This window comes from Mizuhopecten yessoensis, unplaced genomic scaffold, assembly GCF_002113885.1.
Source record: "Mizuhopecten yessoensis strain PY_sf001 unplaced genomic scaffold, ASM211388v2 scaffold11007, whole genome shotgun sequence".
Taxonomy (NCBI): domain Eukaryota; kingdom Metazoa; phylum Mollusca; class Bivalvia; order Pectinida; family Pectinidae; genus Mizuhopecten; species Mizuhopecten yessoensis.
The window spans coordinates 260,315-312,843 of NW_018408832.1; the positions used below are offsets into that span (position 1 = coordinate 260,315).

Here is a 52,529-nt window from a genome sequence, read left to right on the forward strand (position 1 = left end):
TCAACAATTCTAGGCAAGAATTTAGTGAAATAAAAGTTCTTTAGTCTTGCAATAGATCTTTTACAGAAATCAGGATCATATGTCACATTTACAGTTACATAATCTGAAGTTGACCACACAATAAATTTACAAAGTTTCAATCCAGTTACATACATTGTTAACTGTACTTGGAGGTAATAGCCCCTGGGTCCATTTGGTTTTAACACATACATATCGGCTTCTTTAACAATATCATACTTTCCAGAAGTTAACAAAGTGTCTAAAGACATATCTTTAAGAAATGGACATTTGATTTCCAACAAGTGGTCACAAGGAGTTTGGATAATTCCATCGGGCGATACACTGAGCCATGGTTCACTTTGGGATATAACTGTTCCTACATCTGATATGATGTCCCCATCATTCCTCAGCTGCTGTTTAGCTTTAACCTCTCCGTCCTGTCCGTGCCTAGTGTAAATATTGCCTCTAAAGGTAGGATAAACATGTTCTCTTATGAAACTGTCTGGATTTGTTGTTTCCCGAATTGGTACCTTATGTGATGAACTGCCAGTAATTCTCAGTTTTCTGCTATCATGCCACAGCTCGGATTGGGATTGAGAAACAGTGTTGTGTGTCACAGATGATATCTGATGAGGTGTGAGCTTCACATATTTGTTGTAAAACTGTGCACACTTTTCACAGGATAAATCAACATCATGGTCAGAATGGAGAAGTGAAGCACATATTGAAGTATTGGTGATGTCAGCACTTGCAGATTTGTTGATAAGTGAATCCTTGATGTAAAATAAAGGCATTAATGTTGAACTATCAATAAACTTTTGAAACTCTGAATGACTTGAGAAGGTTTGAAAAGAAGAAGGAGTATAGTTTAATTCCTGGTCGATGTCATCTTCGTCCGTCTTATTGCGTTTTGGTTTGGAGAAATCCATGTCTGCAACAGGACCTGGCTCAATGTTCTTTGTCGTTCCTTTATTCCACTTAGCCTGAACATCTGTGCAACTCTTACCAGTAAGTCCTGTTTTGACAGCATATTCCACTTTCCACAACAACGCACCTACATGACTACAAGTCTTACTTACACCTGCCATACACGAACAGCCCCCTGTGTTGATTGTACCGTTACTGTCGCAAACAATCCACGGATGGTGGTACTCATTGTTCATTCTCTGTGATGGTCGTACATTACATTTCATAACAATGCCGTCAACAGTAACATGGTGTAAAATCTTATCAACAGCACCACTCTTAAAGTAGTTGAAACTGTCCATAGACTTGAAATTCCTCATCTCTTCTCCGTCACATGATCGACTCAAAACTAAATAGTTGTAAATATCGCCATACTCGATCTCTGGCCACTCGCGCATGTCATCGATCCACTCGTTTGATTTAACATCCTTTGATGTGATGGATTTTGCAACAGCCTCTATCATTGAATTTATCATTATCAACTTTACGCATGTGATTATAAATTCAGTGAAGTTCCAGTGAATTTTACAGAAATATCAATGCTACCTTGTTTTGCTTTTCGAATTGCCCGCCTTTATGAGTATGATCACTTCTGTAATGGCGGCACGATGTTAGCGGCACCTAGCGAGTATAATAATTACTACGGGCGACGACTGAAAAAAGTCGTGTATATGTCACTTGTGTGAAAACCATGGTTACCACATCAAAAATTACGAGAAAATGCCAAAAATCACAATTTTTGACCCAAAATTTGACCGCCACAACTAGTTTTTTTGTTCCTAAGTTCTGTCTAAAATCAAAGATCACATACTTGGTTACAGAATTATCCGTGTTCCAGCATAGGTCGTTCCGGTGGTATTTTAGCAATTTTGCCTCATGTGCTGTGTTCACAATTTTACTTCCTGAAAAGCTAGTTTTTCATGTATAGACACTGTTTCGGAAAATGGCCAAAATTTTATTCTCTAACCAAATACATTTAGTTTTGTTTTTAGAAATGTGAAGCCAACATAGTCCAATTCATCATGCTTATACCAATTTTAGTACAGTTTTATTTTCATTTATTTTTTACATGTCATAATACAGGGGTTAGCCATTTAACAAAAATATCACCCATGGCCACAACCCTCTACTGTATACTGCTACCGTAGCGTCAACATTTTATTATGAATATGACAGAGTCAACAGGGTTAGTGAAAACGAATCATTCATCCCTTTGAGGTGAGATGGGGAATCTCAACTCTCGATGAAAGATTCTTAAGTTGCCAAGCGCTCGGCGAGCCTCGTTTATGGCAACTTAAGAATCTTCCATATTGAGTCGAGATTTTCTGTCTTTCACCCAGGGGAGTAAGAGATTATATTATTCTCCTACCATGGACATTCGTATCCACACTTTTTCCCAATGTGAGATATCCTTGTCTCACCATAGGATTGAGAGGGTATTCCTCATTTATAACAATTGTATGACGTCACGTCAACCATGCATTATGTATAAGATAGAGTAAACAGGGTAAGACAAAAAGAATCCTTCACCTCTTTTGTGTGAGAATGTGAATCTCAAACCTCAGGAAAAGATTCTTAAGTTGCCAAACACTTGGAGCAATCCTCGCATTTAGCAAGTTAGGAAACCTTATCTCACCCTCAAGGAGGAGAAAGATTATATTCATCTAAACCCGAAGGGAGAGATTCTTAAGTTTAAAACATGAGGCTTACCCCTTGGGTTGAGATTCCCAGTCTTACCTACGAATCTTCCCACGAGAGTTTAGATTCCCCGATTCACTTCAATGGGATGAATGATTCTTTTTCTCTTACCCTGTTCATCCTGTCATATTCATAATGCAGTGTGAAGTTACTGACTCAATGCATTGTTGGTGCGACGTTAATGCATTGTTTCAGTGAATTGTCATACAATTGTCTTTACTGGGGAATCCCTTCGTCACAAACCTAGGATAAAACAAACGAGTTCTCACTAGAAGGAAATGTATTAATACACCTGTCTATGGTAAGAGGAAGATATGTCTTACATCTAACGACCCGTTTTTACACTGGACAGTTCAGTCATATAATCACAGGGTTAAGAGAATAATGTAGACTTGGTAACATTTACTGTAGCAAATAACAATAAGCATGCATTAAATGTACATGTAAGTATAAGAGAGATATGTAATTATAATTTTATAATTCAGTAATTTGAAAATTCCAACTAAAACTAAATACCAATGATGTCATAAACAAACTTACTAAACACTTGAACGTCACATAACTCCACCACAGCGTCTTCTGGTGAGTAATGTGATGGGGAATTAACAAGTGACGACGAGCGGTTGTTGTACACAATGACGTACCGCCCAGTTACAGAACACTGACGAGACTGACGATACGATGGAAGACCATCAGGTGTCGTCGTGTCGTCATGGTAACATAGATGTGAACCATTAGGGGGCCCTTTATATGGTTGACGAACTGGACTACTCAAAGACACGTACAGATAATATCCACTGACTATGAACTTGTCTAAAAAAGATGAAATCAAATTGGTTTTCAAGAAGAAATTAAAAAGTATAATTGCTGCTTTGAATCACAAACTCTGTATTACCAGAAAAGATAATGAACATTTGTTAAACCGATTTTGCTCGGTTTGAATGAAATACAAGTGAATAAATTATATGTTGTGGCGTGAAGATGTAAAATTATAACAAAATGAAGTGTTATAGCCACCTTTCCTCTATTGCTGTACAAATATATATCACAGGCCAACACTCCTTTCCCCCTTTTTTTTAACTGAATAATTCAAATTACATAACATAATGTAAATGACGGTATTTAAATATAACGGCCATCAACTTGATCACTTATGCGTAGTATTCCGATGTACTTGACACCATAGCAAAACGCAGTATGTTAAGACTGCAGTTGGTTTAATAAATAACACGTCATGTTGTTACAAAGAATCAAAGTTGAACGTCAATCGCCAACATGTTGTATGATCCAAGTAGCAGAATTGATGTTCTATCCTTACTTATATATAAGATAGCATATGTACTTTCCAAATTGCCTTCGAATCGAGTTAGCCACATCGTGTATTTCAAATTAAAATAATAACCTTCAACCGATACAGTTCTATATTGTTAACAACATCACATTTTCCGATGGTTAATTCCATTGCATCCATATTTCTTATATTGTAATAGGTGTTTTATAGCTACGTATAAGCAAATGCATTGAAATTGGAGACATGTATGCTTTGTGTTATTATCATTTAATTTATAACCCCGAAGCTGTAACCAGCCAACAGATCATTGGTCTATGAAACGATTTTTGATACTTACGTTGATGCTTGAAGACTATATTTATGGTGTTAATCCTGTGTGCCTGTCCCAGATCAACCATCCACCATGCTTCCCTCCATGCGTTGGGATATGTATGGGAATAGCTGTCCTGCCCAGGATAACCGTTTACCGCTTCGTTAGCGTCCCACTGATGATTACTGTTTACAGAACTTTGGTTGACTGCTCGATGATAAGCCAAGTCGCCTGGTTTTGTTAATAATGAATAAATCTAAATTTTAAAATGCCAACTGTTCCTATTTTGATATTGAAAAGGTAATATAAGGTTGTAACATATACACATATCGAAAAAACAGATGTGTTGAAATTGTCTTAACGGATTATCAATGAAACATGTCTTACATGGGGAAATGTACAAAATAGGTTAACGGTTGAAATACAATTAAACCTATTTGTCAAGGCATGTGTATGTTGGGTGTGATTTTGTAAAACACACCATCGAATTTGTAGATTTCAGTTAACTTGTCAACAAAGCAGCAAAAATCAATTTTTGAACAAATATTCTGATTATTAAAAATACAATTCGTTATATACAATGTTAATATCTTCCGTTCCGGTGTATGCACCAAATATACACATAATATGTCTGTTATTTCCCATTCACAATACGATTTGTTTTCTTTTGGCAATATTAAAAGTGAACAAGATGATTTAACATGTTATTTTTTACCTACTAACGTCAATAGGTCTGTTTGCTACAGTTTTTTGAAAAGATTACTCAACGTAATTATCACGTTTGCTGCTACATATTGTATTTGGAGGAAATACTACCACACAAAACTGATATCAGTTGTGTATGCACGTAAATACCTAATTGTATATGTCTAGTACAGTCGCTTCATTTGCATCTCGAACTGAAAATCTACGGGTTTTAATGAAGTGAATAGAAAATACCCTTCTCAATGGTCGATACTTTCCGTGATGTCATCACCTGTGACGATACAATATTTCGTATATCTTCACTGCATTTCCCACGTGTGAAAATGTATATAACTATATGTATAATACTTCGACTGTACATATAGAATAAAAAATATATAAGTTCAATTAAAAAAACATCCAATATGGAGGAAAAGACAGTTTCATCTGATTACTTACCTTGTGTATTTAACCGATTGAATGCTATTGTTAACCTCAGTCAAGCCTTTGTTTCCTTTAAACATATTGAACGATATTTTTTGGATTTTCTCACATTCAAAGTTACAACCATAAATAGCCGTCACAACTAATACTTTAATAAGCTGTCTTACTTGATGCTACATAACAGCATGGTCCTTTCCAGCCAGTCTGACACCCCGCCACGTCACACTGGCCCGTGTCGGGGTCACAACCCCTGTTCGCACAATGACAGGTGAAGCCGCAATCGTCTCCAAATCGACCGACAGAACATCCTAATTAGAATAAGAACACAACCTTAATCTATCTGTTTAAACAATGTATGCGTTCAACTCATCATTTGCTGGCTTGTTTAACACGATGAAAGTATGGAACTACATATGGTAAAGCATAAAGACCGGATACCCTGCATCATTGACAGAATAACAAACTATGACGTCTCTATTGCATATGTAGTATTGGTGCATTTTCACATCATTGATTTTGATGTGAAGTGTTTTGCTAACAGCATTTACCCTCCTGAATCACAGATAATGTTACTGATGAGGAATGCAGCCTGATATGAAACTGATTGGAATGGAAGCTGGTGTGTTTGTTACTGCTGAAACGTGAAAGCTAGTTCATTTTACTGAGTGAAAGGCATTGTGTTTTACTGATGAAGAGTGGTAGATTGCATATTTTACCGATAGGGAGTAAAAGGTGGTTTGTTACTGATGAGAAATTGAAATTAGTTTTTTTTACTGATGGGGAGTAAAAGGCGAACTATTACTGATGAAGAGTGGAAGATCGAATGTAACTGATGAGTAGTGCACGGATGTATTACTGATGAAGAGAGGAAGATAGCATGGTATGTTATAAATGAGTAGTAAAAGACGGTATATAACTGATGACAGGTGGGGTATGGAATGTTACTGATGATGAGTCGAAGATAGTTTGTGTTACTAATGAGGAGTGAAAGATTGCATGTTTTACTGATGGGGAATAAAAGGCGGTGTGTTACTGATGAGAAGTGGGGAAATGGTACGTTACTTATAAGGTGTGAAAGGTGGTATCTTACTGATGAGGAGTGGAAGGTGGTTTGTTACTGATGAGGAGTGGAAGGTGGTATCTTACTTATGAGGAGTGGAAGGCGGTATGTTACTGGTGAGGAGTGAAAGGCGGTAAGTTATAGATGAGTAGTGAAAGGCGGTAAGTTACTGATGAGGAGTGGAAGGTGGTTTGTTACTGGTGAGGAGTGAAAGGCGGTAAGTTACTGATGAGGAAGGGAAGGCGGTATGTTACTGATGAAGGGTTGTTACCTATGATGAGTGGAAGGTGGTATCTTACTGATGAAGAGTGGAAGGTGGTATCTTACTGGTGAAACGTGGAAGGCGGTAAGTTATAAATTAGTAGTGAAAGGCGGTAAGTTATTGATGAGGAAGGTAAGGCGGTATGTTACTGATGCGGAAAGGAAGGTGGTATGTTACTGATAAGAAGTGGAAGATGGTATGTTACTGATGAGGAGTTGAAGACAGGTCATTATACTTATGAGGAGTGGCAGGCGGTATGATACTGATAAGGAGTGGGAGGCAATATTCACTGATGAGGAGTAAAAGGCGGTATGTTACTGATGGGGAGTAAAAGGCGGTATGTTACTGATGGGGAGTGGAAGGCGGTATGTTTCTGATGGGGAGTGGAAGGCGGTATGTCACTTTTAGTATTGGAAGATGGAACATTGAAGGGCGGTATGTAACTGATGGGGATTGGAAGATGGTATGTTGCTGATGTGGAGTAAAAGGCGGTATGTTACTGATAAGGAATGCAACGCAGTATCTGACTGATACGGAGTGGAAAGCAGTTTGTTACTGATGAGAATTAAAAGGCAGTATGTTACTTATGAGGAGTAAAAAAAGTGGTATGTTACATGTGATACTGATGAGGAATGGAATGTGGTATGTTACTTATGAGAAGTGGAAGGCGGTAAGTTACTGATGAAGAGTAAAAGGGCGGCATGTTACTGATGTAGGATAGAACAGGGTACATTACTTATAAGGAGTAGGCGATCGTATGTTACTTATGAGGAGTGGAAGGCGGTATGCTATTAATGAGTAGAAGAAGACGGTAAGTTACTGATGGGGAGTGGAAAGCTGTATGTTACTTATTTAGGGTGGAACACGGTTTGTTACTGATGAGTAGTGGAAGGCGGTATGTTACTGATGAGGAAGGGAAGGAAGTATGTTACTGATGAGGAAGGAAAGGCGGTATGTAACTAATGAAGAGTGGAAGGCGGTTAGTTACTGACGAGGAAGGGAAGGCGGTAATTTACTGACGAGGAAAAGAAGGCGGTATGTTACTGATTGGGAGTGGAAGGTTGTATGTTACTGATGAGTATTGGAGTGCGGTATGTTACTAATGAGGAGTGGAAGGCGGTATGTAACTAATGAAGAGTGGAAGGCTGTATGTTACTGATGAGTACTTGAGTGCGGTATGATACTAATGAGGAGTGGAAGGCGGTAAGTTACTGATGAAGAATTGAAATGGGTATGTAACTGATGAGGAGTTGAAGATTGGGTATCATTAATGAGGGTTGGACGATAGTTCATTTTACTGACGAGGAGTAGCAGGCGGTATGTTTCTGATAAGGAGTGGGACGCGGTATTCACTGACGAAGAGTAAAAGGCGGTATGTTATTGATGAGGAGTGGAAGGCGGTATGTTACTGGTGAGGAGCGAAAGGCGGTATGTTACTGGTGAGGAGGGGAAGGCGGTTGTTACTGGTGAGGAGTGGAAGGCGGTTGTTACTGGTGGGGAGTGGAAGGCGGGATGTTACTGGGGAGGAGGGGAAGGCGGTATGTTACTGGTGAGTAGTGGAAGGCTGTATGTTACTGGTGAGTAGTGGAATGGGGTATGTTACTGGGGAGGAGTGGAAGGCGGTATGTTATTGATGAGGAGGGGAAGGCGGTATGTTACTGGGGAGTAGTGGAAGGCGGTATGTTACTGGAGAGGAGTGGAAGGCGGTATGTTATTGATGAGGACTGGAAGGCGGTATGTTATTGATGAGGAGTGGAAGGCGGGATGTTACTGGGGAGGAGGGGAAGGCGGTATGTTACTGGTGAGAAGGGAAAGGCGGTATGTTATTGATGAGGAGGGGAAGGCGGTATGTTACTGGGGAGGAGTGAAAGGCGGTAAGTTACTGATGAGGCGTGGAAGGGGGTTTGTTACTGGTGAGGAGTGAAAGGCGATATGTTACTGGTGAGGAGTGGAATGCGGTATGTTACTGGAGAGGAGTGGAAGGCGGTATGTTATTGATGAGGACTTGAAGGCGGTATGTTATTGATGAGGACTTGAAGGCGGTATGTTATTGATGAGGACTTGAAGGCGGTATGTTATTGATGAGGAGGGGAAGGCGGTATGTTACTGGTGAGTAGTGGAAGGCGGTATGTTACTGGTGAGAAGTGGAAGGCGATATGTTACTGGTGAGGAGTGGAAGGCGGTATGTTACTGGTGAGGAGTGGAAGGCGGTATGTTACTGGTGAGGAGTGGAAGGCGGTATGTTACTGGTGAGGAGTGGAAGGCGGTATGTTATTGATGAGGACTGGAAGGCGGTATGTTATTGATGAGGACTGGAAGGCGGTAAGTTACTGGCGAGAAAGGGAAGGTGGTATGTTACCGATGGGGAGTGGACGCTTGTATGTTACTGATGAGTAGTGCGGTATGTTACTGATAAAGAGTGGAAGGCGGAATGTTACTGGTGAGGAGTGGAAGGCGGTATCTTACTGGTGAGGAGTGGAAGGCGGTATGTTACTGGTGAGTAGTGGAAGGTGGTATGTTACTGGTGAGGAGTGAAAGGCGGTATGTTATTGATGAGGACTGGAAGGCGGTATTTTATTGATGAGGACTGGAAGGCGGTAAGTTACTGACGAGAAAGGGAAGGGGGTATGTTACCGATGGGGAGTGGACGGTTGTATGTTACTGATGAGTAGTGCGGTATGTTACTGATAAAGAGTGGAAGGCGGTTTGTTACTGATGAGGAGTGGAAGGCGGTATGTTACTGGTGAGGAGTGAAAGGCGGTGTGTTACTGGTGAGGAGTGGAAGGCGGTATGTTACTGATGAGGAGTGGAAGGCGGTATGTTAATGGTGAGGAGTGAAAGGCGGTATGTTACTGGTGAGGAGGGGAAGGCGGGATGTTACTGGTGAGGAGTGGAAGGCGGTATGTTACTGATGAGGAGTGGAAGGCGGTATGTTACTGATGAGTAGTGGAAGGCGGTATGGTACTGATGAGGACTGGAAGGCGGTATGTTACTGGTGAGGAGGGGAAGGCGGGATGTTACTGGTGAGGAGTGGAAGGCGGTATGTTACTGGTGAGGAGTGGAAGGCGGTATGTTACTGATGAGTAGTGGAAGGCGGTATGTTACTGATGAGGACTGGAAGGCGGTATGTTACTGGTGAGGAGTGGAAGGCGGTATGTTACTGATGAGTAGTGGAAGGCGGTATGTTACTGATGAGGACTGGAAGGCGGTATGTTACTGGTGAGGAGTGGAAGGCGGTATGTTATTGAAGAGGACTGGAAGGCGGTATGTTATTGATGAGGACTGGAAGGCGGTAAGTTACTGACGAGAAAGGGAAGGTGGTATGTTACCGATGGGGAGTGGACGGTTGTATGTTACTGATGAGTAGTGCGGTATGTTACTGATAAAGAGTGGAAGGCGGAATGTTACTGATAAGGAGTGGAAGGCGGTAAGATACTGATGAGGAAGGTAAGGCAGTATGTTACTGATTAGGAGTGGACCGCGGTTTTCACTGAAAAGGAGTAAAAGGCGGTACGTTACTGATAAGGAGTGGAAGGCGGTATGTTACTTATGAGATGAAGGCGGTATGCTACTGATGCGGAAGGAAAGGCAGTTTGTTAATAATTAGGAATGGAGTAAAAGGCGGTATGTGAGTGATGAGGAGTGAAAGGTGGTATGTTACTTATTAAGAGCGGAAGGTTGTATGTTACTGATGAGGAGTGGAAGAAGGTATGGTACTGATGAGGAGTGGAAATGACATGCATAAAGAATTGGGAGTAGAAGGCGCTATGTTTTCCTGATGAGGAGCGGAAGATGGTACATTTTACTGATTATAATTTGAAGATGGTAGGGTTTTACTGATGAGAAGTGGAAGATAGTACATTTTGATTTGGACCAGTTACAGAATTATCTAGTGATGGGGAGTAGAAGGCAGTATTTTTAACTTAAGAGGAGTTGAAGGCGGTATGTTACTGATCAGGAGTGGAAGACGGTATGTTACTGATGAGGATTGGTAGGCTGTATGTTAATGACAAGGTGGTGGAGGCGGTATGCTACTGATGGGGAGTGGAAGTGGGTATTTTACTGATGAGGATTGGAATGCAGTATCCTACTAATGGGAGGTATAAATTGGTATTTTACTGATGGAAAATGTAAATTTGTATTTGACTGATGAAAAGTGTTAATTGGTATGCGACTGATGGGAAATATAAATTGGTATTTTACTGATGGGAAGTTGAATCTGGTATGTTATTGATGGGAAGTTAAATCTTGTATGTTACTGATGGGAGGTGTAAGTTGGTACATTAATGATAAGGTGTGGAATCTTGTAAGTTACGAGTAAAAGTGGAAGCTGGTATGTTTCCGATTGGGAATAGATGCTGTGTCGTTGCCTATTAGGAGTGGAAACTGTTGAGAAGGGCAAACTATTGTGAAATACGTGGTTTTTTTTTGCCAGTATGTTTTATCGTGGAAAGATATTAATGTTCCAAGTTTCCATAATTGCATACGTACTTACTTGAAGAGTAAACATGGAAAGGTCCAAAACAGAACAGGATGAGAGCTGTTAAAAGTCCACACATTTGTTATTTGACGAATTCCATCATGCTCCTCTAGCTACCTGAGTGCTATTTTACCCCGGAAACACCGTACCACCTTTTCACACGGAAGTTCTATTACTCGCTGTGCATGTCACTGATAACGTCCATAGAAACAATGTTTTTATAGTATACCCGCTATCGTGTGTTTTAGGGATCAACAAGCCCGCTATTGTATGTAAGTCATTTGTTTATTACATTCAGAGTTTGTCTGAATGATCTTGAGGTGTCAGGAACGTTGTAGATAACAAGCTCAAACTTACATGTAATAACACCAAATGTAACGAATATATATGTAATACAACGTTTATTTCATATGACCGATCACATGGTCCCCGTCTTTTCTATTTAAATGTTATTTCTTTTACAATAGTTATGAAACAAGTTTATCTACTTATAATTATCATTTTTGTTTGGTCCGGATGGAAGCTTAAGATGTCATAAAGTGGAAGGAAACCGGAACACCCGAGAAAATTCACCTTATCGAGGAAATGACTTTTACCAGTTCACGTCTGAGTGAGGACTCGAACACCGGCCGTGTTAGTGAACGGTGAGTGCACTAATCACTGCGTCCACCAGACTTCCTGGTTTTATTATCATATATTGTCCAAAAATTTTATCGGCATATCATATTTCAAATGTGGTTTCGTGTGGCCACAACCATCTTGATTTTAAGCCGGTAGGCATTGCCTGTTACATCAAAGGATACAAAGGGGGTAGTGAGCGGCCGAGAGTTACGTTACCTAGTCTTTGGTTGTGTCGTTTTGTGTTTATAAACTAAATCATTTGTACATTTATATGAACTTCAGATTGTGTGTCATCACAACGTTATTTCCAGGTAACGTGTAACAGTCTATTTGGTTATAAAAGATATACATGCAGACATGTTATAGTGTCGGTGAACTACTTTATGAAGGAATGAATTTTAACGCATTTTCACAGGTTAAACTGAATTGACTATTAAGTAATAAAGGTCACATTCAATGTTTAATCGAGCTCTTTTAATAAGACTTAACATGGGGTTCAGGCTGACCATACTAACCTTTTCTCATTTACCGTATTTTCTTTATCAAATCATAATGAATTTACTCATGTTTTAGAAATATTATAAAATGTTTAATATCGCAATATTCTCTCAATAATGCAATATGCTGCATTAAAAATGCTTGCAATACCCATCCATAGTACTTACATCCAACGTCGTCCTGTGTGACAGTCAGTTTCTGTACACATCAGTGGTCTCTCTTGTTACCGGTTTCTGCTCAATTATTAACGTAAATGTCCATTTTATAGTCCGAAATGTGTACCTGAAGTACATGATTTTTTTAACTGTCATTGCTTTGGAAATGACGTGTCCTGTTAATGTTGTGTTTAACTGGCCTCTCAACGTCCTATCAAAAATGTTATTGTCAAGCATTGCAAAAAAAGTGGATTATCTCCCCTTTGCCGCTCTCTTACAGTTACACAACTGTTTGTTAGTGCTCGCAAACATGAATTCATTTTAAAGCTCATTTTATTACTAAACTAAGCAAATTTTCCTCTCCGTGAAAGCTTTAGAAATTGCATTATCAGCTGTTTTGCCTCCACCGCTGGAATGTATAGCAATGATATCAGGATTAAGTACTCAATCCATACCACAGGTTAGCAAATCCGATAAATAATCTTCTATTTTTTTTTTAATAAAATAATACCAAAAAAAATTCCTGCAATTTTCAGATACTGCCTCATTGAAGAAAAATTATTATAATGGATACCAATTGCCGTCAGTGTTATGATAAATGATCCTGTAAGTAAAACAAATGAAACCCACAATGAAAAACTTTTAGATAAATAATTTATTACGAAAATTATGATGAATTTTACAATATTTCGGGGTCAAATCTCACACTATTGGGAGATTTTCACGTTTACTTAACAGAAATATCACATAATACATTTAAAGTGTAAGCGAAAAAATTAAATATGGGTATTAGAAAACTACCATATTTTATTACAATATGTTCTGTAAATAATTAACATCAATATGGCATATACTATTCGGTCCATATCACCGATAGATATATGATAATCATAGATATTAAATCAATTTGGTCCCTAATTTGATATAAAACAAAATACAACACAATAAAAGTACAATAATTTACACTAAAGTGTCTATCACAAACTGCCCTGACTAATACATATCAAAATAAAAGGCCCGTCATTGCTCAACAATAGAATACCGTACAACCGCTCCCAATTGACTTTAACACTTCCCAAATAAGGCTTTTTCACTCGGTAATCTGAGAAAAATATTAAAATTAATTTTATATAAATGTTGATATTTGTTTTAAATTTTGAAGTGATATTAGGGGGGAAATGTATCACCATTTAATTAGATGAGGTTGTCGACAAGGAATCGTAATTGCACCTTTTATTTTTATTCTCTGTGGTAACAGTTTGGTAATATAACTTAAAAACTATAGAAACAATAGGAAGTAAATATCGATGGTTCCAAACGCTCATTTAAAAAAAAACATTCAAATCTTAACAAAATCAGAAGTGAAGTCAAATATGTTGAGAAAACACATGTTGTATGAATAGACAACAAATAGTACAGTGATGAAATACTTCTACCAAAGTTTAACCTAAAGTGGGGGTAGTCAATTAACGCTCTGATGAATCGAGTTTCACCTATACCTTAGCAAAAGGTCAGGGCTTAAACACGACAAAAACTTATATTACACGCCAAGCTCTTATTAATGCTTGGAGCAGAAGAATTAGAAGAATAAGCATGCTAAAATACTTATGATATCTCAACTACATCTCTGTTTCATATAATTACCAAATCCTAACGGCAATTGTATTTTAATAACAAAATACATTAATTATTTTCTATAGAATAATACCAATGAAATAAAGAGATATGTTGTCATCAAACGTATATGTAAAGGGTGCTTAAAATGATAAATACAACACATGTATAGGATTTATAATTCAACAGGTAAATGTGTTCCAATACCAGAACACTGATTTAAACAAAAACTACTTAGCAAACAGTGGAAATCAGTAGTTGCAGATACCTATAAATAACTAAGATTTTAATTAAGATTTGTCTAGATGGGTGTGCTCAATAAATGGTACAAATTCAGAGGGGAAAGGAAAATCAACAGAGAAAGGGTGTTTCCATCCAAAATACACACCTATATGACATAACAAAGGTATACTAATTGAAGGTAAAAGTTCAGTAGCAGAACTGAGCCCGTATTCATGAACCTGTTCTCATGCTGCTCAAACATGGATTCTGTCCTCGGTGCTTAACGTCTCTCCTTTCATTTCCAAATTATTGACAAAATGTGTTTGATAGTAATTTATCTCAGGAAATAGAATATGGGCTTGAGCACAGAATCAGAGTTTGAGCATGAGAATGGTTTTGTGAATACGAGCCCTGGTATCATAACGGGATATTACCGTTTTATCAATTAGTATAGGAGTTCGACCTGATTTTACAGCTATAATGAATTTGTGGAAAGTTAAAGAAAAATACACAATATATCATAATATGTTACTCTCTATCTTATCTAATTATCCCTTCACATATGGAAATTATTTTTTAACAAGAAAAGACATCACAAAGTTTCTAGAAAATATTGGTTAAAAATAAATGTAACATACAAAAAAAATGAAACATATAATACAAAAATGGAATTAAATGTTCAATTACGATGAAGGTATTTGAAGAAAAAATACAATTTACTTTTTTGTGTGTCTATAAGTTCAATAGCTACAGTATAAATTTAAACATAATATTTTAACAACAAACTATTATGAAAATATAATTGGACATACAAAAATCCCAATTATATTTTCTGTAATGCAGAAACAGAATCAATCATAAATAATGTAATGTAATGAAGTTCAAAACTTTCTGAAATTTATAAATATTTTTGCATGCTCCAACTATAGCATTTTTGTTAATTAAGAAACAAATACTGTTTGGTATAGGAGGCTAAATAGGGACATCTTTTACAGAATAGGCAATTAATAGTTTTGATTCTGAATTTATACATATACAAAACAGGTGGATTTCATAATAGTCTTTTAATAGAAGCACTGGTAACCATGACTTAGGATTATTACGTTTAAAAGAAATAACTTCTCAACGCATTCACCCCTAAAATTTCATAATGAATTATTCCAGCCTTTTAATTGGAAAGCTCAAATGTGTCTTCAAGGGTGAATGAGCTGAGGTTAAGGGGAGCTATGGTCTCATTTACAAATGGATAGAAGAATGAGGAAAAGCTTGTTGAATCGACCTAAGTAAAACAATTATCTACAAGACTTGAATTACAACCACACACACTGGTTGTACCTTGAAAAAAATCTTACTACCGCTATCGATCCCCCTCCTTTGCCGATTGTTTAAAATTCTTCAGATGATATCCAACCTGTTATGTTCCTGCTTCAATAGCATTTCCAAATAAATGATTTTTTGTTCGTTTTTCTAAAACAGTAAAATGTTAATAAAATCAAAAAAGAATATATATATTTGAAAAGAACAAAGTGGCAAGACTTTATACAGAATGAGATCAAATTTCCTCTTTTTAAAATTCAAATATATAACAAAAATAATAATATTTTTTGTAGAAATGTTCTACATTCTTGGAACAGATATGCATGTATATTATAAATATTGTTGAATTAACTGACAATAAAATGACTTTGTGAATGTAAAGGACATATTTAATGAACTTTGTCAATTTCATTTCCATATGTAATAAAAGTAACAATAGACTTTTTCAATCAATAAAATTAATAATGTATAAATCAATCAGGATGACTAACAATAACGCCGCTATACTTGTTGCATTTACTCTGGAATACAGCAAAATTTATAATGATCAGGGCTTCCATTTGAACCTTGACATCCAATTTCAGAAGTTAAATAGAAATTTCCTTGAACTTTGGAGGGTCAAAACATGGCAAATATACCTGTCCTCTAAACCTCGTGAGTCAAAGCACATTTTGGCGAGTCAAAAACCCCGATAACAAGAAAAACCTAACGGCTGTCTGCTTATTTAAATGGAATGACATCATCACTAGTATAATTAAATTAAATAAGACCCATGATTTACTTACTTGCTCATTAATAGAAATATGCTAGCTGCTGTATTTATGAAGACAGGATGCTATTTCAGTCGGGGTTTTTTGTTAGTGTGTTCCTCTTGTAATTGATCACATTGCCCAAATCACGCTGTTTTCGTTCGTGTGGTACACATGCGCTGTACAAATAAAAACCAACTTTAAAAAAACTGTTAATATTTGAGTAACAAGGTGTCAACACAAGAATGTGTTGCATATTTCTGATATGCCTAATATTTAATTCAGTGCCTCACATACAGAACACGCATATAGTAAAAATGCTACGTGTATAAAGAAGCTGTATTGAATAGCATCACGAGTGTTTTGACTATGCATTCTTCCAAAATTATCACGCCCAGTAACATGGCAATCGTCATTGTACTTAATCTACAATTGTTACAATATGTTACAGTATGCAACAATATTGAAACAAATTAGAAAACAATACAAACATGGTCATATTTGATTCGAAATGGGAGAACTTGTATGGAAAATTTCACAAAACATGACACAGCCCTTAGTCCATATCCATATTGGGCTCAAACTATTTTAGTTATTTTGTGTTTGTTTCTTAAGTTTGAAATTTGTTTTTGAAGACAAGGCACATTTCAAATGGAAATTGAAAACACCATTAACAGGTATAAGTAAGCTTTATAACCGTTTGTAAATGGACAGTCTGTGGCAGATTCGTCCGTTTGAGGCTACGTGTTGCACGTTGAAATCTGGCATACTTTGAGAGAAAACCGCCGAGCAGAACACTGGAACTTGGTGAACTCCTCGGCTAGGGTCGTCAGTTCTACCTGTGCTATCGTCGATGGAATTTGCTCCGTCTGCTCAGACATTTTATTATATATTTCTTGCAATCTTTTACCTGGTAATTTGCCCTTCATCTGTTTCATGAATGATTCTTTAGTTGTCAGGAAGACGCTGTCTGTCAATGTTCCGTCTCTGTCGACATAACCCTCCTTTTTCAGTTCATTGAATTCTTTGACACCTACACTCTCCTCTGTTAACTTCTTCATACTTGAGACATTGTCCAGGTAACCGTCTTCTTTCTCTTTATCCATAAACGCATACACATACACGATTTCTGAAACCTCCCTAAACATTGATTTAAACTCGTCAATGGGCATGTCTTCCATAGCCCGTTTCAGCATGATTCTACAAATACCGTCATCTTTATATTCAAGAGCAAGTTTTCGATATTTCATGACGTTCGGTAGTGTGGAACTGGAGTCCATCAAATCGTGCCACAGAAGGTTTGCTGATACCCTAATCTGAGAGCATGCATCCCTGGTCATTTGTCCAAATCCTTTTTTGACGTGGTACAGGTACAGCTTGGCAGGTTCTTCAGCTTTGTAGTATAATACATCAAATAGTTCTGGAAGTCTTTTTCCTTGTACTCGATCACCTAGCATATAAAATGATCCATCGTCTTTTTCAGGAATGGATTGGTACGTTTCATTGTAATCGTCCTCTTCTATTTGTTTGCATGACGTTCTGAGATAGCAAAGGACTTCTTTACCTATAACTTCCGTTGTACATTTTGTAGTTTTTATGCCATTTGGTAAATGTTCAAAGATATGATTTGATAATTCTTCAGGCACATTAGGGCTAACAACCTCATTGGAAACGATGACTTTCCGTTCTTTTTGAAGAATCGCAACTATTTCCTTCTGTTTATTTTTCAGGACCCCCTTTTCCGTTTTTTCAATCGAGCATGATTCGATGCAATCGCCAAGTGGCTGTCCTTCTTTTGCTGATACCATCATTGCGTGCTCTAAACCAGACATCATACGTAAAACTGTATTAGGTTTGTGTAGTGGTTGACTCAGACATGTTTTAAGTTCTGCAAAGACACCGTTACGATTAGATTTGATAAATTTACAGTTAAGACCTCTTAGGCAGGACTTCTCGTCTTGATCCAGATACTTTACCTTTTTTTTCAACAAGGGAAAAAGTTGTTCACGTGTAATTTGGGATAGGAACTCAAATGTTGTGCTGATCTTCGGTAGAGATTGGGGTTTCCAAGGTAACGGAAGATACCCAGTTTCATCATGCTTGATGAGATGACTTTTGAGAAATATAGACATCCTGTTTGTCAACAGTCCATGATATTGAGCTGACAGCCAATACCATTTTCCTGCTACCTTGTGGTACTGTGTTTTGTCGCACATAGTCCTACCATGTAGAAATTGTTTTAGCTTCCCTTTCACCTTTGTTTTGTCTTTGGCTGTGAAGGCAATTTTAATCTGATCAAAAGGATGTTCCCAATTTTCACGCATTGCATCTAATGTTGGTGCTGATGTGAATCGCTCTATTGTGTTTTTACCATGCATAAGCTCGATTTCGGAGGAGTGAGCCCAATCATCAACCTTTCTGTGGCTCAGGTAAACTCGTTTATACTCATTCTGATTCTGTGCATCTTCCATCAGCTTGTCTTCCAGTTTCTTTATCTGAACAGGGTTCCCAATATATTCCGCGTGATCTAGTGCAGCAACTAGTATTGGATCAAAAGGAAAGAGAGATGGATTTGTATCTGCCTCAATAAACAGATTAAATACATGCGAGAACGTTTCTAGATCTAACGTCTTGTGTATTTGCAATTTCTTTAGCCCTAATGTCATTAAGACAGACTTGCCATTACAAATTATCTTCGCCAACTTTGTTCCCTCGCGTATCCGTGCAGTTAAGCCAGTGATAATCTTCTCGTAGTTCCCGCTTATTAAAAGCACGGCTTCTGGTGAAAATGTCAGTTGTTCTGAAATGGAGGGTCCTGCTATACAAACAGCCTTTTTAGATGTTATACAATTTCCATCCATGAAATGTTTTGCCATTGTCTTGTTGAATTTACTTTCCGTGTGTCCATTTAGAAGCGTATATGAGTGTCCGGAACACAAGCAGAACGCATGTGTCGGGTTGATATCTGTTGTGAAGTAGAACATGAGATCATTGTGTTTGATGTTAATTTCCGTTTCGACTGAGGGCAGTATTTTTGCAGAGGGTCCACATGTTTTTCTCCGATAGAGACGGATATGAAAGCCACCATATGCATCGCCTGCACCCGTCCATTTTAATGACAATTTGTTGTTGAAATTGTCTTTAATCACTTCGTTTACATTTTTAACCTTATAGTCTCTAAATGTAAACCACCTTAATTTGTAAAAACTCATGTCCAACTTTTCTTTTCCTTTACCAGTCTTTTCAACACCATCTGTAGGAGCTTCACCAGTGTCCGAACTCGCTGATCTATCTAATGTTGATCTCGTTGCAGACAGGCGTTTCGGCTCGGCATCGTTTTTCCGTTTTCGACGACCTGTAAAATATTATTTAACCTGCATCAGTTATATTGCAAAGGATATATCGGTAATCAACAAACTGTATTTTTGTTTTGTTATTTGAGCAGCACAAGCTACTTGGTTCATACAATATGTTTGTTACAGTATAACCTGCCTAAATCGGTCCCTGTCTAATCCGTATCACTGTCTTACCCGCTTTGATATGTGTTGTGCCATATATCGTCATAAAGCAAGGGAAGAACATTGTACATGTAGATGCGCTCTTGCGAGTGTGATTGCACAGGTATGTGTGTTTAAAGATTGTAAATGTTATCGTTTTACATTTTACACTGAAGGATGTTTGTGTGTATAAAAATCTTTCTTGTCAACGATTTTGTCACTAATATGATTTACACAAACCGAAACGTCTACGTCAGACAAGGATTGGTTTAGTTTAGTGTTACGTGACAATATTTGAATTATGTAACTTTCAAATCTTTACAGAATATATTTCGAGGTGTGCTTCTTTACGCAAAAAAAAATAATTATAAAAATTTAAATCCTCAGCCCGTCTTTACTTGAGGACAAACCCCGGAGAGTGAGCAAGCATTCAGAATGAAATTCATCTTGTACGAATATGTTCAGTTTTAGTTACAGTTTATATCTATTTATGTTTTTTGTTAAGATCTAAGTTTGTAACCAATACATAAATATGAGTTCCCTCATTGAGGCCCCGTGAGCATTTCCCCAGACCAAGGTTTGAGAGTTGATTTTAGTCAATTTGAGGGTGCTGAATAAAATGAGCTTGGGTGAACCTCGTTAAAATGTGGAATAACGAGGTCAAGGTCGAGGTGGATATAACCAGTCATGGTGTGTATCGTTCTAGAAACGTCTGTTTTTTTACATGGAACATTTGCAGTCAGATTCCCATAAAGTGCGCAAGAGTGTGATCAAATACTTCACTACCCATATCTGGTAGAAAGTGTGGTGTGTTTGTAACTCCGTGTATTTTCGGACAATATCTCGGACAATAGTCAACTCACTATGATTCGATTATGGCCGCAGAATAGTGACCGACGTTTACTAGCATACTTGGTCCACAGGTGAATACATGTAGCACGTGCATTTATAAAAACACTTATAAACTTGTAATTCGAGTTGCTCAGAACTTTGTTTCGTATAAGAGAAATTTAATTTTTATCAACATCACGAAATTCCTATCTATATATTTGTTTTCTTATTCAATATATTTTGATGCTATTTCCGGGTAGGTCTAAATGCTGTACGGGAGAAAGATTGGCGGTCAGTTGACCACAACAAGTTCAGTGTTGGTGTGTATTTACCTGGTAGTGTTATTGGTATTTGGAGGCCAAAGGGAAAAGGGCATTGATTGGTTCAAGGGTGCATCAGCCACCAATAAAAGCACTGGGAACACTGTTTATTCAGATATGTTTTGTCTGTATTGATTAAAGAAAAAGGGAGTATTGTCACGCACGCATATACATAGTTACGGACTTTGTAAGTATTGTGGTGTATGCCTGTATGTGTTGTCCTATGTACCTGTGATATTTAGTGGAGTGCTACCTCAGGGACGTCACGGAAGTACTACGTCACGACCGGGTAAGTGGGTTAGCGAGAGGAGACCATAACATGGGAAAAATGAAATGCACCCGTGATGAATACGGAGAGACTATATAAGAATATACCGTAATGGAATAAAAGCACAGATAGCTGACTGTGGTAAGTGTTTGCAACCCTTATTATCTATCTTATCTGTAGTTTATCTGCTGTTTTTATACACATTAACCTGAAGAAAACCGGTCTAGTGTCAACAACTCAGTGGCGGAGCACTCATGCGTAGCGAAGGTTACACGTGTTATGCATTCCATTTATAAACATGTACGCGTACTAATTTGTCATGTATTTGTTGTATGCACCTCAGATAGTGGTGTACATGTAACGTTGAGCCAATTTGAAGATATTAGCCATTGTATTTTTCATTATTTTCCACATGCATTGTGTTAGGTATGGAAGCCCATACATGTCAGGTTAGCTAATTTACATAGTGGTCCAGCACGATGAATTGTGCAGTTATTGGTAACATTTTATGTCCAACGCATTGTATCATACGTTTAGTTGTAATTTATGTCGATTTTGGAATAGAAAACTCAGTTTGTCAAATTTGTGGAAGTATGGGAGCCCATGAGTGCAAACGGATGTTTTCGTTATCTTGGTCAAATTACACGAACTTTTGGGATTCAATGGTGTTGCTGTCACAGTATTCCTCTTTTATCTTACCTTAGCTTTTACCTTGGGGCTATATGGTGGACCCATAGACAGACCGGCCGACACATGAACCAGATCTGGTCATTCCAGGACCAGATACATGTACGACACAGCGGCGGTACTTGGACCATCAAAGTCAGAGGTCAAGCGGTTTCCTCAACAGGAAATGGGCTGCTTTTAGTTTCACGAAGCAGGCCCACTACGACAGCCTATAATAAGGCTGGGTGTATCAACACGTGGTACATTTATGGACATTATCCTGCGGGATAGTATGGCGCGTGGTTCATAGCTGATTCGGAGTATTCGGAGAAACACGACAAGGAAGGAACACATACGCGTTCATGGCTGAGATTGTATGGACATTTTAACTCAGAGGAACACAGCGAGGAAGTGACAGAACATTTTAGGGTATTCCCAGTATTAGTGTATGTGTTAGCGTGTGTGTGTGTGTGTGTGTGAGCAAGATATTAAATCGTTTTGTATCATTTACTTATCGAGTGTAAATAAAGTTGTATATATATTTGTGTTAAACTGTGTATTGTTGTGTTGTCATTCCCGAGTAAGGCTATTCCGTTCGTTCCGTACTTAACAAGTATGACTATGTTTAAATTGAATATGAATATTTGTTTATCGTGCATGTCTATGAAGCTGGCACCATATACACAATATAATTATTAATATTTTGATTTGCTATTGAAACAGGCTGATGTTTTGTAGTGGCTGTTGTGAGCTCCAATATAAACAGAGTTTCCAAGTCAAGTTTGACCACGGCGTGTAACAAACATGCATTCCTTAGAAATGGTGATGTCTCTTGGGGTTTTGGGGCGTTGATGAAGTTGTGAATATTAAAATCACCTTTTGAACAATAAAACTTCTAAATAATGTTTAAATATAACATGAAATGACACATACATGTGGTTGCCTAGTCGATTTCGCTTTTCAAAATACGATTTTAACACTTTTTGATATCATGACCTGCAGGGTCATTCTATCATCCTGTTTTCAGGGGTCATGATCATGACCTGCTATTAGGTCATTGCAGGCAGCATTGTACATATTATAACAGTCCTTGATCCATATCCGCTCTCGTCTGTCTGTTATATCCATATTAAAAAGAAGAGAGAAAAGGGGTCATTTTTGGGCAATTACATACATGTGTATCATTTGTACAATGAAGTAATCAGAAAAATGGGTCCAAATTTGATTGACGTATTATGATCTTATGCACTAAAAGTGCTAATTGTCTTTCCCCTTCCTACCTCCATTTCTCAAAATAAATCGTCTTTATTCTCTCTTGCTACTAGTAATCTCCGCCTTTTCCAAAGCAGTAATTTTGAGGGACATAATAATATCATAACATCTGGTACACGTTGAGGGGATAAGATTTAATTCAGCAAACTGTCAGGGTTTACGAGATAGGATTAAACGCAGGGATATTTTCAACTATTTAAGAAGAAAAAAAATGATTATATATTGTCTTCAAGACACACACTTTACTAAAGAAAATGAGGAATTTATAAGAAATAAATGGGGTTACACATGTTATTTCAATTCATTTAAGTCAAATGCAAGAGAAGTTGCAATACTGATTAATAATAATTTTGAGGCCAAGGTTATTGAACAAAAAAAGGTAGAACTGGAAATTGTTTGGCATGAGATCTGAAATTGAGAGTACAAAGGTAATAATAATATCCATTTATATATGGTCCTAATATCGATGATTCAGCATTATATGATATAGCAACATCACATGAGTTTAAAAATGATAAGTGTATAATATATGGTGATTTTAATTTGGTACTTAATCCGGATTTAGATTATGATAAAACGTACAAAAAAGTTAATAATCCAAATTCCAGAGGGAAAATATTAAAATTATGGAGAATTTTGACTTAGTGGATATCTTTAGAGAGCAGCATTCTGATACTAGAAGGTATACATGGAGGTAAAGTAATCCAGTGAAGCAGGCTCTTTTAGATTTTTTTAGTGGCTGGAAGTCTTCTATCAAGTGTAAGTGAAACCGGTATAGAGCCTGGGTTTAGATCTGATAATTCTTTCCAAAAAAGTTATTTTTTAAATTTGACAGAATTCAAAAAGATAGAGGACTATGTAAATTCAATCACTCTTTATTACATGACCAGGAATTTGTTAATCTTATCAATAGCACAATAACGAACATTAAATTGATATACTGCCTTCCTGTATACCATTCTGAGAACGTAGAAATATCCGAAATTCCGGTATAGAGTTTGTTATACATGAGCAATTATTTTTAGAAACTCTTTTAATGGAAATAAGAGGGAAAACTATTTCGCATTCGTCGTATAAAAAGAAACAACAACATCAAAGGGAGGTAAGTATTATGGAAACGACAGGGATCTTGAAAACCATAGTGATGTAAATATAGAGGACTTACAGGTAAGGAAAAAAGAATTAAAGGATATAAGAATGCATTAGACTGAGGGAAGTATCATTCGCTATAAGGCATAGTGTATTGAGGAGGGAGAAAAACCCACAAATAACTTTTTTAATCTAGAAATAGAAATTTTTCTTCAACCATTATTCCAAAAGTACAGCTGGCTAATGGAGAAATTATTACAAAACGAAATGATATTCTAAGGGAATTCAACGTATTTTATGAGTTATATAGTATATTCACGTGGTCGATGAAATAAGCTTTCATAAACTATGAAATAAAAAAAATTCGGAAACTTTGTTGTTAAGTCTATTAATTACGGTTTAAGAAATAAACAATTATCTGTGACACAGGGACAGGGTATTATCACATGTTTACCTAAATGTGATAAACCCAGACATTTTCTTAAAAATTGGCGACCTATTTCACTTCTGAACATTTTCTATAAGATGGCGTCAGGCTCTATAGCAATAGAATGAAATCAGTTTTAAACAAAATTATTATTCGGACCAGACAGGATTTCTTGCAAGACGGTATTTAGGTGAAAATATAAAAATAATTTATGACAGTATGCAATTTACAGAAGAATTTGATATCCAAGGAATGTTTTGGATGATTGACTTTGAAAAAAGCCTTTGATTCGGTTTCGTAGAAATGTATTGATGAAGTTCTTGAAATTTGTAAATTTAGAAGTTACTTAAGAAATTGGATAAACAAAATTCATAAAAGTACTTGTTCTGCAATTAATCAAGGTGGAAATGTGTCGTCAAGGTGACCCGATCGCACCATGTACATATACTTTGTGCAGAGATTTTGGGAATAGGAATTATAAACAATAACAGTATAAAAGATATTGATGTTGATAATTGTCCAATCTTACTTTCACAGTATGCTGATGATACTTCCCTTATATTAGATGATACAGAATGCTCTCTCAAAGAGTCCATCAAGGAAGTCCACATTTATGAAAAAAATCGGGTGTTAAAGCCAACATTGAAAAAACTCAAATTATATGGATAGGTAGTAAAAGGAATAGTGAGGATATATTTCTACCTTCTCTGAACTTAAATAGGGGAAGGGGGGGGGGGGGCAGACATTTTACTCTTCTGGGGATTGAATTTCATGTGGATTTATATAAAATAACAAAACTCAATTACGACCAGAAACTTGTTAAACTCAAAGCTCTTGTCAAGAGTTGGAGTCACAGACTACTAATTCCTATTTCCTATTGGAAGAATTAGTATAATTAAATCATTACTGATCTCCCAATATTATCACCTGTTCATATCATTACCTAATCCGTGTATTTTATTAAACAACTAAATTCAGTTCTTTTTAACTTTTTATGGAAGGATATTCAGATCATTTAGGATATGGTTATATATCTTAAGTAAGAAGGTAGATGTTCAGGTTTTATCTTATCGTGGAAATGAATATGTTTGTATAGCAAAAACTAAATGTGAAAACGACTTCTGAGTCGATGTGTTCGTAGCTTGGTATAAATTTAGAGAAAAGGAAGAATATCTAAGAGAGGATTACGATGCAATACTCAAAACTCCATTATGGTTTAAAAATAATATCACTGTGTATATATCAGTGTGTATACTGAATGATCTATTTAAAGATAGGAGAAGTTTATATTCTTACACTTTTGCTGAATTCTGTGATTTATTTGGTCTATTTACAAATTATCATGGGGTAATATTGAGTCTTAAGAAATACCTAAGACGTTTTAACTCTCAAAATAAGATGTTGATCTTCCCAATTATTTCCCTTGATTTAGAATTGATTTTAAAGCGTGAAAAGGGGTCAAAAGTCTGTGATGGCTCTAGTTAAATTGATAAAGTTGTTCGAAAGTATATTGCATATGGTAAAGGTGAATTCTGATTGCAAAATATTGTAAACGAATGGACAAAATGGATAAAACTGGTTGAAATTGCCTGAAACCTGTCATAAACTGAATGACCATATTTTTAAGATGTACTTAGTAATATATGTTCAATTGCCTTCCACAATATACTGATTTTCTACTGTTTCTTTACATCTGCTGGTTTTTTGTCTCTCCACCTGTCTTTCTCTGTTACTTTCTTTTTTTTTCTCTCTGTGTCAGTGCTTCCTTTTCTTTTGTCTTTTTGTTTTTCATTTTTCTCATTTTGTCTCTTTTTACCAATGCAATAGAAATCTATATATATACCATGTATATCAAATACCAAAAGGTTGCATCATCTTACTTATGATACATATCAAGCTTAATTATTAATATACATACATTTGTTTTGGTATGAAAGATGTGTGATTGAATCAAATGTAAACAAATACAAAAAGAAGAGAATGTGGCCTAACTCGGCCCGACGCGAAAATTAAAAATGGCCGCCACCCGGGAAGAATAATGCAATTCCTGAAGTGTAAGTGTATTATCGTATCCTTTTGATTTCCTAACGTGTTGGTGTAATATCTTATCCTAGTTGTTAACTAACGTGTTGGTGTAATATCTTATCCTAGTGGTTAACTAACGTGTAAGTGTATTATCTTATCCTAGTGGTTAACTAACGTTTTAGTGTATTATCTTATCCTAGTGGTTAACTAACGTGTTGGTGTAATATCTTATCCTAATTGCTAACTAACGTGTTATTGTTATATCTTATCCTAGTGATTACCTAACGTGTTGGTGTAATATCTTATCCTAGTGGTTAACTAACGTGTTGGTGTAATATCTTATCCTAGTGATTAACTAACGTGTTGGTGTAATATCTTATCCTAGTTGTTAACTAACGTGTTGGTGTATTATCTTAACCTAGTGATTACCTAACATGTTGGTGCATTATCTTATCCTGGTGTTTTCCTAACATGTTTGTGCATTATCTTATCCTGGCGTTTCACTAACGTGTTTGGTGTATAATATCATCCTGGTCATTTCCTAACGTGTTTGGTGTACAATCTTAGTCTGGTGATTTCCTAATGTGATTGGTGTATTATCTTATCCTGGTTATTTTCTAACTTTTTTTTTTTTTTTTTTTTTTTTTTTCAAAATTTTTTTTTTTTTTTTTTTTTTTTTATTTCAACAGATTTGTATTGATTTTATATATGTCAATTGGATTGGACATCAGGTTAGGCCTATTTAAGTCCTTTCCAAACTTATTTACAAACATTACTTATATTCTGTCATAACAATCCAATTAAACAGTGCAGGGGATATAACTCCAATTTAGCTTTTGAAATGAACATTTTTCAACTTTTATTTAATGACTTTCTGTTTATGTTTTTGATATCAACAATTAAATAAATCATATATATTTGTTTTGACAACCCATCCTACATAAAATCCAAGGGATACAGGCCAAAAATCGCTGTGTATAAACACATTGGCCATCCACCCACTGGATATAAAGAATAAGTTACCAAGAAATAAACATCTTGTAAAATTTCAGAATATGATATGGATTCAAATAGGAAAATATTGTTATTATTATCTATTATTGGAGTTGATTCTCTTAAAATTTATTTAACAAAGCACTATAGAATATTCATGTAACTATGAAATAGTAAGAACAGGTTATAGGATAATACACTCATAAATTCCATCCAGTCCAGCCGAATACCAGAGATGTTGTGAAGAAAGATATACAAAATGTATATACACCAGTATCAATACTTATTAGCAGGGTGATCATGACACTATAAATAATAGCATCACTTTCAATGTAAAGTTTAGCTGTGAGTGAGATTACATATCAAGTCTATTAGTTTGACAACTATAGTGAGATATACGTTGTAAAATGGATATGTTGATATCAGTGCTGCATATTGTGCACCCATTTAATAGAGGTTTTAGATTAAAATGATCATGATTATCAGTTATACCAAATTGAGAAATTTGTAATACTAATTGCATTCTAATGTTGTTATAGAGTGGACATTCAAATATAAAATGAAATGCATTTTCATTTTCATGTCCACATCTACATGCTGGTGTGTCATTCAGATGATCCATATATAAGTCACTATTTAGGTTGCTACATGTAGCATGATTTCTAAGCTGACAGAGTATGATATTAATTGTTCTTGGCCCATAGTATTTAAATGTGCTTGCAATTTCTTTAGTGTTGTTCATATTATCAGGCTTGATGCAATTTTTAAATTGTTGAAGGGAAGTAGCGTTTAAAGTTTCTGCAGATAAAAGGTTAAATTCTCTACAAATTGATGGAAAATAACTAATGAAATAATTCTCAGTTCTACAGAAAGGGGGATTGAAATTAAGGCTTTTCTTAGTGGGTATCTTACATTTATATTGCTGTGAAGGTATGGTTCAATGAATTATTTAAAATGTTGAACATAAGTACTAATTTATTATTTTTTCACCTACAACAAAGTGATTCAAGTCCAGTTTCAGCATAAAGCTTACAATTAGAAGTCCCTCTACGCAATCCTGTAATAATTGTTAATGCCTCTAGCCGGATTGACTCAGGAATATTTTATTTTGCTTACTACAGTTATCCCATACTACATCCCCATATTCAAGTATTGGTCTAATAAAAGCGGTATATATTGTTGTAAGACTTTTTCTATCCAATTTGTGTTTAACATTCTCCATATATTCATTCTTCTATAAGCTAGCTTATAAATATTGTCAATATGATATGTACATTTTCCATCACTACTAAAAGTTAAACCAAGATGCTTATGAGTTTGTTTATTAATTACAGTTTCATTACCAAATACGATATCTGGATGATTTTGCTCCCTTTTCCTCGAGAAGATTACAGATTTAGTTTTGAGTGAATTAAATTTGATATCCCATTTTTTTTGCCCATGCATTAATATAACCTAGATCATTAGTTAATTTCACTGAAATTTCATTTTGATTGTTGTTTATTACTTCATAGAGAGAAGTATCATCTGCAAAAAGTTTTATTTTACTTGTAACACACTCTGTTATATCATTAATATAGATTAGGAAAAGAAATGGACCAGGGACCGAGCCTTGGGGTACACCGGCTTTGACATGCTTATAAGTTGAATAAAAACCATCTGTTGATACTTTCTGCTTTCTATCAGAAAGATAAATACTAAACCATTGTAATATTTTCCCTTTTATGCCATACGATACCAATTTAAAAAGTAAACCATCATGCCAAACACTATTAAACGCCTTTTTTACATCACAAAATACAAATCTAATTTCATTATTTTGATCCAAGTTTTTTACAATAGTGTCATATATAGAAAATAACTGGTTTACAGTCGAGTCTCTTGGTAAGAAGCCTGATTGGTGTTTCGTTATGATATCACATTCTATCATATAATTAAACATATATTTAAAAATAACTTTTTCAACAATTTTGGTAAAACATGATGTAATAGATATTGGCCTAGAGTTAGAGACATCATTTTGAGCACCCTTACCTTTGTATATTGCATTAATATGAGCTGTTTTCCAAGAAAGAGGTATAATACCAGATTCAATAGTCTTATTACAAAGTAAAGTTATAGGACGTATTAGAGAAGGTGCTAATTTCTTTATTATCTTGGGTATCATGCCATCTGGGCCAGGAGTTTTTTTATCATTAAGTAAACACAGTTGATCTTTAATGTCCCCTTCAGATATCATAATATTGTCTAGAAGGAAGGACAAGTATTTACATGGGGGTAAGGGGTTCAAGATTTTCAGAAGAAGTTGATATTGAGCTGAAGTAGTTATTTTGACATTCTGCTTTTTCAGTGGATGATGTGTTAAGTTATTATTTTCAGAAAAAAGGAGGAAGACAATTTGATACATTATTTGAATTCATGACAGATCTAGCAATTTTCCACCATTGATTAGGAGGCACAGATGATTGGTCACTAAGTTATTTCATTACTGGTTGGTGCATTATCTTATCCTGGTCATTTCCTAACGTGTTTGGTGTCTAATCTTATCCTTGTGATTTCCTAACTTGTTTGGTGTCTAATCTTATCCTGGTGATTTCCTAGCGTGTTTGGTGTATTATCTTATCCTGGTCATTTCCTAACGTGGTTGGTGTATAATCTTATCCTAGTGATTACCTAACGTGTTTGGTGTATAATCTTATCCTGGTGTTTTCCTAATGTTTTTGGCGTATAATCGGATCCTGGTGTTTTCCTAACGTGTTAGGTGTATAATCTTATCATGATGATTTCCTAACGTGTTTGGTGCATTATCTTATCCTGGTCATTTCCTAACGTGTTTGGTGTCTAATCTTATCCTTGTGATTTCCTAACGTGTTTGGTATATAATCTTACCCTTATCCTGGGGATTTTTTTTTTAATTGTCTTTGTTTGTGCTGACTTTTTCTTAGATTGTTGACACTGTTGTATGCTTATGTTTTGTTGGTATATATTAAAAGCATAACTGTTATCAGTGGACATATTACCTACCTTTTGATATCGATGGTTCACTAACGTCGTTTTCGTCGTTATCTGAATCATTGTCGTCCTCCTCCTCCTCTTCCTCCTCCTGCTCCTCCTTCTCATCGTCATCATCATGAGTCGACATAGATGACTCTTCGTCATTTACGTTTACGTCTTTTTCCATTTTTGCAGGATAGTCTGTTAAGAGATAAATTATTGTTTACTACAAATAAACGACACAATTTACTAGGCGCACCCAGATACCCTTACGATTGAACACAGATATACCCAAATAATTAACGACCTTAGCTGATAAAAAATAACCGTGACCTGCCTTATTACTGGTTAAAATCCTCTATCTGCCTTTGTTTCCTAGACTACTGTTGTAAACAGAGAGCCATCACATGGTTCACTGTCAAAAGGAAGGAACTAATAACAAAGATGGGATTTCTCTAGCTTGATCTGCTGACGACTACGCCTGTATAGAAACCCAACAAAAAGTATTTACCTCTCAATTACAAAATGGAAAGGTACTCAGAGAATTTTTTTTTAAGTGATACGCTAATCAAAGTATGTTCTCGCTTCTATGAAGAAACATTATATATGTTTTTGGCACCTGGACATATTTTCATACCATAGTTAAACACCAATAAATACCAATCATACTGGGTTTTTTAAACTTATAATACAGGTGTCCAGTGGGATTGAACGTATATTTCTACTTTTGTAGAACGTATTTCAACATTCATTGTGCTCAAAGCCCTGGTTGTATGACACGAGAGATATGTTGATAGGCACCCAATTTCCTTTGTGTGAGCTAATGTATCACAAGTAAAAGTAAATCTGTGAGTCACACTTTCATGTAATGTATTTTCACACATATCCTGAGCCCCTAATCTTTTTACATTCACATTTTAAAAAATGTGTATTTTAGATTTGTTAAGAGGATAATTTTAAAACAAATACAAGGGGTACTGGCATCCTTATCAATAAGATGTTTTACTGAATTTTGTGCGTAACCCCGACACCATCAACAATACAGTTAAGCTATTATTTTAATTTGATATAATTATCCAAGATAGATACATGTTTGGTGTTTTAACCTTATTAAATGCTACGGATCTAATGTAGCAAATAACCAACTTAGCAAATATAAATGTATCTTTCTTTTAATTTCATTTTATTGACATTAGCTTTAATGATTGCTCATGAGATGGCTTCTTTGTTTATTCTAAAGCTTATCAATAATACAACTCCTTTGGTCTACATATGTTGGATTAGAAATTGGTCGACATAATTGTGAGTCACTTTCTACTACATGTACCAAAACAAGAAAATGTGATAAGAAAGTTTTTGGCTGTGGCATGAGGATCCTGAAGGGGGACAAACATACGCCATTGTGTAAAATTGCAATTTTTACAGCTGTGAAAATCAAGAGCAAGGAGTACCGTAACCCACATTTTATTTGTACTCATTGGTTTCATTTGTGAACAAACAATATTTAAACACATATCTATATCTGTTCTTCAAAAAAATGTTTCTCGGGTTTTTTAAGAAAAAAAGTGTGGTATTCTGATTGTTTATGGTTACATCACTCCAACTTTTATTACACGATAAAATTTTACAAAATATATATTATTTATGTCTAGGATATATAAGGAGTTATATACTTGACGAGATATTTCCGAAACACATTTTAATATCGCCAAAAATCCTTTCTGAATACGTGGAGATGAAATTTTCATCGGGTTTCGGAGATTTCCGAAAGCTAGCCAGACCGCGTGTCTTCATACTTTGTATTGAATAATCTGGCCTTAATATGTTATTAAATGGGTATCGTATTGCTACTGGAGAGAACACGGTTCACCAGCAGATTCGGCGAAAAACGCCATGATTTAACAGACTTCAATCCGAATGTTGTTTACATCTCGCCATGTTGAATTTGAAAATCCTGTGATATCACTCTGCGAGTCCAAAATATTTGCGCAACATTGGTAAAACTGATTTTTTTTGTCTTGAAATGATAATGTTTTATCAAAAACAATAATATTATAAAAATATGTGACATTGTACTTTAAAGCTATGACAAGAGGCCCAGATGGCCTGCATCGCTTACCTAAAGATGTTAGCAAAATTGAAGTTGAAATAGCCAGATGTTGCTGGTAATATAATACATGGTTAGTCTGGAGTTATATTTATATGCAATTGGACAAAATTATGTCATTCCTACAGAAGAGGAAGGATTTTGAAGAATTCGCTTTGATTCCCCTATTGGGCCCCGCCCCTCTGTCTACAAGGGGTCAGACTCACCATTTATACAAAATTAATTTCCCTTCCCCATAGGATGCTACTGTTCAAATTGGGTCAAAAATACCTTCATTCCAACGGAAGAGGATGGATATTTAAGCTATTCCTCTATATCCCTATTTGGCCTCGCCTCTCTGCCCCAAGAGGGGTCAGACCCACCATTTATAAAAAATTGGTTCCCCTTTTTCCAAGGGTGCTTCATACTAAATTTGGACAAAACCCTGTCATTCCCACAGAAGAAGAGGGATTTTGAAGAATTTACTATGTTCACCATATTGGGCCCCACCCTTCTGCCCCCAGGGGGTCAGAACAACCGTTTATACAACATTAAGTCCCCTTCACCCAAGGATGCTTCAGACAAAATATGGACAAAATCCTGCCATTCCTACAGAAGAAAAAGAATTTTAAATAATTTGTCAGACCCACTATTTAATCAAGTTGTTTCCACTTCACCCAAGGGTGCTTCATACTAAATTTGGACATGTCCTTTCTACAAAAGAAGAACGATTTTGAAGAATTTGCTATGTTTCCCCTATTTGGCCCTGTCCCTCTACCCCCAGAGGTTTTTTGCTAAAGGATGCTCCAAATCAAATTGGGATAAAATCCCTTAATGCCTATGGTAGAAGAAGAATTTTAAAGGTTTTAAAATCCCTTAGAAAGAAGAAGGATTTTTAAGGTTTTACCTCAATTTTCCCTATTGGGCCCCGCTTCTCTGCCCCCAGGGGGCCATATCTATCGTTTATACAAAATTGATTCCCCTTGGCCTAAGGTTGATCCAGGCTAAATTAGGATAAAGTCCCTTAACTCCTTCCATAGAAGAAAGATTTTAATGGTTTTAACTCATTTTCCTTATTCGGCCCCACCCCTCTGACCCCACGGGAGCCACACCCACCGTTTATACAAATTTGAGTAGTCTTGGCTCAGGGAAGCTCCAGGCCAAATAAGGATAAAATCCCTTAATCCCCTTAATCCCAACGGACAAAGTGCGATTTGAATAGCCCACCACCTTCTTTTTCTTTCTTTCCTCTTATTTGCTCCTGATAATGTATTGACAGAAGTAATCATATGGTAACATTAATAAACAAAACAAAACTTTCATATGAAATATTGTCAAACCCTGTGCAGATGATTTTTATTCCATAGTTAACCCTAGCCTTCCTACATCTATAGCTCTACTGCAATTGCGAGAGGTTGCGTGTAAGTCAAAAAGTCAGTAGTTCATGTTCATGTAAATGAAAAATAGTTCAACTGATATATTTTAAAATTATTAACGGTATACTGTTAAACATCATGATAATTAGTAACAGTATGTCATTCCTGTTACAAATGCAACGCAAACACACATACCCAATGCCCTTCTCAGGCCTTGTTAGCATGACAACACCATTATGGATGACCTTTAGCTGTTACACATTCATTAAAGCTTACTTAGGTGTGCAATTACAAAGCTTTATCAAGCCTCAGGTCAATTGTCTTTTTTTAAATGTTGCAATAAAATAACAAATGATATATCAGGGCTAGGGAAATGTACTCGTCTACCTGATGAGTGGATTTGGCCACAGGACGAGTGAATTTCATAAGATCTGTTGTCAGTTGGATGATTAACAAGAGTCGTCAGAAGACAACAATGCTCGCCGAGTGGCTTGAAATTCAGAATTAGTTTTTTTAAAGTAGGTCAAAGGTCACGGTCAAGGTCCGCAGGTCCGCAAATGTAGTACCAAAACAAAGGTCTTGTGAAAAAGAACACATGTGTCAAATATAAAAGCCCTATCTTGTACGGTTAATATTCGGTAGCCAAGTTAAGCTTTTTTTAAAGAAGGCCAAAGGTCACAAAGGTCAACTTTAACCTAGCTGTCTATTGCCGCCGCCGACGCCGGGGGTACCCCTGGACTTCGTGCCGACGGGCTAACAAGTCGATAAACAGGTCTGACAGTGTTATGGACAATTTTACTTGCATTTTCAATTGTTTCTGAGAAATTGGCTTTTGATTAGGGCTACCGAGAAAATGGCTTTCGAAAGCAGGTTCTGAGTTGCACACATTCTGGGAAAATCCCCAATTTTCGTTTCTTACTGCACATTGCGCTGATATCACATCACTATACAATATCCAAGGTCTTCCTGATTGGGTAAACAAAAGGTTAGGAGGATATCGAAATTGAAAACAACAATGGAACAGTGAAAACTGAATCTGATCTTTTCGTCAGGGACTAATTCCTGTGGTAACTCTATCTAAATTAGAGATTTATAACGATAGAGTTCCTGCACAGCTCCTATATAGAGATGTATGAAATGGAGGACGGTAAGTGTTCAAAGTACTCACGTGATTTATAGTGATTAAACATTGATAACGCCAACGAAACTTGTAAATCCCAATAGATAAATGCTTCTGCTATACGATCCAACTAAAACAACTGATATAAATGCATTGCACATCATCGCAATAGTTCTTAATTCCAACGTACCCAAATCTCACTTCGAAACGTCTGACATCACTGTTTACAACACCGCGCATGCGCAGAGGAGCAGCAAAAGGTGTTTGCGTTAAGTCCAGAGGCCACCAAAGGGAAATCAGTTAATCGTTCTGTTCGTTACAGAGAAAGTTTAAAAATAGCCAAAAAAGAAACAAACACAAAATACACAAAAGTGTTTTTAATGTTATATTTTATTGGGTAAATGTATTTTTCTTTCTCCTGGAACAGCTTCAAAATTGAACTGTCACAGTTTTTTTGTTATACATGTAATAATTCAAATATTTTTTAGCTGGAATAAAACATAAATCTTTATAATAATATTTTTTTGGGGATCAAAACTAAGTTGTATTGGGGTTTTTTAATCAATGATTACTCTCTTTTAAACGCAGTTCACTAAAGCATCCGGAGGTAATTTTCTGTCAGCTATCAGTCATTTCCTTTGTGTTTATTTATATTTTGTTTTGTATTTTGGATGCTATTTGAAACAGGGATTGAATTATAAAATTTGTCATCGTTTTATATATAATGAACAACCAATAGCAATATTATCTCTTATTTACCATTTTAATGTGATAAAAAAAAATCAGGAACAGTTATTGATTCACTATTCCATATTTACAGAAAACAAAAATTAATTAATTCTCCCTATGGCATATCTGATATCTTTAAGATATAATCCACTATGATACAAAATCAATCATATATATATACAAGGAAAATCGAAATGTAAAAATGCACAAAAAACAATTGTATCAGGAAAGTTGGAATTTCTTCGGACGTAATAAATAGGGGGCCACATCTACCGTTTGAATAAAATTGATTCCCCTTGGCCTAAGGTTGATCCAGGCTAAATTAGGATAAAATCCCTTAATTCCATCCATAGAAGAAGGATTTTAAAGGTTTTACCTCATTTTCCTTATTCGGCCCCATCCCTCTGACCCCACGGGAGCCACACCCACCGTTTATACAAAATTGAGTCGTCTTGGCTCAAGGATGCTCTAGGCTAAATTAGGATAAAATCCCTTATTCCCAATGGACATAGGGCGATTTGAATAGCCCACCACCTTCTTTTTCTTTCTTTCCTCTTATTTGCTCCTGATAATGTATTGACAGAAGTAATCATATGGTAACATTAATAAACAAAACAAAACTTTCATATGAAATATTGTCAAACCCTGTGCAGATGATTTTTATTCCATAGTTAACCCTAGGCTTCCTACATGTATAGCTCTACTGCAATTACGAGAGGTTGCGTGTAAGTCAAAAAGTCAGTAGTTCATGTTTATGTAAATGAAAAATAGTTCAACTGTTATATTTTAAAATTATTAACGGTATACTGTTAAACATCATGATAATTAGTAACAGTATATCATTCCTGTTACAAATGCAACGCAAACACACATACCCAATGCCCTTCTCAGGCCGTGTAAGCATGACAATACCATTATGGATGACCTGTAGCTGTTACACATTCATTAAAGCTTACTTAGGTGTGCAATTACAAAGCTTTATCAAGCCTCAAGTCAATAGTCATTTTTTAAATATTGCAATAAAATAACAAATGATATATCAGGGCTAGGGAAATGTACTCGTCTACCTGACGAGTGGATTTGGCCACAGGATGAGTGAATTTCATAAGATCTGTTGTCAGTTGGATGATTAACAAGAGTCGTCAGAAGACAACAAAGCTCGCCGAGTGGGTTGAAAATCAGAATTAGTTTTTTAAAGTAGGTCAAAGGTCACGGTCAAGGTCCGCAGGTCCGCAAATGTAGTACCAAAACAAAGGTCTTGTGACAAAGAACACATGTGTCAAATATAAAAGCCCTATCTCGTACGGTTAATATACGGTAGCCAAGTTAAGCTTTTTTTAAAGAAAGCCAAAGGTCACAAAGGTCAACTTTAACCTAGCTGTCTATTGCCGCCGCCGACGCCGGGGGTACCCCTGGACTTCGTGCCGACGGGCTAACAAGTCGATAAACAGGTCTGACAGTGTTATGGACAATTTTACTTGCATTTTCAATTGTTTCTGAGAAATTGGCTTTTGATTAGGGCTACCGAGAAAATGGCTTTCGAAAGCAGGTTCTGAGTTGCACACATTCTGGGAAAATCCCCAATTTTCGTTTCTTACTGCACAATGCGCTGATGTCACATCACTATACAACATCCAAGGTCTTCCTGATTGGGTAAACAAAAGGTTAGGAGGATATCGAAATTGAAAACAACAATGGAACAGTGAAAACTGAATCTGATCTTTTCGTCAGGGACTAATTCCTGTGGTAACTCTATCTAAATTAGAGATTTATAACGATAGAGTTCCTGCACAGCTCCTATATAGAGATGTATGAAATGGAGGACGGTAAGTGTTCAAAGTACTCACGTGATTTATAGTGATTAAACATTGATAACGCCAACGAAACTTGTAAATCCCAATAGATAAATGCTTCTGCTATACGATCCAACTAAAACAACTGATATAAATGCATTGCACATCATCGCAATAGTTCTTAATTCCAACGTACCCAAATCTCACTTCTAAACGTCTGACATCCCTGTTTACAACACCGCGCACGCGCAGAGGAGCAGCAAAAGGTGTTTTGCGTTAAGTCCAGAGGCCACCAAAGGGAAATCAGTTAATCGTTCTGTTCGTTACAGAGAAAGTTTAAAAATAGCCAAAAAAGAAACAAACACAAAATACACAAAAGTGTTTTTAATGTTATATTTTATTGGGTAAATGTATTTTTCTTTCTCCTGGAACAGCTTCAAAATTGAACTGTCACAGTTTTTTTGTTATACATGTAATAATTCAAATATTTTTTAGCTGGAATAAAACATAAATCTTTATAATAATATTTTTTTGGGGATCAAAACTAAGTTGTATTGGGGTTTTTTAATCAATGATTACTCTCTTTTAAACGCAGTTCACTAAAGCATCCGGAGGTAATTTTCTGTCAGCTATCAGTCATTTCCTTTGTGTTTATTTATATTTTGTTTTGTATTTTGGATGCTATTTGAAACAGGGATTGAATTATAAAATTTGTCATCGTTTTATATATAATGAACAACCAATAGCAATATTATCTCTTATTTACCATTTTAATGTGATAAAAAAAAATCAGGAACAGTTATTGATTCACTATTCCATATTTACAGAAAACAAAAATTAATTAATTCTCCCTATGGCATATCTGATATCTTTAAGATATAATCCACTATGATACAAAATCAATCATATATATATACAAGGAAAATCGAAATGTAAAAATGCACAAAAAACAATTGTATCAGGAAAGTTGGAATTTCTTCGGACGTAATAAATAGGGGGCCACATCTACCGTTTGAATAAAATTGATTCCCCTTGGCCTAAGGTTGATCCAGGCTAAATTAGGATAAAATCCCTTAATTCCATCCATAGAAGAAGGATTTTAAAGGTTTTACCTCATTTTCCTTATTCGGCCCCATCCCTCTGACCCCACGGGAGCCACACCCACCGTTTATACAAAATTGAGTCGTCTTGGCTCAAGGATGCTCTAGGCTAAATTAGGATAAAATCCCTTATTCCCAATGGACATAGGGCGATTTGAATAGCCCACCACCTTCTTTTTCTTTCTTTCCTCTTATTTGCTCCTGATAATGTATTGACAGAAGTAATCATATGGTAACATTAATAAACAAAACAAAACTTTCATATGAAATATTGTCAAACCCTGTGCAGATGATTTTTATTCCATAGTTAACCCTAGGCTTCCTACATGTATAGCTCTACTGCAATTACGAGAGGTTGCGTGTAAGTCAAAAAGTCAGTAGTTCATGTTTATGTAAATGAAAAATAGTTCAACTGTTATATTTTAAAATTATTAACGGTATACTGTTAAACATCATGATAATTAGTAACAGTATATCATTCCTGTTACAAATGCAACGCAAACACACATACCCAATGCCCTTCTCAGGCCGTGTAAGCATGACAATACCATTATGGATGACCTGTAGCTGTTACACATTCAGCTTACTTAGGTGTGCAATTACAAAGCTTTATCAAGCCTCAAGTCAATAGTCATTTTTTAAATATTGCAATAAAATAACAAATGATATATCAGGGCTAGGGAAATATACTCGTCTACCTGACGAGTGGATTTGGCCACAGGATGAGTGAATTTCATAAGATCTGTTGTCAGTTGGATGATTAACAAGAGTCGTCAGAAGACAACAATGCTCGCCGAGTGGGTTGAAATTCAGAATTAGTTTTTTAAAAGTAGGTCAAAGGTCACGGTCAAGGTCCGCAGGTCCGCAAATGTAGTACCAAAACAAAGGTCTTGTGACAAAGAACACATATGTCAAATATAATAGCCCTATCTCGTACGGTTAATATACCGTGGCCAAGTTTAGTTTTTTTTTTAAAGAAGGCCAAAGGTCACAAAGGTCAACTTTAACCTAGCTGTCTATGGCCGCCGCCGACGCCGGGGGTACCCCTGGACTTCGTGCCGACGGGCTAACAAGTCGATGAACAGGTCTGACAGTGTTATGGACAATTTTACTTTCATTTTCAATTGTTTCTGAGAAATTGGCTTTTGATTAGGGCTACCGAGAAACTGGCTTTCGAAAGCAGGTTCTGAGTTTCACACATTCTGGGAAATTCTCGTTTTCGTTTCTTACTGCACAATGCGCTGATGTCACATCACTATACAACATCCAAGGTCTTCCTGATTGAGTAAACAAAAGGTTAGGAGGATATCGAAATTGAAAACAACAATGGAACAGTGAAAACTGAATCTGATCTTTTCGTCAGGGACTAATTCCTGTAGTAACTCTATCTAAATTAGAGATTTATAACGATAGAGTTCCTGCACAGCTCCTATATAGAGATGTATGAAATGGAGGACGGTAAGTGTTCAAAGTACTCACGTGATTTATAGTGATTAAACAATGATAACGCCAACGAAACTTGTAAATCCCAATAGATAAATGCTTCCGCTATACGATCCAACTAAAACAACTGATATAAATGCATTGCACATCATCGCAATAGTTCTTAATTCCAACGTACCCAAATCTCACTTCGAAACGTCTGACATCACTGTTTACAACACCGCGCATGCGCAGAGGAGCAGCAAAAGGTGTTTGCGTTAAGTCCAGAGGCCACCAAAGGGAAATCAGTTAATCGTTCTGTTCGTTACAGAGAAAGTTTAAAAATAGCCAAAAAAGAAACAAACACAAAATACACAAAAGTGTTTTTAAACAGTGATGTCGGACGTATCGAATTGAGATTTTGGGTACGTTGGAATTAATAACTATTGCGATGATGTGCAATGCATTTATATCAGTTGTTTTAGTTGGATCGTATAGCGTTTTTTCAACAATTATGCAATATATTGATAACATTATACTCATATATAACTGATTTGTCATTTATTTTCTCAATAGTTGACGCTAGCTTGTATTTTTGCTGGCCTGCATATCAGATTATAATTTAGGTGGCTTAGAATAATAGGTTCTGGTGATTAGCGGGATATTTTACAGTAAATACAGTCAGTTAGTGTATAATTAGGGAGTGGTTATGTACAATTTGTCAATTACATTTTTATTGTCTGGTGCAAGGACCTGTGTTGATGCTTTGTTTGTATTGTTATACTGATCTGTATTCTGTAGATATACTTTCTTATATGTGTACCTGTCGATTTGGCTCTTGGTTGATGTTTAAAGTTTTTGCTGTAGCGTTTCCCCCCGGAACCCCGCGACGTTGTCGCGGGGCGGGGCGCTATGTCTATAAGTTAGGGATGGAAGTCGACTACGGCAGGGATTACTCAAGCAAACTATATAAAGTTCACATAGTTTTATTTACACACCCATGATATCAGGTATTTTCACACAATGTCCACTCGGAATCAAACACTCGATCTCACATTACTCCACAAATATATTTCCATCAGAATAAGGTGTTATTCCCATATATATGATTTTACATGAGTTTTCATTTCATATGAGATTTATGAAACGAGTCCAAGAATTTTTCAATTTAGCGAGCCTGCGGCGAACCAAAAAGAAAAATTCGTGACGAGTTTCATAAGTTTCATATTAAATGAAAACGAGTGTAAGATCATTTTCATCACATATTCAAGATCTGTGGCATTTATTCGTGTAAAACGACAATTTGCATGTAATCATGAAATGTATAAAGCCGCCATTGTTGTTGTTGTTGTTGTAGATTCCTCCACTTCCTGGAGAACTGCAGATCCACTTGAGGTTAATGGTTCCACATAAAGTCCTATCACACAATTATAAAAACCTATTATGATAAAAAAAAAAAGAAGATCTGTGATCTTCTTGTCTCTGGTGAGAGTTGATCGCACATCCATGGCTCCCATTAGCCTAGTAGGTTTGAACGCGCACTATGTAAGGCAAAACGAAGTCCACCACTAATCTGTTCAATGTTTGTACGGCCATCTGTTGATATCAGCGGGTGAGAATTACTGTCAAGTAACAGCTGGACTGTTTCATCTGCACTGAAGGATGAGATGTCAATAAGTTAATCGGCAAGCGTCTTTCCTAGGGACTCGATATAGGGCTCACGCAATGACTGTAACGTCTGGCAACTTAATAGAAAGTGGCACCGATCCTCTGCACCATTACCACACAATGGACAGGTTGGTTCCACCTGGAACTGGTTGAACTTGCTTCTGTTGGCTTGCAGTGTATATACTCCGAGCAGGATTTTACACTTGAGATGAGCTTTAGTGACTGTCATTGGTTCTGTTCCAGCAGACTCCCATGTGCTATGTACTCTACCGATGGTTAGCTGATCCACGTCCAGATATTTCAGGCTCGTCTTCCCTTTTGCATCCTCCTGTAGTGTTCTTTCCAAGTGTGAATTTACAGCCTGGTACACTTGTTTTTCCACGACAGTTTTCCAATAGGGTTTTCCAGTATGTCGTGAGCACTAGGCAAGTTATACTGCTGTAGGATGCCCTTTACGGCTGCAAACCAGCTATGTGAGTTTTTATCTTTGATGGCCAGTTGTCTTTGTGCTAGCTCGTTTTCAAGAGATTCATAATCCCTCCATACACTGCCAAATGTGGTTAAGATGCGTTTGTGTATTTCCGCTGTAAGTGGATGTTCTCCAAGCATAAGGTAGGTGGCAGCGTCGGAGACTTTGTCCGGTAAGTACTGGATTTGTTTTAGAAGCCTTTTGTAGTAGCAATCTAAGTTGTTACTGTCTTTGGAGCTGAGACGGATGACATCCAGGCCATACACCAACCTGGGAACAATATATGTCCGTATGAGGTGCCACGATACTTTCGGATTTAATCCATTGATCCCGTGGAGGCCTGCCCCCATTAGGGCATATGCGGCTCTTCTCGCAGTGCTGGTTCTATCTGATGTTACACAGTGTGTACCATGTTTAGATGTACTGTCTCTTGAAATGCCGAAGTGCACAGCCGAATCGGAAATGGTTATGTCCTTATCGTTTAGCATGAAGGATAGTGTGGTATCCCGTCCCTTCGTCAAACATAGTACCGTTGACTTTGTTTCGCTGATAGAATATTGTTCCAAATTGGCGTAGTTTTCCTGAATGGTGAGAATCGTTTGGAGTTCATGCGGGTTGCTGGAGGCAAATGTTACGTCGTCCGCCACTGTCGGAGTGCCGCAGTATATAGTTCCAATATGGCTGCCAATGTTGTGGGCCTCCAGCATCTTCAGGAGGGGATTTATAAACACCTTGTAGGCTGCTAGCGACCACACTCCCCCTTGTCTTACACCCTGTTTCTCACAGAATTCCCTGGAAAATTCGTTCCCCCATTTGACCTTTGACCTAAGATCCTTATACCACTCGTTGAGTATCAACCATTGTCTCCCGGTGATCCCTATGGAGTGTAGCTTCCTCAGCATTGAGCTATGCCGAACCTTATCAAATGCTTTGGCAGCGTTTATACATCAAAGATACAGGGGTTCCTTTCTGTCCTTTGCTTCTGCGATGAATTCCGTTACTATTAGGCCAGCTCTTGTCGATGAGACTCCAGCTGTAAATCCATATTGGAGCATACTTTGACACGAGGCTGTTTGAGATTCCGCTGTTTTCAAATGGAGTTTTTCAAGCAGCTTCCCAGCGATGCTAGACACTGTAATTCTCCTGTAGCTGTTTGGATCGGATAGAGGTTTACCTTTGTTCTTAAAGATGGGTGTGACGATTCCTAGTTTGAATTGGTCTGGCAACTGCCAGGTCTCCAATATAATGTTCATAAGCCTTGTAATAGCTGTCAGCAGTTTTGGCCCTCCATTCTTTAGGTGCTCACTCGTGACTCCCAGCACGTCGGGTGACTTTCGATTCTTCATCGACATGATGGCATCTTTTACATTTTCTTCATCTAGATATATTTTCTGACCAGGTTGCATTTGTGACTTACATAGGTCTTCTAGCAGTATGCGATCGAGCTCCACGTGGTTATTATACGACTTGTCCATAATACTGCCGGGTTCTGACATTGCTAGTTCTTCAAAGTACTCTGCCCATCCTTGCCTAATATCATCTGTCGTTTTAAGAGACTGTCCATCAACAATCAGATGGGATGTATTTTTAGCTCCATCTTTCCGTTGTTCTTTTATCAGCTTATAAAAGATGGTCTGGTCTCCTTCATGAGCCTCTATTAATTCGTTATACCTCAGTTTACGTCGCGTTGCAGCAGACTGACGCTGACACAGCCTAAGTTTCTTCTTTGCATCTTTCATGTTTGTATAGAAAACATTGTCTGGTTCCACTGGTCTGCCATTTTCCTTCCATTGCCAGTAGTGTGCTTTGCTTTCCTTGCAGGTGTTCTTTACCTCTGGTGACCATTCATACGCAGCTTGTCCTGTGTGGTTTACATAGATCAGATGCCTCGGTAACGATGCTGCATAGGGTTGATGTTATCGCAAAAACAGAGTATTCGCTGTCCGTGTCCGACTCGTCCAGCATTCTTGAAACTAGTTCCTGGTATTGTTCCATGTCTATCTTATCCCAGTTTGTTTTTGTGATGACATACTCTGGTTTATGGCTGATATTCAATGTAGCAATAGGCAGACATACGGTACACTGGATCGGATCGTGTTGGGATGTATTCAGTGCCTCCCTCTGAAGAGTCCTGTATGACTTTATGATGTGAGTGTTTGCTTTGTAGTATATAATCTATTTGTGTCATGCTGTTTCCACTTGGATGGTAGTAGGTGTTACAGCAGTCCTGATCTGTGGCCTTGGATAGCCCATTCTCCATCATAATTGATATTAGCATTTTGTCCCTTGTTGTGGGTGCTTCCCTCCTTAATGATGCGTTGAGGTCTCCCGCCAGTATGATATCGCAGGATGGTTTATATTTTTAGATTATTTCATGGAGTATGTCCAAAGAGTCAGCATATTCCTGGTCTGCCGCTGCGTTGCCCCTGCATGGTAGGTAAACACCTATAATGATAAGAGGAGTGGAGGCAGAGTTGATTCTGATGCCCGCAATTCTTGAAGACCCGTCTGGGAGTTCCTCTGTACAATCGCTAAGTGTGTCCATGTAGCATATCGCTATGCATCCCATTCCCCGTGGGCGTTAAAGCGGTGATATGGGATCATACTCATCTACTGATCGTACAACACATCTATAATTAGGTAAGAAGAACCCTTCTACATTGTAGGATATAACTGTGACATTCCCATCCTGTACGGTGCCGCTTCAAGCGGAACCATATAGTTGTGTTTTGGCGGCATCACTAGCTGTATCTGCTGGAGAATTCGTTCGCTCGGATGTAGGACCACCTGTCTCCATGGAGGTTTTGTTTGTACAAGGCGCTGGGACAAAAAATGCTGCTGTTGTTGTTTCTGCTGCTTGTGATTTATCTTGTCGTTCCTGTTTGTGTTGGGCCTTGATTGGGTTACAGATTCCGAAGACGTGCTTGTCGTATTATCATCGGTCCCCTCCATCTTGGGGGAGGCAGTCTGTGTCGGTTCATGATGTTGCTGTGCATTTCCTCCACTGGTATCCTGTCTGTGTGTATCCTGCTCTGCAGAATGTAGAGTGTTGGTTTGTAGGAGTGATGTGGCTTCCCTTACGTCCGGTGTGGCATTCTTGACGCTATTCCGGTTTCGCTAGTTATGCCAATCGGATTGTCCCCACTAGCTACCGTTATTACTGGCTGTGGCTGTAGCACGTAGGGTGATATATGATGTTCTTGTGGACACGGAAGTACTTGTCTATTGACCTTCTTCTGTGTTTGATTGCGATTCCAGTTTTTTGTATTCCTGTCGCTTTGTCTCCCATGATGTCTATGCGCATATTGTTTCGTTTGTTCCAGCAAGTCCATGCGGCAACTGTTTCGTGTATTTTCAAGTTCAAGCTGTCGTATTCTCTGTTCTTGTAGCAATAGCTGGATGTTTACTACACTTTCCCGGGGAGTGTCTACTGTAGCGCCTGCCTTTTGTTGTTGCTACTGTGCCCCCGCGTTGTTTGGGGCAAGTGGCCTCACACTATCCTCCAGTAGTAGTATCTTTCCACGCAGTGTTCTGTTTGTTTCCTCTGCCTCTCTGTATTTGTTTTCTAGTTGTACTGTGTGTGCTTAAACAGCTGCAAGTTCCTTCCGTGTCGATTCCATGTCTGATTCAGTCTTTCGAAGTTTAGCATCCGATACTTTAAGGTTTTTACGTAGTAGTTTACATTCCTGCTGTTGATTTGACTTATTTTGTTGTGCATTTGTATCATGATTGTTTGAGTGCTCGATAGCCTTCCTGCCTCGGTTATTGTTGGTATTCCTAACTGTGATCTGTGTTTGTGCATTATTGCAAGCGGAGTGAGTCAATACTCCCTGTGGGTGCATTATAGTTGGGTTCCCGACATCATGAGGGGCAGTTATGGGCACGTGGTTTTGTGTGTTCACAATGTGTGAAGGTTCTGCAATGTTCATTTGATGCCCTGTCACAGGTGGTATTGCACTATCTGCCTGTATGGGAGGTGTTTGTTGCTCGTTGTTATGACTAGCCGGGTTAAGCACATCAGGTATCACTTGTGTTACAAATTCAACTAACCCATGGCCGTTTACTAGCACCCGAGAAGTTGTATGATAGCAGTTAACCCGATACAGTTGCCTGTCAGTGGTGTTTTTTATAGACATCGACTCCTCAATCAGCATTCCGTTCTGGTCGTATTTGTTGAATGGTGTAAACTTTATTCCCTTAGCCAGCAGACAGCCCTACACTACTGTCTTGAACTCCTCGTATGTGGCAGCAGAGAAGTCCATAATAACATTGTCTTTTTTCACAGTTACGTTGAAGTCTACACGGTCTGCTGCTTCCTTTTTTTGGTAGCTGCTTTGATTAGGTTTAATTTGTAGGAGACAGTGTTTTTGTTTTGTTCATCAGACAGTATAGTATTGTTTTTCTCGTCAGACAGTTTTGTTTCACTATCACAGTGCCATTATTCCCACGGCGAACATTGCTTGGTGCCTGCCTTGTCCTCGGTTTTGAGACTAGTTCAGTCTGTTGTTTTTGTGGTGTAAATATCTCGGCCGGTATGCGCGTTCTGGCCCTACGACGGGGTTGGAGGGTCATGATGGGGCGATCAAGGTTCTCACAAGTGACCAGAGATCATTAAAATCAAAAATCGGATAAAAGCGGTATGAACCGCTAAAGGGGCATATATAAAAGCACATAAAAATGCAAGTTTGTGAGTAAAAACAGGGAACAGGTTCATAAAGGCCCGGTAGAACCACCAGGAAACAGGTGCAGTCTGTACGCTATTTACACTTGTACAGAGGACAACTCTATAAAAAGTCTAAAATGCTGAGTTAGTAAAAATCTTCTGTGTAGAAATTCCACGTCAGCCTTCTTCCACGTCATTTTGACTCCAGTGCGTATGTCTGTGATGTACTTGTCCTAGGCGTGACGTCACAATTTAAACAATAGAAACTTACAACCAATCAAAGGGCTGATAGGTCATATCACATGGGTTAATACGCAAAAAAATATGACATGAGTATATTCACTGGATATCACAGTACATTATGTGATAAAATAGTGTACGCGCACAAGTTAAATTCACTGATAATTTTCCTGGTATAAGCCAACGTGGAGTAAGTCATAAAATAATGCAACTCTCTCCTATTTCTCACTCTCACTACCTTATATACGCACACAAACTGTATTTTCATTGGCTGACCCCGCTACAAGGATCAGGATACTCGGGTTCACCTGTTTTCACAGTAGCACTTATAGGATATAATCACTGGTGGGGCAGTGTATAATCATATTGATTTACTAACAATTTTAACTATTGTATGATCAAGGTCAAGGTCATTCCTGACTTGCAAGTTACTAAGAGTTTTAATTGGGGTAAGGTCAACGTTAGTCTTGGTTTAGTAACCTTAGTAGTAAGTCTTGTTATGGTCAAGATCAATGCCGGTCTGGTTTACGTAAAATAATAACAATATCAAGGTCAAAGTCAGGGTCGGCTTACTTACATGTACAGTATTGGGTATGTCATAGCCAGGGTTCAGATCAGCCTTGGCCTACTAAATCTTATACATATACCCGGTACATGTGGTATTATTTGTGTCATGTTCAAGGTCATGGTCAGAAATGGTTTATATATATAATTTAATTCTTTACTGAGGATATAATCACTGGTGGTACAGTGTATTAATTATATCAATTTACTATCAGTATTAACTATAGTATGATCAAGGTCAAGGTCAGTATTGATTTACTCATGTAATTAGTAACATGGTAATGGCTTTCCTTCATAAGTCAAGCAGTGTGTTTAAATAGTGCAATGTATATAAATTGTATAGCATATGATATTTGACATGTAGAGACTAATTATGTGCATGCACTAAGTTCATAAGCCAGTACTTGAGAGGTATTGAAGTTTCCAATACGATATGTTTACTGATGTTGGATGATCCGGGTATAAAACATGTATGTTGATATTTAAACCAGTCACAGGAATTTGTTGGATGACAGGACAGATAATCAGATGATTTGTGAAAATGTATTGTTTATTTTAGAATTGAAATACTTTATTTACTAGATTGTATATAGTTGACTAATGCTCTGCACATTTTAGCAGCAATATGTTCACCTCTTTTTTTCAGACATGTATTAATGTTAATCAATATTGTCTTTGACTCCAAATTATATTGACAGTTGTATTTTTCTGCTCTGGCATCTTATATAATTTAGATTTGCAAATTGTGTGCATGTTATCTTTGTTTGAATTCGTGGTAGTCCCAAATCCAGTTTCTTAAAATTTATCAAAACAAGTCTGTATGAAGAATACTCGTGGTATAGGGACTCATATCACATGTACTGTATGATGAAAGGAAATGAGGGATGCCAGGTTTTACACATGTACATATTGAAACGGTAATAAGAAGAGAGCCGAACAGACTACATTGTCAATCTAATATATGCTTATAAAATTATAAATGTACTAATTCACAATGAAACTGTTTGGGTCACTACAGCACACAAGTTCATGATAGATAGGTATAACTAGATATGATCAATTTCAAAACAAGAGCTAAGCTTACCATATCATGTTGGAATATCAACGACTTGGAGGGAAACATAATGATGATGCATTTCAATCCCATCTAAATTGTGATATTAACATACTTTCAGAAACCTGGACAGTAGATCACTCGGACATAGCCCAATCTAATTTTATTACTTTCTCTAAATGTGGAAAGAAAAATAAGAGAATTATCTATGTTAGAAGCTCAATTGCTAAAGGAGTAACACATGTAAGTAAAGCCACATCATCTTCTAATAGACTGTGGATCAAACTAGACAAACAATGTTTTGGTCTTGAAAGAGATGTTTTCATTTGTGCAACAGTATCATCAAATTTCCATTAAGATGACTTACATAATATTGAGGCCGAGGTGGCATCACTAGCCACAGAAGGAAATATTTTGCTAGCGGGAGATTTTAACTCCAGAACTGGCTCCTGTCCAGATTTAACACTACACGATGAATTATCAGAACATACTTCTTATCTTCTCCCTTACAATTACAAAGCTGACAACACTGCAGAAATTCTGTAGATTCGGTCACTAACCATCAGGGGAGACAACTTCTGGATTTGTGTATTTCTTCAAGCCTGAGAATATTGAATGGAAGGTTTGTTGGCGAGTCCATTGGAAACTTCACGTGCTATACAAGTTTTGGCTATAGTGTTGTGGATTATATTGTTGTCAATTAGCCTTCTCTCCTCAGTTAAATATAATGTGAAACAACCTTCATATGTATCAGATCATGTTCAAATAAGAGTCACACTATCTTGTAATGTCAAGTTTGGTGGACTTAAAAAGCCCAAGTTACACACTTTAAAGAATTTGTGTGGAACAACATGTCTAGAAAAAACTGGTAAACAGTCTTACATTACCATAACTACAAAATGAAATCCTTGACTTTCAAGAGATGCATATCGTTGATAAAGAAGAAAGTATTGATAAAGCTTCCGAAAAATTATGTAATATCTACAGTGTAATGCAAAAATCCGGTATGACTATTAAATTTAAATGCAAGAAAAAAATGAAGAAACGGTCACAATGGACTGATAATGAGTTTTTCAGTGTGCGGAGCCCAGTAAATAATCTAGGTCAGAAGATGAAAAACAGCCATTTAATAAAGAAGTGCATGCCAGTTTCTTTTTTATGGTAAAGAAATTGAAGGCAATTACAAAGGCAAAGAAAAAGATATATAAAGAAAATATACGATGTAAACTCAATAATATTCCAGCGCATGATTCTGAACAGTTTTTTGGCCTTTCTTAAATCTATTAATAAAAAGCAACTAGAAAATATGGACCCTGTTAACTGGTCTGCTTTTGTTGATCACTTTAAGTACCTGGGTCGCAAACAAAATTTCCATCCAGAATTTGATGATTATATTTCTCAAGAACTTGACACTCTAATTACAAATCTTTATACGAAACTTATAATGACCAAGCTATTAGTATGAAGGAGATTAAACAGGCTATTCGAGATCTAAAATGTGGCAAGAGTTGTGGCCCAGATAATATAACAAACGAGGTTATAAAGCACTCTTCTCCGGTTATGCTGACGAATCTTTCAAAACTATTCAATATCATTTTAAATTGTGGTTACTATCCAGAAAGGTGGGGCAGATCACACTTGGTTCCTATATTTAAAGCTGGAGATAAAGGCCTGCCAACTAATTATAGAGGTATTTTCCTTATTAGTTGTCTCAGTAAATTGTTTAATTTTATTTTAAACAAAAGACTCACTGAATTTATGGCAGTAAAATATCCGACCTTCAATTTGGTTTCAGGAAAACGCAAAGAACCACAGATAGCTTATTTGTATCTTAATCTCTCACTACCAAGTATGTTTATGGTTAAAAAAAAGAAGTATTTGCCTGTTTTGTTGACTTTAACAAGGCTTTTGACTCGGTATGGAGAAAAGGTTTGCTCTATAAATTAGCTAGATATGGTATCGGCAGCAAACCCTTTCAAGTCATTAGTAATGTACAAGAAAACTTCGTCTGCCTTAAAATTTAATTCGTTCTTCTCCGATTACTTTGATAGTTTTAGAGGACTAAAGCAGGGGGATAGTATGAGTTCAATTGATATATATATGATCTTCCTGATATATTAAAAATGATCCTTTAAAGCTTGTCGACTCGGAAATAGGTTGCCTTATGTTCGCAAATGATCTGGTAATATTGTCTGAAACGGCCGAGGGATTACAAAAATCATTAAATAACTTATATACGTATTGCAATAGATAGAAACTTTCAATAAATACCCAGAAAACAAAAGGAATGATATTCAATCCAACAAACAACGTTATTAAAAACTACAAATTCAATATTGGTAACTATAATATAGACATAACTAAAGAATATAAATATCTTGGTAACCTAATAAATACAGCAGGTAATTTTACACCATCTGTAAATTAATTGTCCAGCAAAGTTCTTGAAGCTCGTTTTGCAATACAAAAAATATGCAGAAAATATCACAAACTTTCCAGTAGATGCCCGGTGTAAACTCTTTCAATCCCTTGTAAAACCTGTCCTGACTTATAATGCAGAAGTATGGTACATGAATTTATACCAAAATATGTTAAGCATAAAAATCAGATCAGGTAATAGCAATAAGCGGTTTGATTATTTCTCCTTTATTGATAAATCTCCTTTCGAGCAAGTACATGTACATTTCAAATTATGTAAACATACGTTAGGGATTGGGAAAATAGCAGTAAATGAAGGCTCCATAAAATGGCACATACCTGATTTAGTTATGTTAATGATATGACATTAGACAAGTATTTACATCAAATTATACAGGACCCTTACGCATTGTACAGTAATTACCAACATAAAACTAAAACCAAGCATAACATCAAAAAGAAATATGAGATAAGATTCTTTAATAAACTAAACATTTTAAACGAAAGTAATAAATTATGCATGTATAAAGACTTAAAGATGGAGTATGTCCCTGAACAATACCTTAACATTAACAGTAGTAATTTAAGGAAAATGTTTACTTCATTTCATTTATGTGAACACAAACTGGAGCTAGCCATGGGGGGTCTCAAAAGTATACAAAGAGACCAGAGACGCTGTAAAACATGTAGTTTGTTAGAAAATGAAGTACACTTCATTTTTCACTGTTCCCTTAATGAATCTGCCAGAAAAGAATATTTCCAAAAATGCATTCCTAATCACAATGATGTTACCTTAGATACCAATTATTTGACCTCAATATTATCTACAAACATAATAATTACAATAAGTTTATATAATAATCCTAATTATTTTGTAAATGACCCTAGCGACTAAACAACGACTGTTCTGAGTACATCTTGACTAAATTAGATGAACAGACCACATGGGCTTTGTGAACAATGCTTACTTGCCGAAATAAACGCAATTTAAATTCCAATTTAATCCGCCTTGCTACTCCCAGTCGCCATTTTGTAAACAGGACCTAATCTCGAGCTGATGCGCGTTTGAAAGAG

At 36.8% G+C, this 52,529-nt stretch overlaps 2 protein-coding genes and 1 long non-coding RNA gene across 6 annotated transcripts in view; 1 reads left to right on the forward strand and 2 right to left on the reverse strand.

Annotated features, from left to right (window-relative positions):
* LOC110464526 (multiple epidermal growth factor-like domains protein 6) overlaps positions 1 to 11,320 on the reverse strand; it is an 18,671-nt gene extending 7,351 nt beyond the window's left edge. Inside the window, exons 1-4 of the mRNA XM_021519776.1 lie at positions 11,211 to 11,320; positions 5,561 to 5,701; positions 4,293 to 4,496; positions 3,205 to 3,477 (exon numbers count right to left, since the gene is read on the reverse strand). Of these exons, the coding sequence (XP_021375451.1) occupies positions 3,205 to 3,477; positions 4,293 to 4,496; positions 5,561 to 5,701; positions 11,211 to 11,274 (682 nt within the window). The 5' untranslated portion in view covers positions 11,275 to 11,320. The remainder of the gene's footprint in view (positions 1 to 3,204; positions 3,478 to 4,292; positions 4,497 to 5,560; positions 5,702 to 11,210) is intronic.
* Positions 11,321 to 16,407: 5,087 nt separating this feature from the next.
* Positions 16,408 to 40,641, reverse strand: LOC110464527. 4 transcript variants are annotated; one of them, XM_021519779.1, is made up of 3 exons: positions 40,437 to 40,641; positions 30,784 to 30,954; positions 16,408 to 19,726 (listed from the first exon to the last, which is right to left on the reverse strand). In XM_021519779.1, exons 2-3 carry the CDS (start codon positions 30,938 to 30,940, stop codon positions 17,112 to 17,114), a joined length of 2,772 nt encoding a protein of 923 aa, XP_021375454.1. In that variant the 5' UTR covers positions 30,941 to 30,954; positions 40,437 to 40,641; the 3' UTR covers positions 16,408 to 17,111. The 4 variants fall into 4 exon arrangements, with proteins under 4 accessions (XP_021375454.1, XP_021375456.1, XP_021375455.1 ...); XM_021519781.1 differs by lacking the exon at positions 40,437 to 40,641 and adding an exon at positions 38,054 to 38,101; XM_021519780.1 differs by lacking the exon at positions 40,437 to 40,641 and adding an exon at positions 35,526 to 35,588.
* LOC110464528 lies at positions 21,222 to 22,505 on the forward strand. Its single transcript, XR_002464505.1, has 2 exons — positions 21,222 to 21,428; positions 21,992 to 22,505. It is a non-coding gene; the product is annotated as an uncharacterized LOC110464528 (long non-coding RNA).
* Positions 40,642 to 52,529: the final 11,888 nt, after the last annotated feature.

Excerpts from the sequence above, each read along its gene's own strand:
- LOC110464527 (XM_021519777.1), bottom strand. The coding sequence starts at position 35,405 with ATGTTTAATCACTATAAATCAC. Across the intron at positions 30,955-35,383 it reads GTTTAATCACTATAAATCAC|ACTATCCTGCAAAAATGGAA; the intron begins GTGAGTACTTTG and ends ATCTCTTAACAG. Across the intron at positions 19,727-30,783 it reads TGAACCATCGATATCAAAAG|GTCGTCGAAAACGGAAAAAC; the intron begins GTAGGTAATATG and ends AATATTTTACAG.